We start from the raw sequence: 60,948 nt of genomic DNA, 5'->3' as shown, positions 1-60,948 counted from the left end.
TCAAAATGTGGAAAAATATTTCAACACTCCAACTCAAGTTGGTTCATAGATATCACACATGCCTAACTTGTCCACCAGTTAAAAAAATATTCGACTTGAAACTGCTTTAGTAAGAATACTTCTAATATTTAATGTCATCTACAGTAGGTGGTAATGCTACTTCTTAATATCTCAATATAGGAAGGATATTATATGAGATATCTCAAAATATGGAAAAATATTTCAACACTCCAACTCAAGTTGGTTCATAGATATCACACATGCCTAACTTGTCCACCAGTTTAAAAAATATTCGACTTGAAACTGCTTTAGTAAGAATACTTTTAATATTTAATGTCATCTTCAGTAGGTGGTAATGCATTACCACGAATAAACAAAAATTTTTCTTTTTCAGCAATATGCATCTCCATGATTTGAGGCCACATATCATAAATTTTTTCATTCAATATAATCCCTGAATTAAAGGATCTATCTGCCTGAACAATCATACCAATTTTCTTATCAATCTTTTCCATTATATAAGTTATAAGGAAGAGATTATATCAAAACATAAAAAACTGTATCTCTGAGAAGATATGTTCGATCAACTCAAAGCTTTGTAAACTGTGAGACAATACATACGACACAATAACAATTAAAGTTATTGTTTTGTCTTTTAATCTTCTTTCTAATAACAAAATAAATTCTTTTTAAAAAAAAGAAGATTAAGATAAATCCTGTCGATAGAAATTCAGAATTTTTTTTTTAAAGATTGTTGGCTGCAGTACGAAGTTGAAATTGATCAAAAAAATTATTTTATTCCTTGATGGTTTACAAAAGAAATATAAGACTTTATTTATAGAGTTGGAATACTACTAGTTTTTAATTTTCTAATATATTTACTAGTTCGTAATATTTGCTACTTCCTAATATCTCAATATAAGAAGGATATTATACGGGATATCTCAAAATATGGAAAGATATTTCAACAATCTTTTCACGGAGTACTACTCCGAAAATGTAAAAAACAACAAGTTCAAATATTTTTTGGACTTTTATTATGACAAAAATGTGCAATATTATGGATGATCATCCAACTACCTCAACCTAATTATCTCATAAAAAAAACAACCTCAAACCTAATTTCTCTTTCAATAATATGTGACCTAACCATAGTTGTTGTCTTCATTCCATAATTCATATAATATAAACCAACAATTTAACCAAATTATATTGTCAATAAGATTATCAACAACCTCAAAATCAACATAATTAACAAATCGCCAAAGTTATAGCTTTATGTAGATCACTAAAAAAAATTACATATCAAGATGACTTCGGTAACACATGAAAAACAATAATTACTTAACACTATTGCCTATTAGTGATATCCAATTGCAGTCAATAATTGGTTCCCTAAGTGGTTCAAAGTGTCGACATAAACTCCAAAATCTTCGAGGTCCTAGATTTGATTCCCAGTGGAGGTGGTTTTCATGGTTTATTGAATTTGGGTTATTACAGTATATGTAAATGTTGTTTGGGCTTTAGGCCATAGTTTAGTTGGGTTATAGGCCGTTCTTTGTAAGAGTTTAAATTCGGCAGTTTTCGTGCTTATCACATCTTTGATGTATCTATGCCATTGTAATGACTATCGTAGATCGTAGTCAATTTCTAAAAAAAAGAAGAATATTCAATTGAACGTACTAGGATAGTCCACTGGAAGGTGACACAAGGGTTGTCTTGTCAAGAAAAAAATCTTTTTTTTTTTATGAGAAATAAGTACGAAACAGAAAAGAAAACACTAGCAAATCACACTACATTCGTGAGAAAAGGAGGCGCCGTATTCCAAATCTTCTTTTGTCGATTGATTCTACCCCATTTTGCTAGCTTGTCAGCTTTATCATTGCCTTCTCTAGGAGTATAGGAGACGATCAATTCAGTGAAATGCTTGCGGAGCTCCATAGTTGGAGAAATAATCCGTTTCGATTGCCACGTCAGTCCTTCACTTTGGTTGTTTACAAAGTTGACAATATTTAGATTATCACTTTCGATATGGATGATATTGATTTGGAGTTGTATTGCCCATGTAATGCTAAAGTGTAAAGCTAGACTTTCACATTCCTCTGCGTTTTGTCCACGAACTGTATCTGCTGCTGCTATAACAAAATTAGCATGTTCATCATGAATAATGCAACCTATTCCGGCTGGTTCTGTAAGATTCCTGAAAGATGCGTCTATGTTTATCTTGAGAAATGGTGTCGATGGAGGTCTCCATTGGTGTTGCCTTGATTGTTTCCTGCACTTGGAGTAGTAAAGATTCTGTATTCAATGGTGAGGTAGAGGAGTGTTTAATCCTTTCAATGATTTGAACCGGAGTTTGCTTAATAGTTTGGAAACAATTTTCGCATCTAGCTTTCCAAATAAACCACATGATTTTAGCATAAAGACTCGTTTGTTCTTCCTCTAATAGTTTCCACTGTTGAATCCATTGAGTAACAGTGTCTAAAGTATCAGTCCGGATATGAAAGTGAAACCAGATGGCTTTAGCGTAGTGACAATGTAGCATCACGTGGTCTATAGATTTCTCTTCATTACAATGGACACAGTTATAAATATTACCAATGACATTACCTATCTTCCTTCTAACTGGTTCCTGGTGGTTTAGACGTCAAGAAAAATATCTTACCTTTACAGTATCCAGTGGCGAAGCCAAAAATTTTTATGAGTGGGAGCACCTTTTTGTTATAGCTAATGAAAGAATTTCATAGTACGCGATTAAGCTAGAACCGCAAAGCAAATTCAACATGATATTCTATAGTAATTTTGATGCATAACAAGCAATCTCAAAATTCCTCATCAATATGGTTCAAGGATCTTCCCCCAACTGGATTCCCAAAAGATATTGAAATAAAAAACAAAGGAGGGGATGAAAAGATATTGGTGAAGATTAAGAAAAAACGATGGTAGATGATGAAGAGGAAGTGATCGTAATGGAAGAAAAAGTTTTCTTTCTATTAACATATTTACTATAACAAAAAAAATGTAAAAGACAATTTTGAAGTCCAAAATACAAATCACGAAAAAATCACACAAAATCAATATTAAAGGGGTTGTTTAAAATACTCATCATCTCTTGGATGCCATTTTATTTAGTTGGTGACTTTGAGTAGGTCAAATTTGAGTTATCTCAATTAATTAGAACCAATTTTAAGCGGAACATGCCATTCATAATATATTTTTAATGAACAATTTCAACTAATCTAAGTAGTAGGCATTCTAGATAAAAATGTGTTGGTAGAAATTCTAGAAAAAAATGTGGTTTGCATGGTTTTCGATCCCTTGACTTTTGCGATGTAACTCCAATGCTTCACCACCTAAGCTAAGAAAGGATTATATTTCATAACGGAAATACACATATATAATATAGTAGCACATGAAGTATAACATAGGCGAGTCACATTAGGGTAAAGTATGCCCATATATCCTAATAAAATTTCTAAGCCATACAAAAGACTTCTTAAGATTATTGTCAAGTAGGAGTTGACAGGATGGTTACATGTATTATAGTCTATAGATTACAATTTTGAGTACATTTGGACTCTTCTGTTTCTAAAAAAAAATGAAACGTTTTGTCAATAAGTATAATTTTTTGTAGAACATCTATACTAATGACAGTGATACCACTATAAAAAGGTTCCAATTGATTTAAAGTTAATTTGATCTATATTGTTTCTTTTTGGACTCCAAATGAATCAATTCCCGACACAACTTCATGATTAAACTTAATATAATTAAAGTTCATTGACTGATTAGTCATAATTAATTAATTAATTACTTAATTAAGTCCAGATATATACTATAGGATTCTCGATTGGCATATATGTCTGGGGTAATGCTTTAGCAACCGAAAAGTCAAAGTATATTTGAGAGAGAAATCTAAATCAACGGCCAATATTGGTGAATCAACTTTTTCTAAATTTTCCTCCCAAATCTATAGAAAATTCCAGCCATTGATTTGGATTTCTTCCTAAATCAATCAAGATTTTTGGTGGCTCTAGGATTGTTGTACATTTAAATAAATGGATTTACTTGTTCAATTTGATAATCTTTAGTGAAAATATCATGGTGGAGATACAAATGATGATGAACTCCATACACTTAATATCTATATGAGTTACTTTATGTGAAAAATGCCTTGAATAGTTGAATAAGCTATAATTTGTACAAAAAGTCATTTTGGGTGTCAATGCATATCTTTAGTAAGTGACTACTTTTGTCTTCAATGGGGTATTATTTTTTGTGTCCATGATTTTGTTGAAAATAAGTGTTTTGACAACCTTGAAAACTTACTTTGAGTCATAATTGAAAATATCTTATCTTAAAAGAACTCATTCAAAATGCTTTTCTTTTATGGAGGAGAAGAAATTGAGACCCTCTTGTCTTCTACCAACTAATAATTTGAAGTTTTACAAATGCAATTTAGTCAAATATTTTTAATTCCAAAGATGGAATCCTAACTTATAGAGTACTTTAAAGAAGGCCAAAACATTCAACATCTTTCACTATGGCTAAATTTATTTACTTTTCAATCTCTAAAAATATATAGGCTACACATTCCACTTAAAACCCACAAAACATATTAAAAGAAGGGAAAACCATTGCATGGCAAATGTAACAAGCGAAAAGAAATCAATGGACCCATATATAAGCCTCTCAAATTCATCTAATCGGCTCAAGTAATCTACCCTATTATTTCGTTTAACGGCTCAACCATCGATGCATCTTTCAAGAAATAAAAAAGTAATGTTTGAATGATTTTTTCGACCCCAAATCAGTATTGAATACCAAGAGTAGCTCCAGATATGGGCATGAATATAATAATATAATGTACGGATAATGTCTAATGACATAATGTTTAATAACCTCATATGTATATATATATATATATATATATATATATATATATATAAGAATAATGTCTAATAACTTAATGTTTTGTAACCTCATATATATTATATGGTAGGTGGCATAGCTAGAAAGGATAAAAGAGCAAGAGAAGTAGCATGCATGTGGAAGTTGACCCATACCACAAAGAGATGGACAAGTATGTTTTGGATTCCATAAAAGAAGGGACCTACCTTGCATACATATATTTCATCACTTTTGTGGTCTATATATAGATACCCCAAAGACTACTCCATTTAAAACCTACTTAGCTATATATCTATGATCTATCTATCTACATAGCTAGATTGGCTTGCAGGGTGGGGGAATGGGCAACCACATTAGGTCTGCGCAAATATACATATTATATGTATATACTAATTTTTCTACAAAAAAAAATGTATATATAACAATAATTTGATGAGTGCGCCAACTGGCTTATTAACCATCATTCATGCAAGTGAATTGTACTTGGTATAATTTCATCAAATCATAGTAAATATATACTTAATATATATTCCCTCATGTATGATGACCAACAGCACTAGCTAGCTAGCTAGTTATATTCTTTATCAATCCCCCTCGGCATCTTGACTGCGATTATAATCTAAATATTCGCAAATGTTTTCATTTTCTAGGGCATTAAGCTGTTAAAAGATCGGTATATAATTTAGTCATTCTAGCCAAATGAAAGTAAGTTTACAACCAAATGACTAGCAATTAAACCACTTATGAGGATTTATCTTTAGACAAATTTTTGCATAAATTATGCTATATTAGTGAAAGGAGACAATTAATTGAAGCGCGGCCCGAGACTCAAACACAAAAAAAAAAAAAAAAAAATCACATAAAACGATATGATTTTTTGTTCCCATCTATGTACATGAGATCACCAAAATCTGATTCTTCCCACTACATTAAAGGTTGTTGTCCACTCATATAACTAGATGAGGGAGTTGATGATAATATCATTATGTCTGCACAGTATATTACAATCTTTTCCTTGAAAAATTCTTATCTCTAAGTTCTTCACATTCTCCACAACAATTCTTCCAACTTGTTTGACAGGATTATCCAATTAGGTCATGATGGGATTCATGAAATGAGGACAATATTAATGTTCTCATGCAAAAGCATTAGACAGCTTATTAGTGGGGTCATGCATATATATTTTCTCCACAATTGGTCGTCATTTTATTCGTCATTATAGTCCCATTGGTTGGAAAATACAATCTTGTGACAAGATTGATTGTTCAAATGAAACATTATTGTTATATTCTTCACTGAAACTAAATACAGAGAGAGTATATATATGTGGTAAATCTGCATTATAGAGAAAAAATAGTTAATTTTGATTTGGCCAACTAACTGCAAAATTTGGTTAAATATTTGTGAAGTGTTTTAATTTAGCCCCCAACACCATATTTTCGTTAGTATTAACATGTTAAAAAAATAGGAAAATGATAGAGTGACTTAAAAATTGGTACTTAGAGGGTGACATATTTCTTCATTTAGAAACAAAAGCGGTCCCTACCGTAGTCAAACTTTGGAAAAACCTTGTCTTTTAGTGATTCCACATCAGCTGGGCATTAAAATGCCCAAAAAACTGGGCACTCTAGCATCTCCCAACGACTTAATGCAGTGATAACCCTCTATTGCTTAGCTTAGGGCTGTTATGATCTTAATATTAAAGGAGCGGTTGTTAATTTTCTTTTGATTGTATGAATCTAGCTCGTCTTAATCAAACTCTTATTTATTTTAATAAAGGAAATTATAGTGCCCTCATGTTATATCATACAATAAATCTTTTCGTCTAGTATTTATTCGGTGTGGCTCAAATAATTTCAAAATTAACTATCAGACGAACCAAACGTCACAAATTAAATTCAAAATAACCGTTCTAAAATTTGACCGGAGTCAATTCAGATTTCACACCTTACTTATTAATGTAGAAAAACAAACATCACATAAATGTTATCTTTGAACTAAAATTTATAAGCAGTGTATTTCATATCATTCAATGTATCAAGAATAGTAGCTAGTCCTTCATCCTTCTCAATTTTGCAGTAATCTTCACGGTGGTAGTTCAAATTTCGTTTTACTTTCGTCAAGATTGATAAGAACAAGTATCAAGATGAAGAAGACAGTCCATGAGGTTAACAAGTATTTCCACAAATAACATATACATGCACCAAAATTTCGGCTGACACACTCATGAAGAAAATTTCATACTAGGGGGGTTTATTTTTACATTTTAGGAACAAAAATAATAAGGGGCTCGGTTAGTCATTGGGATTTATTATTTAGCATTAGGGAGATGCTACAACGACTTAGAGGGTGACTTAGATGATGACATAATGAAGATACGACATGAATAGATACAGTAGATTAAACATTACATTTAGCATCATATGTAACACGCGACACTTAGACTCTTAGAGCATCTCCAATACATCAAACTTAGAAACTTTGAGTGCCACATAAGATTTTTAGAGTTTTTGCTTGGAAACTCTCTCAAATGCAACGCTCTATTTGGATCTCCAAGATGACGTGTCGAGGGTGGAATAGTGATATCTCAAGAAGACACTCTATTTCTAAAGTGTCCTCTTGAGATATCTCTAATCATCCAACTCATCAAGTTAAATCCATTTCAGTTTATTCATAGTTCAAAATAAGTATATTTCGTTAAACCACCGTTTGTTTCATTCAAAGTGCTCTATTTCTGTTTTAAGAAAAGTTGGACCATTAAACTTTCATTTTTTTTAACCAATTTGCTTAATATCATTTTTTCCTACAATAGTGACAACTATTGTTTTTGTATTTTTGTTATACCTCCTTGGTAGCATTAGGTCATGTATGCAACAAAATAAAAAATCATAAAATAAAGTTAATTAATAAATTAATAATAATTAGACTAATAATCATGTCATAACAATACTAGCTAGGGCATAATTATTCAATCTGAAGTGGAGTAGATAGAATTGAATTGTGCAGGTACATGAATGTATGGAAAATGAAACATTAGATTTGGTATAGGACTATGACATAATTGTTTTATCCTAAAATACTCCCAACCAACATTGGACATGTAATTGGTTGGTGCTATAAACTGAGTATCCACTCATTCTAGACTCATGATTCATTATGTCTCTATTTATATTTATATATATCTTTTTGTCAGTTTTCGAAATGTCTAGCTATTCCCTCTCATTTTTATGATTTTATTAAGTAATACCTCTTTGCTTTTAAAGTGATAAATTTTATCAAAATATAACCATGTTGTGTGCTAGAAGTTTTATGACTGGGGATAAGTTTTACAATGAACTTTCGTCCCAAGTGGGGTTTCGTTGAGGGTGTGGGGGATTGTCGTAGTCTCACATTACTCACAAGAGAGTCTGGAGCCTGGGTTACAGGTGTACATTCAATTTTAGTAAGTGTTGAGGCTTTTTGAGGGGGTTTGTGGAGTCTTCACTAAGAACAAAACTTCGTACCTGACTACCTGTGTGAGATGTCTAAAGCAGTGCCAATATCGACAACTACTAAGGCTTGGGGCATCACAAGTGGTATTGGAACCAAGGATGGCTCTTCCCTCTGAGAGTGGGGGCATTGTGATAGTCTCACATCGCTCACGAGAGTGTCTGGAACCTAGGCTATAGGTGTACGCTTAAGCTTAGTAAATGTCGAATTCTTTTGGGGGACTTGTGGAGCCTTCCTAGGAACAGAACCTTGTACCTATGTGAGGTGTCTAAAGCGGGGACAATATTGATAACTGTTACAGCTTGGGGCGTCATGGTATCAGAGTCGAGGACGGCTCTTCCCAGAGGGTGGGGGGATTGTGATAGTCCAGCATCGCTCACAAGAGCGTCCGATACCTGGGTTATAGGTGTACGCTCAATCTTTATAGATTGTGAAGCCTTTTAGTGGGGCTCGTGGAGCCTTCGCCAAGAACAAAACTCCGTACACGTGTGAGGTACGAAAAACGAGGACAACATATTTAACTACCAAGGCTTGGAGCTTCACACTAGCTATTTGTTTCATTTTTATGATTTTATTAAGTAGTACGTCTTTGCTTTTGAAGTGATAAAGTTTTACCAAAATGTAACCATTTTGTCTCCAGAAAGTTTATGACCAGGGATAAGTTTTACCAAAAGTCTTTTGTTAACAAAATGACAACATCTTATTCAATCGATAACCTATACTTGGTTCATCGTCTCTATATATTTAAGTATGATAAAGTTTAAGACTTTTGGGGTCTTCTCAATTGTGATCTTGAGGATCTTTTTATTTTGTGGCCTTTTAGGGTCTTTTCATTTATGATTGTAATGTTGTATTCCTTTAGCTTCAGAAGTCTCATGTTGTAATTTATTTTGTAAATCTCACATTGTACTCAAAGGAGTCAAAAGTCTGAAATCATGTAATGTATTGGATTGAATTCTTACATATGAATGAAAATTCTGATTTAACTAAAAAAATGAGTTTTTTTTTTTTTTTGATAGAACGCCCAAATAGCATTATAAAACCATCAAAAAGATGGAACAGTTCTACATGTGCACAAAAAGAACAAAAGCTAATTATGAATATTCTGGGTTAAAACCGAAAGAGCCAAATCATGAGGGGCCTGATTTGCATTTCTATAACAGTGGTTTATTGTAACACTCCTTCTTGATAGCTTTCCACGTAGCATCGTTAGATCATGAGAGAGCCTCCACGGGCAAGCATCTGGACCGTTGATGATTAGGTTAACCATAGTAATTGAGTCTCCTTCTAAGTCGAAAGTATGAAGCCCTAATCTCTCAGCTAAAGTAAACCCTAGCATAAAAGCTCTCATCTCACTTTGCAAAGCAGAAACAGGCGAAAATACTTCTGTGATGGAATCCACTATTTCTCCCCTCTAATCCTTTGCTACTGCTGCCGCCGCCGCTTCCAGTTGTCTATATGCTCCATCCACGTTAATTTTCGTTCGACCTAATGAAGGTGGATTCCATGTTTGTACCTGCATCACAGTAGTTAATTGAGAAGAAACAAGTAAGGAAGGGTTTCGATTTAACTCCATAGTTGCTGATGTCCAGATTTTGTCTAGATCTACTTGAACACCTCTAAAATGGAGCTTGTTCCTGCTCTTCCACCAGAACCAGAGAAGATAAGTGTACTTATACCACGTTTGATTTCCTTCTTCTCCTTTGTTTAGTAAGAATTTAAGATTTTCTATATATGTTCCATGTAGATCTGATATCTCTGTATCTTGGATGGTTGAAATGAGATTCTTAAATTTGTCGCATGTCCCAAATAAATGAATACATGATTCAATCTCATTTTATTCACACATCTGACAAGATTGATCAATGTGTGATGCTCCTTTACTGATATTTGATAGAGTGGCTACACCATTATGTAATATCTTCAGAATGAACAACTGTATATTCAGATTTGTAAAGTTTCCTGCGACAAATCGGTCTAACCTTATGGATGAATAATAAGATTTGGTCGTAAAGTTTCCTTTCTGTGTTTTCTTCCAGATCAGTCTGTCTCTGTTATGTTCATTTGGTAAAGTGAGATTTGTAATAGCTGTTATTGTTTCCTGATCAAAATAGAGCTGGAGTATATTGTGATTCCAAGAATTTGTATCTTTATCGATTAAATCTGCCACCCATGTTATGTTTGCTGTAAGTTCACGAATTAATGAGGGTTTATGGTTAACTATTTCCGGAATCCATTGGTCTTTCCTGATGCGAGTGTCTGTCCCATCACCTATTTGCCAAATAATGTAGTTTCTGAAAGTGTCCCTAGTCTGAAGAAGAGATTTCCAGAAAGGAGATGCTGGTTTGGTAATGTCTACTTCCCAAAAACTTCCATTCTTGATGTATTTAGCTTCCAAAAGTTTTACCCATATTGCTTGTTTATTGGTTAAGAAATGCCACGTCATCTTGGCAACCAATGATTCATTAGCTTCATTTAGTGATCGAATACCCAGGTCACCATGTTTCTTGGAGCTAGTAATGAGGTCCCCATTGATAAAATGAATTTTCCTTTCATCAATATTATGTGCCCACCAGAAAGATCGTTTCTCCCTTTCTAACTGTTGAGTTACACCTTTTGGGATTAACTGATAGCTAAAAGGATATACACACATAGGCCCTAATACTGATTTAATAAGAACGGTACGTCCAGCCTGTGAAACTAGATGTCGCTTCCAACCTGATAGTGCTTTCTTGAATTTATCCTTTAACCAATCGAAACTTTTGATTTTATTTTCCGGTTTTAGAATTAAAGCTCCTAAATATTTGGATTGATCATTCATAACAGGGGCTTTTAATGTGGACTTGTATATTTCTTGTCTTTCAGGTAGAACTCCAGGGCTGAAAAGGATGCTAGATTTGTCGTAGGTGACTGCTTGCCCTGAAAAGCTGGAACAAATAGCCATGAATTCAAGAATAGCATTTAAGTTATCATTTGTTGCCTTTCCAAATGCTCGATCTATTTATCTTGTAACCTGTAAAAGGACACTTTAATTCATAGTGATAAATAAGTAGTGATAGTGCCTGAGAAGTGAGGATGAAGAGGTAGGGTGATAAAGGACAACCCTGCCTCAATCCTCTCGAGCTCTTAAAGCTCCCATATAAGTGACCATTAACCTGAATGTTGAAAGTTGTGGTGGTAAGGCAAGAGAGAATAAGCTGGAGTATAGGGCCAAAAAGGCCTAAAGCTTTAAGAACTAATTCTCGAAATTGCCAGCTGACCCTGTCGTACGCCTTTGCCATATCCATCTTAAGAGAGAATCCACCCCCCCCCCTTAACTTTGGAGCCATTCATGGAGTGTAATAGCTCCTGTGTGATTATTATATTGTCCAAAATTTGTCTGTTTAGAGCAAAAGCATTTTGGGTCCACATCACATTATCTTCGAGAAAAGGTTTTAAACGATTTGCAATAACTTTTGTGATGATTTTGTAAATGGAGTTGCATAGAGAGATAGGTCGAAAATTAGAAGCGCAACTCGGGTTTTTAACCTTTGGAATTAAGGCCAGGGTCGTGAAATTAAGAGAAGGGTCGATGTGACCAGAACAAAAGATACCTTGAACATACTGAATAAGTTCAGTTCCAATAATGTCCCAATTGAGTTGGAAATACTCACAAGGTAGCCCGTCTGGACCCGGGATTTTGTTCGACCCCATTGACATGACCACGCCTTTTATTTCCTCTGATGTTGGAATCCCTGAAATGGTGCCAATGTTTTCGTTCGATATCACTTTATAAGCACTAAGGTCTCCATTGGCGGTTGAATTACTGGTTCAGCTGTGAACAATTTCTGAAAAAACTTTGTTAGGTCATTAGCAATTTATGTTTCATTGGAACTTAAATTACCGGATTGGAGTCGCATTTGATGTATTCTGTTTTTTTGTCGTCTTATCGTCATTGCGACATGAAACGCTTTTGTGTTTCGATCTCCATTATTTGCCCATTTCAATTTAGCGCGTTGTTCACATTTTGTTTTTTCCACCTCTTCTAAGTAGATAATCTCTTCTTGGAGTGTGCTTTCAATTTCCAGAGTAGTCGAAGTTGGGAGCATGGATTGAATATCTAGTAGTCTTTTGTGTAGTGCCTTCAGTCTGTCTTGAATCATATTAAAAGATCGTTTACTCCATACTAGCAAGGAGGTCTTTACTGATTGGGTTTTTTCATAGAAGTTGCCCGATACCTCTTCCCAATTATTCTTGAAATTATTTGAATAATCCTTATGTTTCGTCCAATAATACTTCTCGAATCTTTGGATAATAGGTAAGACTTTGCCCATAACTTTTAATTTGAGTAGAATGGGAGTGCGATCGCTAGCATATCGAGGTAAATGAAACCTGCATCCGGGAATTGAAGTAACCAATCTGGGGAAACAATGGCTCGATCCAGTCTTTCTTTTGTTAAATGGTTTCGATCTCTGTTATTGGTCCACGTGAAAGCCGGACCATTAAAACCGAGATCAATTAAACCACTATGTTACATAAACGATTTAAATTGGTGCATGAAGGGGATTGTGTTAGAACCTCCCCATTTCTCCGTATTATTTTTTATCGCGTTCATGTCTCCTATACAACAGAACGGATTAGTGGTACCTGAACATCTCGACAAAAGATTAGTCCAAAAAGATTGGCGGTCCTGTAGGCGAGGAGGGCCATAAACAGCAAATAAATCCCATAAGTTATCGAGAGAAGGACACTGGATAGTGGCATAAATTAAATTAAAATCAGAATAGATAATAGAAACATTTATTTCATCTCTCCATAAGACTAACAAGCCACCACTCCTACCATTAGAGGGAACATGGTGGTAATTATTGTAACCTAAATTATATAAAAAGAAAATATTACACGTAGTAGATAATTTGGTTTCAGACAAGAAAACCAAAGCAGGCCTAGTGGCCCTAAGGAACTGGTAAAGAGCATTCTTCGTCGGGTCGTTTTCAATTCCCCAACAGTTCCAGGCAAATAAACTCATTCTTCCATCGGCTTTAAGGTAGCCGTGACCTTTTTCACAGAATTATCGGCTCCTGTTTGCCTAGCATATTTTTTGGCCGATCTTCTACCCTCCTCATCAGCGTGACGATCTAAACTCGGATAATATGTACTTGTGTTTGCTATATCTGAGGTCTGATTCAGGGAGTGTGCCATAGTAGCCCGAGTGCGTTTGGCTTTTATTATCTGGTCCAAAACTGTCCCAAAAACTGCATTAAGGAAACCAGAATGCTCACTTCCCTGACCGGGTTGATCGCTATGGGGAATAGGCCCTAGAATGCCGGTGACCGAGGTATAGTTAGTTCCCGAGAATGAGTCTAATTCTCGGCCTAAACCCCTAGTAGATAACGGTACCCTAAAAGTATCCGGATAATTTGGTTCCGAAGCCATTTTGACTATAGCTTGGTGTTCCTCAGATAAATACAATTTTAACAGATCTCCAAAGTGTAACAGAGGGGGACAAAAGTTTATAGTATGGCCGATACGACCACAAGATGTGCAAAAGCGAGGTAATTTTTCAAAACGTAATTCGACCGAGATTAATTGAGTGTTAGACAACTTTAAATTCACCCTTGGCTTAAGAGGATCAGCAATGGTTACTTCGACTCGAACCCGTCCATAGACTGTCCATTTTTGTACATCCTCTGGGGTTGTAGGCTTTAAATTTCCCATGGTTCCAGCCAACCTGTTTATGTTTGTGTTGTTGAGGTGCCTAATGGGAATCCCATGCATCTGAACCCAAAACCAGACTTTGTCGAATTTGTGGTCAATTGGTGCAATATCGGATTGACATTCCTGTAAGATAATTAATTCATCCATAATGACCCAAGGGGAGCGATCAATCGCCATTTCCAACTCCATGCCCGTTGCGAACTTAATGAGAAAGATGTTTTCTCTTATCTCGGTTAGAGAAAATTTATTTGGTCCATACAGAACACGTGAGAGTCGGATCGTCGCCTGGCTAATATCGATACGTCTATCACTACAAAACTTGGTAATCCCATGTTTAACAATCGTGGGTTCAAGGCTTAAAAGATCAAAGCCTTCAACTGTTTGGTTTGACTACTCATTTGTTGTTAGCTCCGCGAATTGTTGAAGTAAATCTGAGTTTGTAGTATCCATGATAAGAATAAACTAGAAAGAGAGAAATTAGGAGGAAATTGAGGATGAAAAGAGACTGAATCTCAACAAAAAGAAAGGAAATAAGGAGATTAAAAAGGAGGAGAGACGGTGGAAACCGTCAGAGACCGATTGTAACCGCTAGTAACCACCTTAAAAAAAGGTGGTGCCACCTCAGAAAGAGAAAACAAAACTGACCGGAAAGATTTCTCCGCTGCGCTCTTTCTCTCTCCTAATTTCTCTCTTCCACATTCGGTTTCCCAATATTTTATATTTCTTTTCTAATATTGTATAATTTCTTTTCTAATATTCGTTTGATAATTAATTGATCATCTGTAATCCCGATAGAGATTTGAGAGAAAAGTTGATGATAAGATGTCGACCCAATAACAAATTGGTAATGTATTGTTTGGATTTAATTTTGTTTCAAACCTTATTTTGATTGTTCAAATTGATTTTGTCTCGAAAACTTCATAAAGAAAACTACAAATGATTTTTCTAATTATAGGACAGCACAACGTAATTTAGACTGATAGATATTGAAAAGGGTTATTTCCCTAATGGCCCCCTACTTTGTGACCAGCTTCCCGCCTGGCCCCCTACTTTAGAAGAAATACCCATATGGCCCCCTAAAACCGTTAACTTTAACTTTCCGTCACTCTCTCTCCTCCATCTCTTTTTCTCTCTCTGCCATGTCACGCCACCTCATCTATTAGGCCACCTCATCACCTTCTCCGGCAGAAGTCGCCGGCCGGCCAAATTTCCGGCCGGCGACCTTCAAACTAAAAAAAAAAAAAAAAAAATTTAGTTTGAAGGTCGCCGGCGGGAAATTTGGCCGGCCGGCGACTTCTGCCGGAGAAGGTGATGAGGTGGCCTAATAGATGAGGTGGCGTGACATGGCAGAGAGAGAAAAAGAGATGGAGGAGAGAGAGTGACGGAAAGTTAAAGTTAACGGTTTTAGGGGGCCATATGGGTATTTCTTGTAAAGTAGGGAGCCAGGCGGGAAGCTGGTCACAAAGTAGGGGGCCATTAGGGAAATAACCCTATTGAAAAAGATTGGCAAGTCAAAAAGTTGATGCAAGACTAAAGCACAATAACAATTACAAAATTGATGACAGCCCTAGGATCAAGAGATCTGAAATACCGTCCAAAATAGATGGTCTGGATTTTGTTGCAATTAACACGTGCAGTTCACCTTTGCCTTGTCAAAAACGTTCTATTACAACCGTCGTCAATTTTGTCTTTTTGCTTATTGACTTATTTAACTCATGAACCCCATGAATTCCTTAACAAAAAAGCGTCAATTTTCCACGTCGTCCCCTATTTGGACACAAATATTGAAATGACCCACCCCCAATCTTTTATACCCAAGTTAAATAAAGGATTATTTCCCTAATGGCCCCCAACTTTGTGACCACCTTCCCGCCTGGCCCCCTACTTTACGAAAAATACCCATATGGCCCCATTCCGTTATAACATCGTCACTCTCTCTCCTCCATCATGTTTTCTCTCTCTGCCAACTCACGCCACATCATCTGTTAAGCCACCTCATCACCTTCTCCGGTAGAGGTCGTCGTCCGACCAAATTTCCGGCCGGCAACCTTCGTGATGAACAGACCTCCGGCGAAAGGAAACCCCCTTCGCCGGAGTTTAGAGAGAGAGAGATGTGAGAGGAAATTAAAAAAAAAAAAAATTAGAGAGAAAAAAAATTTGAAGGTCGCCGGCCGGAAATTTGACCGGCCGGCGACCTCTGCGGGAGAAGGTGATGAGGTGGCGTGAGTTGGCAGAGAGAGAAAACATGATGGAGGAGAGAGAGTGACGGTGTTATAACGGAAGGGGGCCATATGGGTATTTCTCGTAAAGTAGGGGGCCAGGCGGGAAGCTGGTCACAAAGTTGGGGGCCATTAGGGAAATAACCCTTAAATAAAAGCGAGCGATTTGGGAAAATAAAGAAATTATCTGAGTACAAAGTTTTGGACCGAAATAATTTTTTTTTAAATATTTTGTTCCCTCCAAACACTTAAACCCTTATATTTTTAACTTCTTCCTCTCCCAATTCGACTATGAACAAGCGAATTCCACCATAAATTCTGGCGGCCTCCTCAACAAATTCCGGACACATTTTCATCATCTCCGACAACTCTCATCTCTCATATTCTCTCTCTCTCTCTCTAGTCTCTCTATGTTTTCTCTCTCTATATATCTTCGGCGAAGGGAGGAGTCCCTTCATCGGAGACCAGACGAGATCAGATCAAATCTTGTCTTGTTCCAAACCAGACTCGTTTCAATCTAGATTCTGGCAAAGGAGCTCATCCCCTTTGGCGGAGATAGTGAGAGAAGAGAGAGGGAAAGATAGAAGAGAGAGAGACGGGAGAAAGAACAAAGCCGCCGGCTGATTCCGGTCGGCGACATACAGCCAGCAACTTTAAGCGTATGTTTGGTTGATGTGTTTTAGGATTTCCACCTTTTTTCCGGATAATTTTCCTATTTTCCCAAATCAGCGGCCTAAATAAATCCTGCATTTACACTTCTAGGGAGATCGAAATTGTGACCTCCGTATCGTAGAGTAGATGCAATACCAACTTAAATTACCAGTTGCTGGCGAGGTGATTGACTATGATTTGCGATAGTTATTACAATTGCATTAATACATCAAAGATGTGATGAACACGATAACCGTCTAATTAAAATTTTTACAAGAACAGACCTACAACTCTACTATATTATGGTCTAAAGTCCAATAACAGTTTTTTTATACCTTAATAATTCAAGTTCAATAAAACCATGAAATCCATCTCCCGAAGGAAGCAAACACGGGAGGGTTTTAGAATTTATGTCAACATTATCCAATGCTTGGGCTATCCAAATTTAACTTAACTGTACTTGGACGAAAAAATGTAATTGGAGTATGAGGGATCTATCTCAAAGTGGAGCTTTAGTTCAATATTATAGTGGGCGCCCTTCTGAAAATACTCAATAAGAATTAAACAACTATGTATAATTAAGAGTTAATTCCTATATGGCCCCTTACTTTGTGACTAACTTCCTTTATGGCCCCCTTTTTTTCGTAAATTCAAATATGGCCCCCTATTTTCAGATAAATGTCATTACTACCCTTCTTAATTCTAAATTTAAAACAAATAAAAAAATTATTTCCACCTCACCCCTCTCTCTCTCTCCACCTCATCTCTCCCGACACCTCATATCTCTCTCTCTCTCTCCAATTCACCTCTCTCTCTCTCTCCAACTCTCCTCTCCAACTCTCTCTCCTACTCACCCCTTTCTTCTCCGGCAAGGTGGCCGGCCGGAAAATTTTCCGGCCGGCCACCTTCAAACTTAAAAAAAAAAAAAAAAAAAAATCTCTCTCCTCTCTCTCTCTAAAATTTTTTTTTTTTTGAAAAATCTCTCCCTCTCTCTTAAACTCCGGCGAAGGGGGTTTCCCTTCACCGGAGGGTCTGTTCACGAACAGATCTGTTCGTGAACAGCAACTCTGTTCGTGAACAGATCCTCCGGCGAAGGAAAACCCCCTTCGCCGGAGTTTAAGAGAGAGAGAGAGAGTGGAGAGATTTTTTTTTTTTTTTAAAAAAAATTTTAGAGAAAGAGAATTTTTTTTTTTTTTAAGTTTGAAGGTGCCCGGCCGGAAAATTTTCCGGCCGGCCACCTTGCCGGAGAAGAAAGGGGTGAGTAGGAGAGAGAGAGGTGAATTGGAGAGAGAGAGAGAGAGAGAGGGGTGAGGTGTAGGGAGAGAGAGGAGTGAGGTGGAAATAATTTTTTTTATTGTTTTAAATTTAGAATTAAGAAGGGTAGTAATGACATTTATCTGAAAATAGGGGACCATATTTAAATTTACTAAAAAAAGGGGGCCATAAAAGAAGCTGGTCACAAAGTAGGGGGCCATATAGGAATTAACTCTATAATTAATGTAGTAGGATGGCTGCACAGGGTAGCATTTTAGATATTTGCGATGGGTTCTAGAACAATTTTTGATATTGCATGTTGCTATATGAATATTGGGCGCAAAATCAAGGATTGTAACTGAAAATTTAGAGATTTCATGTGAATCTAACTGTGACTTAGCACATTGCTATATTATGAACCTAACATTTTCCCATGTAAAACCTATCTGATTTATAGTTTTGGACGGAATTACATTTCGTGTTTTTATAATAAATTTTAGCCCTCTTATAGTTTAGGCATATGAACATTTGTTCTAAAACTCTTATAGAAAATTGTAATTTTTGGACCTTAACCTTTTTGTAGATTAAACACCTATTAGGTTGCCCCAATTGCACTTACAACCTATAAATTTTACAAAAAAGAATATTGACATCATTCTTATTAACCAAAGGACATGAAATTTAACCTTTCACTCAAGATCGTGCATTAAATTATGGCTTTAATTATTGAGTATACCAGAATGTGAAAAAATAAGAAGATTATGAGAGACTAATCGAGACACCTAACGATGAATTAGTTGTATTTCAATAAATTTAGAAAGGTCAACTTAAAATAAGAAATGATTTTAAGGATGTTAGGATTAATTAACCGACTTTTTGTTCTGGCATGAAGATCCTATAACCGTCCAACATTGTGAAGTTTAATAAACTCTGTCCTAACACACTAATTATAAGATTCCGCATTTTTAGGGTAAAGGTTGACTTTTATCAGGATCCTTAATAGTTCCAGCCATTCCCCTCAAGTCATCTCTATAAGTCGGCGCCATGAGATCTGGGATCCTTAAATCGAGTCTTCCAAGATCTAAACGGCTCCAACTGTCCTCCTCGCCACAAATGTTTCTTGACAATATTCTTTTACAAACTCAAGGATTTAACAATTAATAGTGGTTTTGGTGCAGTTTCAAATGGTGTAGATATTTGAAATATCACAAAATCCAACTCGTCCACATGAAATTATATGTATCGAAACATTATCAAATGTGTGTACATAGATTGTCGAGTTATTTTGCGAAAGAGGCAGACATAAATACCGATGTGATGGGGCATAAAGATGTTATTTTTTTGAGTTTGGAGAATGAATCAACTTTGAGTAACTTTATCATCAAAAAAATAACGACGCCAAATAACAATTAACGTTAGTTAATTCTGCCGTTAGTAAAAAAATGTAAGATGCCCCAAACACTTGTTTTATTTAACTTTTTATGCCCCAAACATTGATTTTTCAAACTCAAGTGTGCCTAACACTATTTTTGCAAAAATAAAATTCGAGAACAATTCAAAATAATATAAAAAACTAATTACATCTATAAAACAGATTTAAATAAACCTGCATACTCAGTATCTCTCTTTGCTGACTGTTACCTTTCTCTTTTTCTATCTCTCTCTCTCCCTCCCCTATTTCTCTCCTTCTCTTTCGCTCACTGTTTCAGCGAAGAGAGAATTTCTTTCGTCTCAGACGAATGGAAATGGTTTCACGTGAAACCCTCAAATTCTCGAGGTTATTCCATAACTCTCTCAGTTTCCCTCTTCTAATTGTTGCGGCAGAGGAGAAGAGTTTTACTTTAAATCTTAAAATTCTCCATGCAGGTTACCGATGAGGGTATCCTTCCCTAATTTGTTGGGACAATGGGAAGATAGAGAGAGACAGTGGTAGAGTTCACCTAAAATTTTCCACTCAAAATTCGGATTATCCTGGTACAAAATGCTATTCTCCAATTCATCGTCGTAAATTTAACAATTTTTTAGCAACTATCTGATGTTTGATAGATATTATTTCTAACATTAAGATACTTTAATATTTATGAACAAATTAATATTTATTTGATTGACGTATTAATTTTTAGATCAATTTCTGTGTAAATGAACGGATGAATATATACAATTAAATTTTGTGGTAACATTTTTTTGTTATATATAAGGTCGTACACGAGATCTATAAATTTATGTGTGGAGGTTTACGTGAATATGGTCAATGGATGCAAATATGTTATTTTGTTATTATTTGAATATTTTTCAAACATTGCAAAATTTGTATGAGGAGCATTTGGATTTAAAAACTTAGTGTTTACGTTTTTTACTAATGAAAGAGTCAACTAACGTTAACGGTTACGAGACATCGTTAACTTTTTGGATGATAAAGTTAGTCAAACTTTAATCATGTCCCAAACTAAAAAAGAACATATTTATGTCCCAAAACTCATCATCCGATACTTATGTCTGTTCCGTTCACAAAATAACTCTAGATTTTTTTTTTTTGAACTGACTCTAGATTTTTCTTGAATGACTTGACTATTCCCTTCACAATAAGCAATACATAAGATTTTGTCATTCAGTCTTTAAGAACTCTTAATATTAATTAAACTAAAACACTATTACAATACTGTTTAATTAAAAAGAAAGGAACATTCTTCCATATTCGGCGCTTGTTCTTCTTTCGAGCCCATTTAGCCAGCTGGTCTGCTTGAGAGTTTAATTTTCTTTTGGCGTACATGAAGATGATGCTGTCGAAATATTTTCCTATATCCCGTATTATGTTGATATGCGCTTTAGATTGTCATTGGATTTTGTGCCTTTTATCTTGAAGATGCTTGATAAGGTTGCAATTATCGCTTTCTATGATAATGTATTTATGTTCATTGTCTTTCGCCCATATCATACCTTTGAGAATGGCTATCGCCTCGCTCTCTTCACTGTTTCTAGCTCTGGTGTAGTCCGCTGCTGCTTCTATGAATTTTAAGTCTGCATTATGTACGATGAATCCTATTCCAATGTAAGATTCTACGGAAGAAAACGAAACGTCTACATTAATTTTGATATACGGAGCCGTTGGAGGTTTCCATTTCTCTACGAATGGGATGATCTTTATTGAAACTTCCTTTTGTTTTTCCGGGAAGTGATGTATCATTTTGATAATCGAATTGGTATCATTTTGATTGTGTTGGAAACACCCTTCACATCTATTCTTACAAAGAACCCATAGAATTGTAGCAAAGTGAGTATTATTCTTCGTATTACACCTATGGTCCGAGTTTTGCCACGAGAATATTCATTCCTTGATTTAAATAATTTTCTGACATATATGACACTGGAAGTTATTAGAAAATCTAATGAAAATTCTTTTCACCCAAAGTCGCCGACGAATAAGCCCGTTTAGGGGGTTTGGGTATCACAAAAAGGACATTGGGTATTGAAGACTAGAGTGAGTATGTTGCTTGAAAGCTTGCCAGCAATATGAGCTCAAATTGTTGAGTCATCCATCCATCTTGGGAACCGTAGATTTTATTCAGTTTGGATTCCTAGGGAAATTCTGACAAAGTTTTTTAGATATTTAAAAAATATCTGCCTTTTTTTCTTTGTTAAAATATCTGCCCTTATTAATGCCGATTAATATTGTCATAACCGGCCATGTTAAATTACTACTTCACATGCATCAACATCTGTCCTACTTCCAGTGCTATAATATCATTCATCTCTCATTACTCTTTCTTGTTCACAGTTTGTTTCTCTTAAATTTTATCATCTTTCTCTTTTCTTTTCTTTCTTTTATAAGATTGATCTTTCTTGTCAAGGTTCTTGATTTATCTAAGTTTGTATAAGCTTTATTAGATCCCATAATGTTAGTATGTTTTTTTTTTTTTTGTTGAGATATAATGTTAGTATGTAGTTCATAATTTGGTTAGCACTAACTTATGTCTTCATTATTTTTTTCTCTTTATCGAGTCTCTTTTTTGTTCTAAATGTAATTTTGTCATTTACATTTTTACGTATTTGAATTGCTATGTGTTCCCATACTTAGTGAATCATTTTTTTTGATGAAAGGAGGTTAATACCTCAATTTATTAAGTACTTGAATTTAAATTCATGTTGGAACAATCTGTCTCCAACTGACTTACAATATAATTTGGAATCTCATAGATTTCCGTACTTTGATTTGAAACATTTGTATATGCAGATTTTGCTAAGATATGAGCTACCTTATTTGCCTCACGATAGCAAAAATTAAACGAAGTATTTTGTAACCTTGCAAGACCCTCGACAATTTCCATAACAATTGGTTTAATCTTCCATGGGATAACCTCCCTATTCTTGGAGCAAGCCTTTATGATTGTCAATGCATCTCCTTCTAGTATAAACTCATATCCTTGGAGCAAGCCTTCATGATTGACAATTTCCATACTTAGTGAATCATTAAGTGTCTAGTATATACATTGAGGCATATGAATCCACGCCCCATTTTTGTACATAATATATATTCGTCCACTATACGCTATACATTTAACGACTGAAATTACAAAAGAATTAAGATACCCCGAAGATGGGGAAGTCAAATCTCAAATGAGAATTTATCAGCTCAATTAATTATTTTGGTTTGCCCCTTCCATCATTTAAGATATAGATTACTAAAATGATATTTAAATTAATTAATCATTATTATTACTACTATTATTGTAATTAATTATTAATTATTTATTCCTTTTAACCTTTTTCATAAAAAAAAAAATTGGGGAAGGTAATTGGGCCATCTTTCTCCCACCATTAATGGACAAAGATTAATAGAGAAGGGAAGAGTACCGACATCCGTGCCCACCATAACTTAATGTTCATTGAACCCAACTTCTCAATCTCTCCCTTTATAAACCCCTCTCCCCCTTGTCTTTATTTACTCACTCATTTTCTCACCACACACCACCAACTGGAACACCCGACTTAGAGAGAGAGAAAATTATTTTCTCATTCCTAGCTAGAGAGAGAGAAACTCGAGAAAACAAAATGCCTTCTTCTCAAACTATAATTCTATCTAAATGCATAATAACTCCAGATCAAAAATCATCAATCGGAGATCTCAAACTCTCTGTTTCTGATCTTCCTATGCTTTCTTGTCATTACATTCAAAAAGGAGTTTTATTCACTCGTCCTCCTATTCCTTTTCATTCTCTCATTTCTCTTCTCAAATTAAGCCTTTCTAAAACCCTAACTGACTTTCCAGCTCTTGCTGGTCGCTTAAAAACTGATTCCGATGGTTTTGTTTACATCGATTGTAACGACGCCGGTGTCAATTTCGTTGAAGCTGATGCCGGACATTTGTTCATTAAAGATATTCTCTCACCTGGTGATATCTCTAATTCTTTTAAAGAATTCTTCACTTTTGATATGATGATCAGTTATAATGGTCATTTTAATCCGATTGCTGCCGTTCAAGTGACGGAATTAGCTGACGGAATCTTCATCGGTTGTTCGGTCAATCATGCTGTTACTGATGGAACTTCGTTCTGGAATTTCTTCAATTCATTTGCTGAAGTTACTAGAGGATTGAAGAAGATAACTAGACAACCGGATGTTACTCGGAATTTTGTTAAAGATTCACCGGCGGTTCTTAAATTTCCAGACGGAGCTCCGAAGATAACTTTCGATGCCGATGCGCCATTAAGACAGAGAATTTTTCATTTTAGCAGAGAATCAATTCTCAAAATGAAATCAAGAGCTAATAATAATAAACGTCAAGATAATGGATTTGTTGATTCAAATTCGATTGAGTTATTAGGTAAACAGAGTAACGATGATTGGAAGAAGATAAACGGAACTGAAAATCAAAACCCTAACGGTAAGATAACGTCCGTTACTGATACTTTGTTAAAAAACCCCATCTCCGTCGGATCAATTTCAACGGTTGAGATTTCATCTTTTCAATCATTAAGTGCTCAACTATGGAGGTCAGTGACGAGAGCGAGAAAACTTCCCCCATCGAAAGTCACGACTTTTCGTATGGCGGTCAACTGTCGACACCGGATTGAACCACGTATCGACACGTATTACTTCGGAAACGCGATTCAAAGCATCCCAACCGTTGCTCCAGCTGGTGAGTTACTTTCTAGAGATTTGCGTTGGTGTGCGGAGATGTTAAACAAAAACGTGGTAAATCACGGAGATGATACGGTACGTCGCGGAGTAGAGGAGTGGGAGAAGAATCCGAGATGTTTTCCGTTAGGGAATTTGGATGGAGCGTCAATAACGATGGGGAGTTCACCGAGATTCCCAATGTATGATAATGATTTTGGGTGGGGTAGGCCGATGGCAGTTCGAAGTGGAAGGGCTAATAAATTTGATGGGAAGATATCAGCTTTCCCAGGGAGAGAAGGTGGTGGTAGTGTTGATCTCGAGGTTTGTTTGGCACCTGAAACAATGGAAGGACTTGAAAATGATCCAGAATTCATGCAGTATGTGACTACTGCCATGCCCTAATTGATTTTAACAAAGAGGAGACCATTGTTGTACTTTTAAGAGAAAGAAAATTAAGACCCCCCCCCCCCCCCCCCCCCCCCCCCCCCCTCTGTATAATGGTTGTTGAAGCTCTAAAATTCTCTCCCAAGAACAAGAAAAAAAAAAACATTGATCATCTTCCTTTCTAAGTCCCTCAAGTCACTAATTTTTACTCCAATGTGCACAATTATCTACAAGAAAATAATACTAGTAGCTATTTACCTTAGGCTGTGTTAGTATTTCTTTTATATCTGGCTTGTTTGACTAAGAGGCATTTAGGTTTGATTTGTTTTGGTAGGGAACAAATAAGCTATTTGAGGTAATTTCTAAACAACCATATCTCAATACAAATCTATCTTATGTCAAAACCATCCAAAATCAGCTCATAACATCTATCTATAAGGATATGCCAACACATCTATATGGTTGGCGAACGCTAGACACAAATCTGATACGAAAATCTAACATTCTGCTAATTTAAATTTTAGCTCAGCGTACGGGGAAAAATATAAACACCAAGTTGGGTTGGTACAACTTGTTCAAAAGGTTTTTTGTGGTACAACTAGGAGTTGCACATCTACTTGAAGAGGTGCAACTTGAAACTCCAAGCTAGGGAGGACAAACAAGACATGATATGTGTCACACAGGTGACTGGACTTGGTACTACTACTGATCTTAGATTGCAATCTCTCTGAAAGAGACCTTCCAATAATTGAAGAGTGGGGTTTTAGTGCATAAATATCTTAGGGTACTTTTCTAAACAGTGAGGCTAGGGGGACCGTCCAAAAGGACCCCCAAGTGAACCGTATGAGAGAGGAACCCCGGTTTCTCTCTCATCACGTGACTTCGGTTCACTTGGGGGTCCGTTTGGACGGTCCCCCAAGAGTTTTTGTTTTCTAAATCTTCTCTTTATTTCCTAACATATATCTCTCACTGTCCTAAGGAAAACCCCTATTGATACAAAAAAGAATTTCACGTTTTTCTTTTCATAAACGGAGCGGAAGATAAGGAAAAACCCTATTAATTGAAAGGTCGGTGTATTAATCAACTCATCAGCTCATACTAATTAGAAAACACAGAAAGAAAAGAAAATCCGCATACTCAACCACTTAAAATTAGAATATAAATTTCTAACTCTTCGGGAGAATTGAAATCTTCATATCTATGAGAAAAATACAAATGAGAAGAATTTAACAAATTACAACTCCACTAATCTTATGTTAATTGTTCATTCAGTTATATCAAAGCATAGCTTAGCTTCATCCCAAGGACCATTAATCTCAAATTTGTATTCTTGGATCTTTATAAGCCAGTATGGACAAACAACAGTAACAAACACTAACAGACTTAATAATAAAGCAAATAGTAGACGATGCAACGTGAACACTAACCCCAAGGTAACCATCATCAACGAAAACGAAAATAAAATATGAAGTTTGAAAGAGTATTTCTTGATACAATAGGTAACGAGTGGGGCGAAGAGGAATACCTGTAGTGAGAAGAGAACGATAGCAAACACTAGGAGTCTTGATGGAAGACGAGAAGCAATAAGAACCGAAGCCACAATTGAAGCATTTAGAGAGATATTACTTGTTAAGGTAGGATTGGTTAGTGCTCCAGGTGGTCTAATAGTCGACCCTGAATAGTCGTGCAAGAATAGATGGAGTATGAGAAGAGTAGCAGTTAGTGCCCATATTGAGTCTGAGCTTATCGATCGAGTAAGTGTGTGATATATTGGAGCCAAGATGTATAAACCACTAATGAAGAATGAAATATTGAGAAGGTATTGGAAAAGAAGATTGACAGAGAGGGTTTTTGCTGTTAGGAGAAGAACTAAGAAGCCTGATCCTAGAAGACCAACATCAAGTAGCAAGAGAGAAGCTTCGCTAATGCTGGATCCTAATGTATAAGTCCAAACACAAACAACAAGCGAAACAATGCATAGATACTGGGAGATTGAAACAGAGTCTTGCATAACTTTCAGCATGTCGCGTTTCACGACATTGGTGTTCATGACCATACCTTCGAGGAAAGACTCGTCCGTGTAGTTGTCGTCATACCCGGGTTGCATTCCTCCATATGCCACTTTTCGCCATTTGGGTCGGGAGAGAGATGGGTTCTCATTTTCTCTGCCCTCCATTGATAGATGATGAATGAAGTAACCCTTTATTTTGCGACAACAATCACAGAAACAATCTAAATTCTGCCAAGTGATTGTTTGTGTTTGTCATTTCGCCTAAGCTTTCTAACAACTCAAACACAAAATCCTCTTCAGGTTAATATCAGCAGAACGGGCCTGCACAAAAACGCGGAACCCGTTTAGGTCCGAATTTACAGTATAAGAGAATAGAGTAAACACCCAATATCAAGACCAAGTTCCGAATTATCAAATAGCCTTTGGCCTCCAGAAACAAAAAGGTTGAGCTCTACCACTTTGTAATTTATGTTCTTCAGAAAAAACACGAAATGGAAGAGCAATACAATTTCTTGAAGCTTTATCTTGAACTACCTCTAAAATTTGAAAAGAAGATCATACAACTACGCTGGTTGTGCCAAAGATGAAGGCTAATCATCAAAAACCTAAAACATGAAATCGAAATTCCTAGCGAACTTAACAAAAATTTAATGGTGAGGAATCAACTTGAATGTAATCTTCCGCTTATCCTAAACAAAAAAATGAATTGAACTCGAGCATCGACAAAAAGAGGATAATTTTTTTTGTCAAAAATGAAATGATTTCCAAGTTAAATCACAAACATTCTCACATTATGCCAAAGCAAACCTCAATGTTTAACTTCTGAGAGGAAGATAAGTCTAAATGATCCATAAGTAAAGAGTACACACATCGGAAGATTTCAGATAAAAAATCTATAAAATAAAGAAGGATCTGATAGAATCAATGAGAAAAGAAAGCCCTATTTCTTTGTTCAGAATTACAAATTGAAATGGTGATTCGAATACTAATGATCCATAGAAACACCAAACCGAGACCGTAATGCTAATTAACATTTGCATATCAAAGGGGGAATTACTGAAACCCCTGCCTTTTGATAATCTGATTACTGAAACCCGCACCTTTTATTAGTAATTACTAAAACCCCCGCCTTTCGTTAGATTTAACTTTGATATTTTCAATATTACTTTCTTGCCCTCTTACGTTTTACCACATCTTTTGATAATCTGATTACTAAAACCCCCACCTTTTCTAACAGGCTTGCCCCCTTACGTTTTACCCCACCTTTTGATGATTGATTTACGTTTTACACCAGGTATTTGAAATGAATGGACAAGATCAAAATGGAGGGCCAAGATGACAACAAATTATGGTCGTTTTTTGACCATTTTTTGCTCCTTTTTGAGCCTTATTTTTTCTATTTAAAACTATTAAACCACCCTACAAACTTCATCCCTATCATCAATAACTACTACTTGACATTTATTTAATGGCTTCTTCAAGTTCATCAAATGTGTATCAAAATGCAAGATCACCTAATGGTACTAGATAATCAACCATTCTCCGGCATCTGCTTCCACTTAACACTATTAGTAATCTTTTTCCGTTATGTGGAAGAAAACATATATACGAAATCTTGATTAATTCCTTAGTATTTTTCAATGCTTGAATTATCTTGTAAAGAATATACCTAATGATATTAGATAATCAACCATTCTCTGGCATCTGCTTCCACTTATATCATCAATAACTACTACTTGACATTTATTTAATGGCTTCTTCAAGTTCATCAAATGTGTATCAAAATGCAAGATCACCTAATGGTACTAGATAATCAACCATTCTCCGGCATCTGCTTCCACTTAACACTATTAGTAATATTTTTCCGTTATGTGGAAGAAAACATATATACGAAATCTTGATTAATTCCTTAGTATTTTTCAATGCTTGAATTATCTTGTAAAGAATATACCTAATGATACTAGATAATCAACCATTCTCTGGCATCTGCTTCCACTTAACACTAAAGATAATGACGTCAAATCCAAACACGGGAACTAAGACATATAACACCGCAACCTAACTTGTGATATGAATATTAACAATTTTGCAGGATTTAACAAACACGACCATTTATTCTACATAAAATCACGGTAGATGGTTAAGGGAATTCTGCACCAAGAAATTATGGAGAAATCATATATACATGTTAGAACTAACAAAAATAGACAAGAGGACCGTATGAAGTACGAACCAATTTGATTTCATGAAACACACAACAACCTAATCTTGCTTTTAATAAGTCAGTAGGTAATTTGAGGTCAAGTAGATACATAATTCTCATCTCTTTAGGCTTAACATATGCGAAGAAAGCGTGTGTTTTAACCCTTGTAAGAAGATAATTTGTAAAACATAAAATCAGCAAAATGGACTAAGATGACCTCTAATTACTGATTTCACTTGATCAGGTCATCAAGCACACCACATCAAATTAATCTTCACGTTGCACATGTCAATCAAACCCTAAAAATTGCCCACTTATCAACGTCTTATACTTTAAATTTAGGGGCAATTACTGAAACCCCCACCTTTTCATAATGCAGATTACTGAAACCCCCACCTTTCATTTATAATTACAAAAACCCCCACCTTTTTGAAAATTCTGTTAGATTTAACTTTATACTTTTAAATATTACTTTGTTACCCCTCTTACTAAAACCCCCACCTTTTCATAATAAACTTACTAAAACCCCCACCTTTCTAATATACTTACTGAAACCCCCACCTTTTCTAAACAAACTTGGACTCTTACTGAAACCCCCACCTTTTCTAATACACTTACTGAAACCCCCACCTTTTGACCACTTTTTGACTGCTTTTTGCTCCTTTTTATGCAATTTTTTTTCTATTTAAACCCAAGTTTGAGACCACCATATAAACTTCACCCCTTCCATCAACAAGTTTTACTTTAGTTATTTAATGGCTTCTTCAAGTTCATCAAATGTGTATCAAAATGCAAGATCACAACAAGAGGTAGTTTTTTTACTTTAGTTCTTTTGATTGATTTATATAATTACTGATTTTTCAATATTCACTATGTTTAGGTTATTTGTCAAATTTGCATGAGGATACTAGCTATAAAGGGTATAGATAGGTAACATTAGCATCATAACCAAAGATTAAACTTACAATATGCAGTTTACTCAATAATGGTACCTAATTCAGAACACACGATCTTAACAAAAAAAAGTTCAGAACACATGAATCTTATATATCAACAGGAATCATACGAATTCAAATACTCTAACAGTACATCCGTATGGAGTTCTAGTACGGCTATAAATTATGTGATAGTATAAAATTAAAATGTGAGACCAGAACAAACTAACTGGACTGTTTCCACAAAACTGAAGCTACAAAATCACTTAAACTGATAGTATAAATTTAAAATGTGTGGTCACACCATTAAGTGATCACACCATTGAAGCTACAAAATCACTTAAACTGATCACACCATTAAGCTACAAAATCACTTAAACTGATCGCACCATTGAAGCTACAAAATCACTTAAACTGATCACACCATTAAGTCTAAATAACAGATTACAAAACCTAATACGAGCTAAGCCTGCTAAATCTACAAGACTACAAGACTACCAACTAAAACTACCTTAATTGATTACATGGGGTCGAACCCAAAAACCTCCCTTACAGGAGGGAAACCACACAATGACACAACTACAACTAATCTAACTTCATTAAAACTACCTTAATTTTAATTTTCATATATTAAACCCTAATTTCATAAATTAAACCCTAATTTCAGTAATTGTCCCAACCCTAATTTCATACATTAAACCCTAACTTCAAAAACACATCAATATCAAACTAATTACCTTACCCTAGCTCATAATACACATCAATTCAGGGGGGGTTTCAGTAGTTTTGAATAGATTACAAGAGAGAGGGAGAGAGAGAGAGAGAGAGAGAGAGAGAGAGAGAGAGAGAGAGAGAGAGAGAGAGCACCTGATCGTTTGAGATTAACTCGGTTTGAATGGATTAACTCGTTTGAGATTAACTCGTTTTTTGTTAGGATGGAGAACATACAGTGGGTTAGCCAACGAGATTCATACTTCGAGCCACCAAAATCCCCAATTTGCTGCTCGGTTTTTGCTCAAAAAAATCTCCAATTTGCTGCTCGGTTTTTGCTCCCAAAAATCCCCAATTTGCTCGGTGGTAAAGAATGGGGTTTCGTTTTGCTGAGAGGGAAGATAGAGTCGGTTATTAGCACCCCCCATTTTTTGCTCGAAGGCGCTCAGTTTTTTATTTCAGAAACGTGGGAGCTTGTTTAACCATTGGACATTTTCGTCATTCCACCTCACTAACGGCCCTACCCCGTTAAATGTGACGGAAAAATTCAAAAAGGTGGGGGTTTTTGTAATTATAATTGAAAGGTGGGGGTTTCAGTAATCTGCATATTGAAAAGGTGGGGGTTTCAGTAATTGCCTCTTAAATTTACTTATCCATTTAAACAGATCTAACATAAACTTCTACCTACAAAAACATCTAAAACAGAGTTTCTAACGTTGCTAGACTACTATAATTATTCTTAAAATTGAAACATAATAATAATCTACTTCTACTCTATGACTAACTTTTCTAAAAGCAAGACCTATGGATTCAAATTATATGGTTATTTTCACCAGCCAAAATACCATTCCAAGCAAACATATTTCTCTGAGGCATTTCATCAAACATGTTATACCCCATCCGAAAATTACTAATTCGAGTTACCTAATTGGAGTAATTCGAATGGAGAGAGAGAGGGGAAAAAACGAACCAGGTATACTTCGGGGTAATTCGAATGAAGAAAAAGAGAGAGAGAGAGAGGGAGAATACCTAGTAGAGAGAGATGCTGGTTTCGTCGAACTTCTTGATTTCGTCGACTGGTTTCAGAGAGGGTTGGGAGAAATCACGACTAAAACTCCTGTGATCTGATTAGGGAGAAGAGGGTTTACGATATAAGCGCCCAACCTTTAAGTCGAAGGCGCCCAATTTTTCTGGTCTGTTTCATAGGTGCGAATTTAGTAAATGGGTCTTTTGGTAATTCCCTCCCACTAACGGTTGGATTCCGTCAAATCTAACGAAATGTGGGGGTTTTAGTAATTACTAATAAAAGGTGGGAGTTTCAATAATCAGATTATTAAAAGGCGGGGATTTCAGTAATTCTTCCCATATCAAATGATTTCATTAAACTAAAATATTGAGTTCAATGCCAAGTAAAATTTGGTTTATCCTTGCTAAGTAGGGGTGTACAATTAGTATCCGAACCGACCAAACCAATCCAATCCAAACATATTTGGACGGTTTGGACACCGATACAATGGTTATCCGGATTGATTTGGATAGTAAAATATAGAAACCGAGTGGTTTGGTTCAGTCTATGGATTTGCTTGACGGATAACCGAAGAAACCGAACCAAATCATTTATTATTACTTTCTATATATTATATACTAGGGTATAGCCCGTGCCCCCAGCACGGACCTCTCATGGAAATCTTGAACTTATTTTCAGATGAGGTAAGTCTTTTAATACGATAAAGAAGGTGTCGTTTGTTGTTTTTTCACTTTTTTTTTCCGGAGTATAACATTGTATAAATTAAAACGGAGCGAAAAAACATTTAAGAAACTCTAAAAACATTAAGAAAGAATATTTTAGGTACTAAATGAACAACTTGCAAATGATTATTTATGCTTTTCTGGTTCACACCATCATCCAAAGACTTTTTTATATAAACCTAGAAACCAACAAATCTAGAGGTTCCTTGGCCAATTATAAATGTTTTTGACGTACACGTTTGTATTTTACTTATTTTTACTCTTGCTAAATTTCTAGTCTATATTTACAAGCCTACATCTAATAATGAGATCTATTCCTTTGTCAATTTTAAACGTCATCAGGGCTTTGTTATAGCATTTTGTTTTAAGATCAATCATCTAAAAATAGGTTAGTCAACCAAACAACTTTGAATGAGTCAGATTTGAAGATTAAAACGAAAATAGATAAAGCCAAATAAATTCCTAACCAGAAAATAAATTTAAAATCATTATCTACAAGAAATCCGGTGTCCATCACACATTGTACAAACTCAGAAAATAAAATTTTGTGCTGTTATTAGCCACCTAATCGAAAGCAAGTTATAAAATCATCAACTCGAAAATGTTGCAACGGAATTGTCGAACTCTTACTCTCTACCAATACTTGCAGCTTCAACTTCCATCTTGAAGGTTACTATAAGATAATAATATTAACAAAAAATTCATTAATTTAATAAAAAATTTATGATAATAGATGAAAGTTAAATATATTACATTTGCAGATCTTGTGCTTGCCTAAAACACCTGAGTTCATGATAGTTTATAATTAAATCTATAACTTTTGTTTATTAGTCTTTTTATTGAAATTAAACAACAACTTGAAATTCTCGATGGAACCTTGTGGATACTTCCTATATCCCCTAATCCCTGCAGCTTTAGCTTTCGTTTTCGGTGAAAATTACAATAAAATTTATAAGAAAATTCACTTTTGTTTAATATGAAAATTGATGATAATGAATCAAAGAACAAACTAAAATAATTAAAGAAGAACTGACCAAAATTAACTTTGAATTCCAACTGCACCGAATTCCAACTGGGTATGTCTCCCTACTCCTTGAAGCATAAGCCTTTCTGCCTCTGAAACCTACAATAAAAACACACTTAAAAAATGATTTATCATTAACATGAAAGGTGATGATAATGAGTGAAACTGAATTCAATTTCCTACCAAGCTCATGTTCTTCGCTTAAAGTAACAAACCAAAATAGGATTCAACCCATTGCTCAACACAAGTTTTGTATAGGTTAATGATGGAAACTGTAACGATACAAACCTATGAAGACAAAGTTCTTACTAAATTAAATTAGGAAATTCATGTGTGAAGTATGGTAAGGCACTGATGAAATATAGAGGATCAATTATATTTAGTCTGCTTAATATTATTTTGCTAACTACATTTTGATATTCGACCATAAAGAAGAAAGCTCAAAGTTGAAAAAAGTAACATCTTTAACAACAAATTACAAATGTATATGGATTTTGATCTACTTAGGCGACCAACCATTTATCGTCAGCATATTTCATAAGTAACTAATGTTTGATCTATTATTCCACAAATCACTTCTATAATATGGGAGAGAGAGAGATAGAGAGGTACTGGGAGAATCTGAAAAGAAAGTGTTATTCAGTACCAATGATTCAGTATTTTGAAGTTGTTCTATTGTGGGCACTTCCTCTTCCTGGAAGGATTCTCTTCCAATTCCAACATAGGACTGTTTTTTCTCTCTTCTGCGACAAATGCGGAAGGACCCAATCCATCAAAAACCAAATTTCTCCCTATAATGGTAATATAAATCTCTTAAGAAAGTTCGAAATCAAAATCAAAGAACTATGTTCAAAGTATTGTAAGAGGATGTTACTGAGTCATACAGAGTGTGCTTCTTAAATTATCTCTGACAAAAAGTTATTAGAATACATTTTTCCCCTCATTTTACCCTGTCTAGATTTACCATTAAAATACACATTAATATGAAAATAACCAACGAATGAAGCCTATAGTTTTGTTCAACTCAAAAGAAAACTATATGTAAATGACCGCCATATCTTCTTATTATATATTTACCTACAGTTTATTCGAGAAACAAAACAAAGACAGCTGTTGCTCCATCCCAGATATAATTATACTACTCACATTCTTGCAGTTCTAGAATTACCCTTCGCAGCTAAATCTACAAGAATGATTACAAGAGACCTAAAGCATTTTGACAATCTCTGGTCTATAATATAAGAAAAGATCTAACCTTCGCAAATAAATATTAAGAATATGTAATATTTTAATTATATTCACATACAATGGTTATTTGAAAATAATTTAGGCATACACATAGAAGTAACTTCTGGCTATTCATAAGTTTGGTCATTTGAAAATGGAATAAACACTCCTTTTACTCATGATTCTGGACACAAAGCATACAAGTTTGGTCATTAGAAAATAATTGGGACAAATCTTATTAATGTTTGAGAGCTGATTAAAACGTCCGAGATCGTTCATCTTCATTAATGTTAGTTTCCACCATAATAGATGACAATTTTACTTTTGCTCATACCCACTGTGAAATCAATCCATTTAGCCCTAAAAAGTATGAATCTTGAGAACCATGTTAGGGTTTCAGTAGGATTCTCACTTTCAGTTCTAGAAAAACTGCATAGAGAAAATAGAAAAGATTTGGGTATGGTTTTAAATTGTCTTTCAGAATATAGATCATCTGTTACGGTGGAAACTAACATTAATGAAGAATCAGACATGGAAGCTAACTTGAAGAGATTTGAGAAACGACTATACTTCATATCGGTTTCCCCAATTAAATGACAATTTTCTGTTGGTACCCAAACCCAACTTGAACGTTACCTCAATATATCGGGGCAAAAGAAGGTGGATGTTGATCACATATGATTTATGAATCACCGGTTTGTTAACTTGAATCCTCTTCAAAGACTGAAAACACAGACAAATCTTATTAGTATTTCAGATTTAATAATCTATAATCAAAAAACCTATAATGTGGTTTTTTCTTCAAATCGTATAAATTAAATTACCTGTACAATAATCTATAACCAAAAAACCTATCAATACCTTAAAAAACATGGGGTTTCTTCTTCAAACCTATAAAAAACCTGTCAAACCTATAAAAAACAGAGAGGAACTCACCTATCAAACCTATAAAAACATGGGGTTTCTTCTTCTCCATTTAACTTAATAAAAAACCTATAAAGAAAAAAAGACTATATGATTCAATTGTTTATCATTTTTTTCTCTTCCTCGAATGTTGATAAACTATGTCGAATTAATCACATACATGTAGACTTAAGGATTTGTCAGATAATACTATTTTTTATCACTTTCTAAGTATATTGTAGCTAGTTTTAAAGTTGAAAATTCGAAAGTTTGTTTTGGAATTTTTTTGACCTTGATTTGGTTATTTTAAAAGCCCTATTGCTAAAAGCTCCAATTGATTGGAAATGCAACTAGCACCTCCCTGTTAAGTTCAAGATTTCAAAGCAACTAGGTCATTAAATTAATTATTCAATTAAAGTACATGAGAATTGTTCCAATCTACTGGAAATTCAAGGAAAAGACACCTAATCCTAAATTTATGGATATGTAAAACCTAAACTACTGAGCAAAGTTAGAAATGGTACCTGGATGATGAACAAATTTTGAGAGAGAGAGAGAGGCTGGTCTTCTCGTGCTAGAGGAGAGATAGAGAGAGACGAGATACTCTTGGGTAGGGATGGGAATTGGGCGGGTATGGGTGCCCATGGGCACTTGAAGCATTGGGGCGGGCGGGTCGGGCACAAAATTTCAATGGCTATTAGGGTAAGCGGGTTAATCGGGCAGACAATTTTGAAATTCGCCTTATCCATTACCCGCCCAAGCCCATTAAGAAGCTCGGGTAATTCGGGTATGGGCGGGCTGGTAGCGGGTAATCTCATGACTTGAAAAAAAATCACTTTTTCCTCTCCTTTTATAAAATCTCCAAACACCTTTCCTGATTCTAAAGAGACAATGTGGGGTTAAAACTAGACGTTATTTGTATTGTTCCTTTTAGGAATTTAATCTCACATTGAAAACTAATGAAGAATTCTCGTGATATATAATAAAACTTATCCCAATCTTTGTTCCCTCAAAGTCAAAGACTACTTCAGTGTTCAACTAAGAATTCTCTTGGGCCATTGCAAAGCAATGCATTGGGTTCGTGTGATTGCCCTTAAACATGTTGTTTACCATCTCAACTAAGCCTGGCAACATGGACGGTTGGGCTTCATCAACCCATAAAGTTGATGTAATTTGGTTGGTTATCATTGGGGGAGGTTAAGTGGGTGCGGGCATGGGCGGGTGCGCGGATAAAGTTTTAACCCATGCCCGCCCACCAAAACTTGACAGGCTGGGCGGAATGTGACCGAGACGGACGCGGACGTCGATGATCCTCATTGGGCCCGGGTGTCCGTGGACGGGTTCGGGCTCATGGGAAAAATTCCCACCCCTACTATTGGATATGAAGAAAGAGAGGGATGGAGATGTCCCTTTCCTTATATGAAACATCGGGCCTTGAGCTAGTGAGCATTATGAGAAATTTATGTAAGCAACCTATGTTTGCTATGGCAGGCTATGTTTATTGACACCCTAAATATTTGGGGTGAAATCTTACGTAGACTTACCATTTCAACATGCCATACTATGATACTTACATCTCACTTAACAGTGACTAGGGTAAAGCCTGTGCCCGTACGACACAGAGTTTTCTGTAAGCATGTTACATCGAATTAATTATAGACGTATACTTTAGTTATTTAAAAATCTTCAAGTAGGCAAAATAAAAATGATAACTCTAATAATAGTGGAGATTTTATTAGGTTGTTTGGAGAGAGGAGGGTAAATAGAGAGATAGGGATCATATGAATTTAAAAGGAGAGAGAAGATTCGGGGGGGGGGGGGGGGGGGTAATTATTTTTACTTTTACACATTTATTTTCTAAAGACTCTTTGAAAAAATGGGTCGTAATTCACAAATAAGAAATGAAAGTCCGAGATTTATAGATTCAAGTTATGACATGACAAAAGACCTTTGTTATTTGTTATACAGATAGTTTATTCTTATTCCACCACCATCTCTCTCAAAATTCCAACTATGGGACACTATTTCCTTTGTCGGAACTCTTTATTCTGAGAAGGAGATCTATTCTTTAAAAACAAATTTTAATTTCAAATGATGTAGGTGAAAGTGGAGATTATTAGAGAAAAAAATGGTGATGGTGCCATTCAGATGTGATGATAAAGATGAAAGATTAAGATAAGGAGAGAAATAGAGACAGGGAGAGAAAGGGAAAAAAATGGTATGTTGGTCGTGGGTGGTCATGTTCAGAGCCGATGGTGGTCTTGGTTGGAAGGTGGTGAAGATGATGACCTTTTACCTGCCTTGACTTTTGAGGGGTCCTATGTGAACGTATCGGCTATGTCCCCCTATATCACATACAGTATTAGTCTTTGTGTTTTGTGGAGATTTTGTCTTTTAAACATCTTATTAGTTAGGGTGTGTTTAACACTTTAACTTTAATACAAAACAAACCTAATATCTATTATATAAAACAGAAGGGAAGATGCTGACTGAGACAAACACCCTTTTTTTTAAATAAAAGACTAGGTTATATCCCGTGCCTATGGCACGAAGTTTTGTAAAACAAAGTAATCGTTTGAACATGTATATTCGATAAACACATAAAAAAAATTAGGTGTGACATTATTTTAGAAAAAAAACTATAACATACTATAAATGAACAAAAGCTTTCAATAAAAAAAAGAAACGACTTTTGTCGGTGTAGTTCTTTGACTCATTTCCAAAGATATTACATTGTATAAATTAAAATTGTCAACATCAAAAGGTTCCATTAAATGGAACCAGGGAATGGTCAAGAAATCCTACAACATCCAATTTTTTTTTTTTTTTGAAAAATCAAATAAAATACAGATAAACATTATGATATAGGCAATTAACACAATTCATTTTGTTTCGCAGAAAATAATTTATGTATCATAAATATTGAATAATTCATTCAATATTTCCCACATTATATGATACATAACTCATTTTGTATTCATCATAATGCTTTCTGTTATCATAATAATTCATTTTTATATTGCCAATTACAATAGTGCTCATGGATTATCCTTCGCAATCATCAAAGTAGAGAAGACGACTCTATTCATAAAAAAAAAACGACTCTCAAATCTGAGGGTTGTGATAAAATTTCTACTCACGTTGGTCAATTATTCTCTGACAGTGCGAAGGCATTTGCGTTCGTCCTTTCTCAATAAAGTATAAACACGGATCACGATTTGAGTTTGTGAAGAATGATTTAAAGTATGCCACAACAGTTTACCTATAGAAGATTGCAACAATGTCCAACCATGGTTGGGCACCATTGAAATGCAAAAGAAAATCTTTTATTATTGTTATCAGTAAAACACATTATGTTCCAACTTATTCTCATTATTAAGTATGTGTTATATAACTTTCAATAAGAAATGTATGTTTGGCATATGAAAATATTCATTTTCTCTCGAACAAAATTTATATTTTTCAATTTGAAGTTTATCGATTGTTGTCTAAAAATATAACATAACAGTTTTGTTTATTTACAAATCAACATTTGTATATAAAAAACATACTTAAGTAAATGAAAAATACATTTTACTTCAAACAAAATAGATAAATTTTAATAACAAAAAATAAAATACATTGTTTGTTAGTGAAATATATTAAAAGATTTTTCATTTTCGATTTGCAATCTTGTAAAAATTGATTTGCAATCTCGTATAAACTGATGCTATCCAATCGCATCAGCGATGTAGCCACCCATTAATTTTCCTTTATCGTTTTTATTTTTAGAACTTATTCCAATAATCTGCAGATTGTTTTTTTTTTTTGGATTTAGCTCTCTTATCCAATAAAAAAATTAATATTATCTACCAAAATAGAAAATGTCTGAGAAAACACAAATATTGTTTTTGCTAATAAACTTTCATTTTCGTATTTTGGTATTTTTACTGGATAATAACACATTACTTTGCGTTAAAAAACGTATGTTGTCACGTATTATAAAAATATAACTTTTACTAGATAATAACATATCAAATTGCGCATTATTATGACCACAAATCATATTTTGTAAATCACAATATGGAAAATCATAGTACAAAACATAATTTGAAACAACATGTTTACGAACAGAAAATATATAAAATGGATGTAATAAACAATTTGTGAAACGGTACAGAAGCTAAAACATAATTTTGAAGATAAAACCCTAAAAATAAATAAAGATGATGAAACATAACCTTGAAGATGAATCCGTACAAACTCAAGCATAAAGCAAGCAAGAAGCTGAAGCTTCATGGTTTTCTAGAGCTTCTCATGAGCATTTTCAAACCTTAATAAAACATTTTCAATCATTAATGAGGCTTAAAGATGTAGACGATGAATCATTCATTACGTTTTGTTTCTGACGTTTAGGGTTCCGATTATGCTCTATAATGTGTTTGGTGAACCTTCTGAAATGTATGGTGAAGAAATAAGAAATATTGAGAGATCGAGAAAGAGAGAGCAATGCTTCTTCTCGATTTCTAGAGAGAGAAACTGAGATGAAGTAGGTTTTTTGTTGGATGAATACACGTTTTGTTGTGTGGGATGGATTGAGGTCGTCTGACTCCTTAAAATTTGAACGGGAATTGAATAGGAATTAGGTCGGAAGAGATTTCATGTCTACGAGGGTAATTAAATTTTTTTTGATGAGAAATACAGGAAGAACAAGAAAAAAACTAACAAATTACGCTACATTCATAATAAAAGACGGCGCAGTATTCCAAATCTTCTTTTGCCGATTGATTCTCCCCCATTTTGCCAGCTTGTCAGCTTTCGCATTGCATTCTCTGGGAGTGTAAGTGAAGATCATTTCGGTGAAGTGATTACGGAGCTTCATTGTCGATGAAATGATCTGTTTCGATTGCCACATGAGGCCATCACTTTGGTTGTTTGCAAAGTTTACCATATTAAGGTTGTCACTTTCTATATGAATGAATTTGATTTGGAATTGAATTGCCCAAGTTATGCTGAAGTGTAAGGCTAGACTCTCACATTCCTCCACGTTTTGTGCACGAACCGTATCTGCTGCTGCTATAACAAAGTTAGCCTGTTCATCATGTATAATACAACTTATTCCTGCTGGTTCCGTGAGATTCCTGAAAGGTGCATCTATGTTAATCTTGAGAAATGGTGTCGATGGAGGTTTCCATTGGTGTTGCTTTGGTTGTTTCCTGCACTTATTAGTTAGTAAATATTCTGTATTCAATGGTGAGGTAGAAGAATGTTTAATCCTTTCAATGATTTGAACCGGAGTTTGCTTAATGGTTTGGAAGCAATTTTCGCATCTAGCTTTCCAAATAAACCACATAATTTTAGCATATAGGCTCGTTTGCTCTTCATCTAATCGTTTCCACTGTTGAACCCACTGAGCAACAGAGTCTAAAGCATCAGACCGAATATGGAAGTGAAACCAAATGGCCTTAGCATAGTCACAATGCAACATCACATGGTCTAAAGATTCCTCCTCAGTACAATGGATACAGTTATAAATATTTCCAATGAATTTACCTATTTTCCTTCTAACAAGTAAGCTATTAGTGCAGCATTTCCAAAGGAATAGTTTGATGCATGGAATCATATTGATATTCCAGATAAATAACCAGTCTATTGTTTCCTGCTGATAGAGATTATTACTATTTCTTAGGTAGTTGTACATCGACTTTATGGAGAATTTACCTGATTTGGTCAAAGACCATATTGCCGTATCTTCTTTATCTGCTTGTAGCTGGATGCTTAAAATCACGTTACCTGTATCATTGTCAAAACAGTTGTTAATTATATTCATATTCCAAGTATTATTTTCAATTAGTTGGGCAACCCACTTAATATTGGTAGCGCTACGGTTAACAATAGGAGGAGGATGATCGGGGATCCAATAGTCGTTCCATATGTTAATCTTCTCTCCTTTGTTGACGTCCCAGAAGATTAAGTTGTTAACCTGGTTAAACTGCTTGCATATATTTTTCCAAGACCACGAGTGGTTTTGTTTGGGTGCAGAAGGATATACCGTTTTAGGAAAATATTTATCTTTAAGAATTTGCACCCAAACCGAATGAGGGTTGTTGATAATACGCCAGATAATTTTGTTAAGGAAGACTTGATTATCCAGATGGGGGAGACGAAAACCCAACCCTCCTTGATTGCGGGGTTTACATATGGCGGGACAGCTGATGGTGTGAAAGGTTTTGGATTTTCCCCACCAGAAAGTCCTTTGTGTGGACTCAATGCTGTTACTAATGCCTTTGGGTATGCCTTGATTACGAGGGTAATTAATTAGGTCCAAAGTGCTAAATAACTAAAATCCTTTTTTGGGAGGATATGACTTTAATCTATTTTTGTGTTTTATTTTAGGTCTTATCCTCATGGACCCAATTAAATATAATCTATATAACAAAACAGGACTTGTTTTGCTGACTGGGACAAAATGAATGCTCCCTTTCGCTGACTAGGATTGCACATGTGGTCCACTTGCTAACTAGATAGAATGTGTCCTTAGCAACATAAATTTGGCTGTCCAAATTCACGTATTTTAATCAAAACCTTTAAACTCTTTATTAGTTTCAAATTTAACCGTTGATTACTTGATTTCATCCTTCTTAAAAAATGGTGTGTGGGGAAGGGGTCATTTCAGTTTCCCCATCCACGTTTTCTCTCTTTACTTGGTGTGACCTTTCATGGGAATGCACCCGAATTTCGATTTCTTCATATTCCGTTAATTGAATTCATGTCAATAAATCCATCTTTTGAAACCATTATTCTCTATTTATTTCTCCAAATAAATGTTATCTTTGATCATCCTCTTCTCTAGACCTACTCTTTACTATATTTGTTTGTTCTGAGTTTTACATCTTCACAATCTTTATTTTTTTATATTTTTTTTAGAGCACAATCTCTATCTTATTCGTTCAATTTGTTTTTTCTTACATTGAAATTTTGCAATTGATTCTTTCATTTTTTGTTATCGTGTTTGTTGCAGGTGTTATATGAACTTGATTGGGAATTCGACCTTGAGGTGTATAATCACAACTGAATTGTATTTGCATATGTTATTGTTCATTTTTTCTTTTATGGAGCTCTCTATTTTTGTATGGTTGTGTAAGGATTTGCAATATCTACAATAATCCAAACATGGAGCATATGATGGGCCTAGAAAGTTTCCTAAATAGGTCACCACCCGCAAGTATACGGGTGTCAAGTAGTAAACCCGGTAAGACCGGAGTCGATCCGCGGAGACTAAGTCAAACTCAACCTTAAACCTAAAACTAACTTGGATTTTTGAATTCGATTTTGATTTTTGACGATTGAATAGTAAAGTATTAAAATAACGTAAATAAGTAATAACGGCGAACGGATGAATGGAGGAGAAGTCTAGGGTTTTGAATCTATTTTAATCATGCATAAACATCGATTTAAATCTATTACCTTTTGGTGACTAAACGAATAATCAATTCTTAAGGACTCTAACTATTATTTATCAACTATCAAGTATCAAATATTAAAGAACCTAATCTAAATATAATGGATCAAGACTATCGAAGTATAAGTAATGAAAAACTCAAAAAGAAATTGAAATATGTCTAAGCACTTAAGTTGTCGAAATAATCATCTAATAATCATGCATAACAAAAACGTCATCAAAACCCTAAACTATGTATTTAGCTACTCATCACTAAAGAGATCATAATCATGGTGGGATAAATGAGAAATAATAATATTAAATAAAGAAAAAGAATCGAAGAAGAAAACACCTTTTTTCTCGCGAATTTCCCTCTGTGCAGCCAAACAGACCCTTAGAGAAAATAATTTTCTCTTCTTCCCGGAAACGATTTCCTGGTGAGAAAATTATTTTCCTCGACTGGTTCTTCTCTCTCTACTGTTTTTTCCTTCTTTCTCTCTCTAAACTTTCTCTTTCTCCCTCTAAAACAGTAATGTAACTCTTCTTTTCTCTCTCTAATCAAAACAGTAAAGAAATAGAGAGATTTCAATCGGTTTTACTAATTCAAAAATATATCTCTCTACAATTTCTCTATTTCTCTCTGTAATCTCCCTCTCTTACAATTCTTTCTCTCTCTACAATCTCTCTCTCTGTTTCTCTCTTTCTCTCACAAAAAGAGAAGAAATTAGAGGAAGAAGAAAATGAAAGTAGTTGCTCCCTGTTTTGGCCGTGGAGGATCAAAAAATGGATAAGCTGAACACTTTTTTTTTATGATAATGGTGTACTCTTTTGTTTTATTCCCAGCCGAGAGATCCCCTCTCTCTAACTTCCCTTTCTCGGTTTGTAAGAGAGAAGGAAATAAATCTTTCCTTTCTCTCTCTAAAACCAGAGAAGAGAGAAAGATAACTTTCCCTTCTAATCACCACGGTTGTAACGTTTCTATTTCTGTCTTCTTTCTGTTTTTATGTTGGATACCAGCTTTCTCTTTCCCTCTCGGTTCTTTCTATAAGGAAAAGATTTCCTTATCTTCCATGTTCACTGTTATACTGTTGGGATTTAGAGAAAAGGAAGGAGAAGGGAAGTACCCAATCAACGTGTGCTTGTTGGCAAGAGGAGAAGATTTGGTGCTATGCGGCTTACTGGAACAACATACAACACGCTCCTTGGATGACGCCTCGTGTCACTGATGGGCCTAGAAAGGTTATCCTAAATAGGTCTACACCCGCAAGTGCACGGGTGTCAAGTTATAATATTTCCGGTAAGACCGGTTCGTTCCTCAGAGACTAAGTGAAACCTATTCTAAGACTTGGAAGTAACTCGGTTTTGATTTTGAAATTGGTTTTTAGTTTTGGTTTTAAATTAAAATAAATAAAATAAAATTACAGAAAGAAAATAATTACAAATGATACAAGGAACTCAAATGGGGGAGAGCCTAGGGTTTTCTGAATCCGTCTTCCTAACAATTCTAACGACAATTTAATTTGGTCTAATTCGATTGTTCTTTGTATAACTCAGGTTTTCAGTCCATGGATGGTCTAAAAACCCGGAAGATATTATCGTTAAAATAATAAAAACTTTAATAAATTGTCGAGAAAATGATTATTACGACTTCATCTAAACCCTAGATAGAGAATTAGTTACTTATGGACATGAAATAAAAGAATTTGGAAAATAAAGTAAAGAGAGGGAGAAGAAAACTTAACTTTTTCGCTATTTCAGAACCAAACAGGGCCTTAGGGAAAGATTTTCCTTTTGTTTTCCCAAAATTCTGCCAAACAGACCCTTAGGGAAAACGATTTTCTCGTCTTCCCGGAATCGGTTTCCCTGTGAGAAAATTATTTTCTCACCTATTTTCTCATCTTCTTCAACCTTCTTTCTTTCTGTTTCTTTCTCACTCTTTCTGTAATCTCTCTCTCTCTTTCTCTTTAATCTCCCTCTCTCTCACTAAGAGGTAATAAACAACAAGAGAGATCAAATATCAAGAAAAATCAAATTAATCTCTTTAAAACCGAATTTCTGTTTCTCTCTCTCTCTACAATAGCTCTCTTTCTGTTTCTCTTTCCCTCTCTACAACTCTCTCTTTCTCTCACAAAAAGGAAGAATTACAAACAGAAGAAGAAGAAGAAGAAAGGTAGATGATGATGATGATGATCTCTCCACGGTTTTATGTCTCTGTTCTTTTTTTCTTTTCGTTTCTGTTTAACCCGAGACCCCCTACATCACTCTCTCTCTCTCTCTAATATCTCTGTTAAATTGAGCTCGAGAGGCTTCGTCCCATCCGAGATGATTTTAGCTCTCTTCTCTCTCTCTGTCTTATACCAGCCAAACCGAGAATCTCAATCTCCCTCAAAATCTTTGTTGTTTTAGGAGATAAAGATGAGAGAGAGAGAGAAAGATCATCAATCCAAATCAAGAGAAAATACTTTCTCTATTTTAAAATCTCTTTCCTTCTTTGATTCCAGCCGAAATCTGATCTCCTTCTCTCTTTAATTCGAAATCTCGGTTCATCTCTTTCCTTCCAGCTTCTATTCTTTGTTTTATCATTGTCTTTCGAAATCTCTCATCGAATTTCTCTCTGAATCCAGCCCACATTCAATTGAAATTTCTTTCCTTCTCTCTCTCTCTACTGTTTGTTATTCTTTCCAATTTAAGAAGATACATGGAGAAAGAGGAGAGAAGTTCACGTGTTTCGGGTTACCATGCTACGCTGGATTCGGATAAGCTAGGGTGCAATAGGGAGTACCGGTACTGAGTAGAGAAGCCGTCAGATGGATTTGTTCTTGCGTGTCGCCTAGGGATCACTGGATTTTCCCGGGACCATGGGAGTATAATGCGTAGCAATGCACTGAATCAGCGCTTGGACTGATTCCCGAAATATCCCAACTGCCCACCAGTGTACCAAGAATTTGTCCCTCACCGCCAGATTGTTCGCCACGTGTCACTGAAAGATCCAAGTTGATTTGATTTTGACCGAAACTTTGATCCGCTCTATTTTGCTCATCCGGGCTCCGATTCGACTCCCGTTTTCGCCTTTGGACTCGTCTTGGACTCTACTCTCATCCGAGCACCAATATTTGCCAAAATACCCTTGTCATTAAAATGACCAAAATGCCCCTCAAGCATGTCTTTATCATAGTGTTTTTGCATCGAACTCCGTAAATGAGACCTGAGAAAGAAAATCAAACAAATCATCAGAGTAACAGCTCGAATTGGACCAACTAACCCGAGTTAAGAGATTCAGATGGGACATTTTCATGTCTCATCAGTCACCATAGCAAGCTGATCGTCGGATCTAGTGGCCGCACGGAGGGAAACATGCGTCACATTATACAGGATCAGCACTTGGAGAAAATCCCGAGAATGTCCCGCTGGTGCCCACCTTTGTACCGAATTTTTCGTACTAACGTCCAGATTCGTGCCACATGTCATTGAAATGCCCTAACTTGACCGGATATTGACCAAAACTTTGACGTGATAAAATTATCTCATCCGAACTCCGATTTGACCTCTGTTTCCGCCGTTGGATTCGTCTTGGGCTCTACTTTCATCCGAGCATCAAAAATTGATCACAACTCGCTGAAAATTAAAATGACCAAAATGCCCCTCTTTCATCTATTTTTCGAGCCCAAATCCGTAGAAGATACCTGAGAAAGAAAATCAAACAAATCATCAGAGTAACCGCTCGAATCGGACTAACTGACCCGAGTTAAGAGATTCAGATGAGACATTTTCATGTCTCATCAGCATATCATTTTCTTCATTAACTTGGTTCGAAACTCGACAAACTTCAGGTATACAATCACAACTGAAATATACTCATAAGATGTTTCCAAATATATAAGATTTGGAATAACTCTTTACGTTTATGTCACTTGAAATTTTTCATCATTATATATGTCCCTACTTTGTGTATTTGTAGTTTTATAAGGTTGTGTTTTTATAAAGGACTAGATATAGCCCGTGCCTTCGGCACGGTGCAATCCATTTTCAAAATATAACAAAATACGACAAAATCAAACATATCGTATAATATTTAATGGAAAATTTAGGATGATAGATGTTCGCAAGATCCATAAATAAGATAACATAATGGAGAAAATTTAGATATATATGGTGTCGATAGGGTTTAAATTGTTTTGGAGGTGGAGGGATGTAATAGATGTATGTTTTATCTTGATTATAATGTAATTTATGTGATCTAATTTTCGTCTAGATCACACCAATTCATATAGAAAGATAAAATTTAGATTGCGAAGATTTGAAAAGTGTTGTTCTTAAGGTATAAGAAAACAAACAAAAATTTACGTCGTTAACGTATAAAACTATCACCTTCTATTCGTCGCCTTTTTTTGTTGCATATATCAACAGTACTAAAGGTGCTAGAACCCATCAAAAGTATAATGGTTTACAAGAGCACACTGGTCTACCAAGACATAAACAAAACTCTCAAAACAGAAAAGCATAAGCTGTAACCTAGCCCCATATCTAAACAGTTTCAAGAATAATAGGGACCCTAGTATAAGCACAAGAAAACAGAAGCATAATTTCATACATCATTTGTTAACTCTTATTCTGACAACCCACGTAACATAATTCCTATTCTGATAACCCCTGCCCTATCTTTGTCTATTATCCTATACAACTCCACATTGAAATCAGATGGTAGTAGGCCCTCTTTTATTCTGGCTGGTATTCTTTCCTTGAACACCTCAAAACACAAAGGGCAAAAGTGACATGATTCGCTCTGCCTACTTGTATGTGTCCATCACAACTTTGCCTACATGTATACAACTCATCATCCATTAAACATCAATAGTTCAGAACAATGAACTTAAAGATAGGAAAGTAAAGGGACAAAGAGAAGGGCAAAGGCTATACTTTCTTCGGATCATAAACGACATACTCATTATACTCTAAAGGTATGTCTTTGTACTCATAGGTGACAACTCGGGCATCAGGCTCTTTAAAGCCCCCCTTACATCTGAAGTGTTCAGATTCTTCCATTTTCTTTCTCTCTGGACCTTTCAATCTTATTTCATTTTCTTCAAACGAGTTCGTATCATGTTTTTTTAAGAGTCAAAGATCAGTTGGTATTCACGAAACTGTAAATGTTGAAAAAAGTAAAAGTCCCCATATTTACCGTCACTAATACCAAAACACGGTTGTGGTTGTTATGGCGTTGGTACAGATATGCATGAAAGCTAACATGGGAGACTGGTTATAAAATTTATCTGAATCAGACTAAAAGAAAATATTTATACGATATATATCAAAATAAGATCGAAACGATGTTAAATATGTAATCATATATTCATATTCATCAACCTTGTAAGACATACCTTCATCCTTCTCCCTTGTAAATTTGGTGAAGAATATGTCCTTAATTTGATGGATTCTAAGAAAAATCCAATCCATTTCTTGTAATCCTTATGAAACATACTCTTTTCCTTCTCCTCCTGTAAATGATATCGAGCATGTCATAAATTCAAATTCAATACAAATTTAAACTGAAAAATAAATGATTGGTAAGAGTAAGAGAGTACTCAAATTTCAAGAGACCATGAAAGAGACTGTTGAAGTTACATAGGCAGTAAAAAAATCTAACAAACGAACCCTAGAAACAATAAAAATAACCATAATACAAATCAAACTCAAAGAAACCCTAGAAACAATTAAAGGTTTAGATATTTTTATTGAAGTTTAGATAGAACTAAAACAATGAAAGGTTTTTATACTTCATTATAAAGATATGTACAAAGATACTGATTAGTTTATCCTATACTGCGTTAAATATGAAACTAAAGCGTTATTCTCCACGAGAAAGTTTGGACTGATTCTTATAAACCTTGAAGTGATCGAAGATAAATTTCCAAACTATTCTAAGATTTTTTCTATTATCTATAATACCTGCATCTATCGAGCATTTATTTTTTAGACCTAAAGTATAGGTTCAACTTCAAAACCCTTAACTTTGTCTGCTTTCAACATACCTCCTATTACAACTCTTTAACCATATTTTCCATTTGTAACTAAAACTCTAATGTACCCAAAGTTTCCCACAAAAACCCCTCCCCTCCCTTGTATCCTAGTATGGGTATGATAGATGGAAGTGTTAGATGTTAAGGAACTCGAAAAGCTACCAAAAGTATATAAAAGATAGGGACAGGTGAAAGTCAAAAATAAAAAATATTTAGAACTCACCATAGTTCAAAGAAAGCAATATGACTAAATGATAGTCTTTAAGTAGTTCTAGAAAGTAAACCTGCACCATAACATCAAACAAAACTTTCATGCCTCTTCAAACAAAACACTGCAAACCTCTTTTGAAATTGATTCAAATTACCGTAATTAAACAAATGTTATCCGAACAAAGTTGATGAAGAGGGTAACAAGCTGCTAAATCAAAAAAAGAAGTCATCCTTAAATTCAATAATCCATCGAAGAAAGCCGCCAAAAAAAGTAAAGAGCTAAGTAAAAAAAAAGAAAACATACCCATGTTCCATTTTTTTTTTCGGAATTCGGCGCGATCATCGTCATTGAGGAATTATATCAAATGTGTTTTATGCAACTTTAAATAGTGAATCTTCATGCTCCAAACATGCGAAATTTTCAATCTTTATCCTTCCATACTAACATGATGAACTTCAAAAGTGCACTTATCACTATAGAGCTGCAGAAAAAATAAATTAAAGATTTGGAACGGCAAAAAATATACCATCCATATAACAAACATTAGCTTAGAAATCCAAAATCTAACATCAGTTATTTCATTCAATACCCAGAAACACAGAAATCCAAAACGAAATAATCATTTCATCAACCGGAACTAAGAGGTAGTGAGAACTAATTTGAACCCTAAAACTGATTATGACAGGATTGCTAAAGCTTTTAGGTTACTTTCCTCTTCATCATGAAAGTGTATTCAAACTCAACTTTAAAAGGGAGATTTTGATGCCCTTACCCAATGAGATTCAAATAAAAGAAAATTTCTGAAAGTGGTACAAACCTTTTCTCCAATATGTGTAAGTTGTTATCCATTGGTAACCAACACCAATTAGAACCTGATGAGAGAGAGATAAATGCTACAATTATGAGAGAGAAGAAGTAACCTAAAACATCATTAAATTTTGTAACGGAAGGAGGATAAGAGGCATGTCAGAAATGAGAAAACAATTTTAATGAGGAAGAGCTAGGGTCCTTAACGCTCTTCTGGTGGAATAAAGGGAAGGGTGTAGATTAAAAGAATGGAGGGTGTAGATTAAAAGAATTAAGTGGGTTTAGTCACCTTTTTTAGTGGATCAATAAATCAAGGTGGGTAATAGATATGAAGGTAAAAAATGTTTCAAAATTGCAACGGACGACCGGATTTGTCTTTTGTCTTGTCCCAGTCAGCAAAAAACTTTGCGTTTTATTATATAGATTTGCAAGCTCTTCATGAGTCTTCATAGGGAACATATGATGTTTCTTCTTTAGCCTCCTTCCTTCTTTGACATACTTTTTCTTTTCTTCCATATAATGAAGTGTGTACATATTATAATCTCTTTCTATATATATACACATTTTGTTAGCATTCCTGGTCGGCCATATGACTCACACATTCAAGGTGGGAAAGTAATAAGTTCTCTACGGTGTTTCCAAAACAATGCCTGTTCAATGCCTAAAAAAAATAAAAAAATGTTTGTTCTTCTTGTTCATGTTGATTCTAGAAAAGAGGATTCAAGTTCGCTACCACAAAGAGAAATCCATTCACATAAACGGATTATAAATTTATCCTGAATTCCAAGTTGAGACAAACTCTCTATTTGTACTTTATATCTTCCTAATTTTTACACTGTGTTTATATTTGTAATTATCTCATTTGATCTTTCTCTCACTTTAATTCTTCACAAAGTTTATTTTTCGTTTACACCCACATGCTCCAAAAGTCAAATTCGACTATTAATTGTTCATTACTTTTGTTCTGAAGTCATTATCCAATCATAAGTGTTTCGACCAAGGACGATATATTCACACCCATGTTATTAAACAGGTAATGTTAATAACATTTATATTCAAAATTTAATCTTCAATGTTTTTCAACTTCTAACGTTAAAAGGTGTTTGATGAAACGCACAAACCAGATCTTGAACCATGGACTATATTAATTAAAGGTAAAATAAATGGAGCCTATCTTTGCACCAACATAAAGCCTCGAACACATGGCCTTCAGGTCAGAACTTAGGTTCATAACCACTCCGGCCAATGTTCTTGGCAATGGAGCCTATTTTGATGGTGCTCTGTTATAAAACGCCATTTGCATGGGTTCAACCTAATTAAGTAACACTTCAATTTAGGGTTATATATATGATTTATGGTTTTTTTTATATTCAATTTGTTTATTCACATGTGTATACCAATTATGAATAATCATTGATTTCCATGTATAACATGATATATGAATTGGAAACAACAAAATGTTTCTCAATCGTTAGCTAAAATTCCAAAAGTTCCATGACCACCTGAGGAAAATTACCAGAGGTCTTAGTCACCACTTTTCGTCACCAACACCATCAAGAAAGACGCTCGACTAGCTAAGTATGTTTATAAACTTTGATTTCTTTTAAGGTACAACTTTAATAAAAATCAAATGGAGAAGAACCACTTATTCCGCTTCATGAACACATCCCTCAATTGTGTAACAAAATGTACATTCTTAGAGAAAGAAATCCTTTCATCTTCGTAATAGTTCTCAACCAATCCGTAGCGAACCAAATCCTAAATGAAAGTGCTCGTGCCGAAGGCACGGGTTATGCCTCGTTTATTTAAAAAAGAAAGAAAAGAATAAGGGTCCGTTTGATACGTGTGAAAATATTTGATGTGAAAGTTGTTTTCTTTCTCGTGGGAAAGAAAACCATTTTACCATGTTAAAATGCAAATTTAAGTGTTTGATACAACCTAGGATTTCCCCAAAAAATTCAAATTCAAGTGTTCGGTAAGATTGTGAAAGTGAAACTAGTAATAAAATGGCATAAATAGAACTTATTAGGTTGATTTTATAAATGGCCGATGGTATTAGATAAACAAAAAAAAAAACAAATACAATAATAAAACGGACACTCTATCACATTAATTTTAATGTTCAAGTAATTTGCATTAACATCCCCTTCAAAGAAACAAAAAATAAGCAACATAAATAGAGTAGAGGAAATCTATGAATGATGTCGCCAACGGTACTCTTCACACATAATTGTTGCTAACTAATCTTTTTTTAAATACCACTCTGGTGTCGGTCCAAGTATGGCACTTTGTTCTTCAGGTGAAGGTTCAAATTCAGTACTTTCAAGTGGATCACTTCGCCTCACATATCCAACGGATCTACATTCATTATGTGGTTGTGAATGATCCAACAAGCTATTACCATATAAACTTGTGTTGTGAAGTCGTAAAATGTAAATGCTCGTAGGCAAGCAAATCTTTTTAAGTAACCCAAAACACCTTTCTATTACATTTCTCAATGAAGAATGTCAATAATTAAATAACTCTTTAACATTTGCAGGAAGACGACCACGATGTTCGTTGAGATGATAACGGACTCCACGATAAGGTGTCATAAAACCAGGAGCATTTGGGAAATCTATGTCACCTAAGCAGTATTTCCCTATGAATACTAAGTGTTGTAGTTGAAACAATTTAATCAAGCTATGCAACAAACATATAACTATGGATTATGAAACTAACCAGTTGGGATAGTCAATGAGTCAATTGGACTTTTTAATGCGGATTTCATTAATACTCGACCATCACGAGCCGATCATTCCCATCCAGCTAAAACATACATAATTCTCATATTGAAACCACATTCTACAAGAATATTTTGTCGTATATCACCTTTATGGTTACGAAATATTGGTTGATCCTTGGTTAGCACAGTTGCATATATATATATATATATATATATCTACCATCAATAGCCCCCACAACATTCTACAAGTAAATTAAGCAGCATACTATACCTTAAAGTAATGATGCCAAGCTTTACACAAAACAAATTTAGAAACTAGTTATCATCCATGATTAACTTAAAGTAATGATGCCAAGCTTGGGGACACATACTATCATTAGGAGATGATCTACTATCAGGGAGTTTTAATAAGTCTTTCTGCATTTCAAGACAACATTAAAGTAACAACTTATTGTCTCTCCTGAACGAATAAAATTGAAGTTCGCATTTCTATTCTTGATGTCATGGCCGATAATAAAGAGGATGATCGCAACTTGTTCTTCAACTGTTATGTACCTTCCGTCATACAAACCCTTCAATTTTAGCTTATTACACAATATGCGGAATGAAGTTCTATTTATCTGAAGATTTTCATGACATACTCGATCACTTTCGTTGTATAACCGCTTCAAAAATTGTTCTCGATGTTTGTTCAAACTTGTTGAATCCTTATAATTGGTGGACGCTTGCATTCCATTACCATGTCAATTGTACAAGCAACCATACATACTATGTAAAGAATTTCTTCTTCATCGTCATCCACAACACTAACTCCACCATCCATTGTAGTAGTTTCTTCATCCATGTTCACTCAATCTAAAACCTATCAAAATTAGCTGACTTTTCCACCTGATGATAACCCTTTAAAAGAATACCAATCACTTCAAACACGCTAGTTCGAGTAAATATGAACACCAATAAACTTTTTGTTTATTAGCATCACAAGCGATAAACTCTTTCTTGCTACCTTTAATACTCATGTGAACATTGGAATTGATGGGAAAGACGCCTAAGAACTCTGCAAAGATGAAACAATAAACTAACTATGAAAATCTCTTAAGGGCATTGTTTCAAACAGTTTACGTACATGATTAAAGAAGTTTGAAATCAAAAAATTATATTGAAGTGGTAAAAAAAAAACTTGAAATAAGAAGAATTCATGATCACACTCCTAATAGTTGCACAAGTAATTAACACCCAATCTTGTCAGCTGTTTTGTATCAACTCAAGATTCTTTGATCCTTTATTAGTAAACTTTGAATTCCTTCACAAACTACGACCCATCTCTCTATCTCTCCTCAATCAATCAAAAGCAATTCACTCAAAATCCAATACCACCAAAAAAACAGTACAACAAAAAACAATACTAGAAAAAGCAATCTCCATTGAATCTAAAAAAACTCAGATCATCGATTCATTCAGTATGTGTCTGACCATCTCAATTTGTGTTCAAACAAGAAACATAATTGTTACTTTCTTGTTCGAATTGTTGGTAATACAACTGCTGAGATAACATCACAGTTTAAGACCACTAAAGATGTAATAACCGAAAGTAAACTGAACTTCATCAATAGGACTTAATTATGCATTTCACATGATTTGCAATTTGAACAAACTTTTTGTTCATGGGTAGGTTATGAATAAGAAGTTTGAACAAACTTAATAATAAAACTATTAATTGAAGTGGGGTTGTATAATCGATTCAACTCACGTTTCTGTTCATCATTTACAGTTTAAGTACCCTAAATACCCCACTAAATTTCAAAATCAGATAACTACGAAAACCCATTTTGAGATGAAAATTTGGCAGATAGCAATTAAAATAAGCAAATTCAGGGGGAAATTTGACCTAATTATTTTGGCAAACTAGCAGGTAAATGAGAAGCAAGAGGGGGACAATCTAACCTGCTACTTTGATCTGGAGAACTTCCTTTACTTTAAGAACTTTAATTTGGAAATAAAATGAAGAACCAGGTTCTAGAGAGAGAGTTCGATATAAGTAGCAATTAGGGGAAAAATCAAGTGAAGAACCAGGTTTTAGAGATAGACTTCGATCTGAGTAACAATTAGGAAAAATCAAATGAAGAACCAACTTCGATTTTGTTGTTGGGAGATAGAGAGAATCATTGGGAGAGAAAAATTGATCGAGAGAAAGAAAGAAAGAAAAAGAGTTGGGATTGGAGCCCGCGTTTTCTAGCTCATGAGAAAACCATTTTGCCACCTTCTTTGTGGTAAAATATATTTGAGGCTTTTCCAACCTTTTTCCTCATAAGAGTTCGACTTTGCCACGTTTTAGTTTGAATCAAATTGTGGAAATCGATTTTCGTAAGAAAATCGATTTTCCCACTCTATTTTCACGGGTTTCAAACGGACCCTAAAAGTAAACAGTATGTAGAAAGAAAAAAAGAGTTATTTCCCTTTTAGCCCCCTATTTTGTGACCAGCTTCCTTCTTGGCCCCTGTTTTTCATAAATTTAAATTTGACCCCTTATTTTCAAGTAAATGTCATAATTACCCTTCGTATTTCAAAATAAAAATATTAAAAAAAGAGATATTTCCACCTACCTCTCTTTTCACCTCACCTCTCTCTTCTCCGGCGAAGGTATAGTTATGGCGAGAGAGGTGAGGTGGAAAAATATCTTTTTTTTAATATTTTTATTTTGAAATTAGGAAGGGTAGTTATGACATTTACTTGAAAATAAGGGGTCAAATTTGAATTTATGAAAAATAGGGGGTCAAGAAGGAAGCTGGTCACAAAGTAAGGGCCCAAAAAGGAAATAACTCAAGAAAGAAAAAAAAAAAAAAAAACGAGAGGGACTTCTCCTAACTTATAGAGCTATTCAGGTTCTACTTTCCATCTCTCTCAATTCCTCCTCTAATAAGTTTAGAAATAAAATGTGAGTTTAGGTGTCGTTTGACAACACTGAAATAAGTTACTTCTTTTCTTATTTAAGTAGAAAAACAAAAAAGTTAGTTTGGTAATATGAAAAAATTTCGACTTCATTTAAGCTAAAATTTGACTTTATTTTAAAGTTTATATTTCCTGCTTTTGACTGAAAAATTAAGCAACTTATTTTCAACATATGCATGAATTTTACTTTACCCAAAAAAAAAAAAAAATTTGTTTACTGCGCCCAACCACCACTATACACCTTTACCACCACCAAACCTCCACCACCACTGTACCTTTCCACCACCAGACCTCCACCACCACACCTCAACCACTACCACGACCACCATCACCACCACCACTGTATCTCAACCACCACCACCATTTGTATTTCAAACACCACTACCACCACCGTACCTAAACCAACATCATACCTCCACCGCCACCACCACCACCAGCATCATACCTCCACCAGCACCATCATACCACCACCTCCACTTTCAAAAGAGTGACTATGAAAGTCATAAATCAATTTAATTGAAATCAAGTATATTATGAGAAAAAGAAAATAAAAAAGTAAAATATTTATAGAGATGATTATGACTGTATGAAGAGACATAATCTTAGAGATGTGTATCTCGTAATTTTAATTCAACCAAGGCAATGGTTCATTATTGCCAACATTCTGTGCACGACTATAGTCAAAGGCTTAATACTTCAGACAAATATACATGTTAGCACCCTTCCATCGGCCACATACTGTAGACAACTATACATGTTACCACCCTTTGATGATAGAGGGTCTGTATCTGAGAAATTGCTAAACTTAAGTTCTAACTGCCGGGAAATGCATAATTTTTTCTTAAAAGAAAAAGAAGAAGACGAATTGTATTTTTGCTTAATATTATACTAAAATGTGCCCCATAGAGAAAAAATTATTAGGTCCAACAATGAATTCAATCACATTAAAGAAATCAAACCCACACATAATGTAACAAAGTAATTCATTAAAATGCAAAATGCAGAAAACTTGGATTTGAATTTTAATTCATAAATTACAGATCAAAGGGAGAAAGAAGAAGAAGAAAAAAGAAGATGATAATATTCATAGGTGGGAGATAATAAATTAACTCATGTTTAATTTTCATTTCTTGGCGAAAAGACCACCAAATCCACCAGATTTTTTAGGAGGAACAGCTACAGAATTACCCTTTCGACCACCACTGGTAGTGCTAGTTTTCTCCTCCTCAACCTTCTTAAGAATTGGATCAGTCTCAAGCAATATTTGATCTTCTTTCTGCATTCCTCCTAGGATCCAATCAAAAAACCCTTTCTCTTCTTTGCTTGCTCCACCTTTTGCTGCTGTAGCTGCATATACTCTTCCTTTTGTTGCTACTACTGCTGGAGCAAAACCAATTGTAAATGATGCCATCTCTCTCTCTCTCTCTCTCTCTCTCTAGATGATTGGGTGTTGAAGTTCTTGTATTGGTATGAATTCAGTGGAGAAGAATGAAAGAGAGGGCCTCTATGGTTGGGATAATATATTGTTTTGTTTTCTTGAGCATGAGTTCTCCACAAGTGCCTTATCCTCATCCTTGTTTTTATTATTAATTTTTAAAAGACTTAAAATTCCAAATTTTGGTGGAAAAAAGTGTTATTGGGCCCGAAAAAATTTGTCGACCACAGGTTTCGTCGAACCAGTTGGGCCAAGTTTTATCTGTCTAACATATGTAGCCCGTCTTGGGCAACCACATCAGTCGCTGTCCTGTGATCAACCCACATATTTGAAAACAAATTACGGTATAAATATTATATATACTAGTAAAATGTGAAAGAACAAGTAGACTAATCAAATAATGGCTAGCTTTTTCTTTATGGAATTTTGAATTATCCCTAGCCATTTGATTGTTCTCGCTAAGACGTGGAATTTTACCCTGTTTTTAAATTGCGACATGACACAAATAGTTGTGATTTTGTGACGCCGTTAGAAAGATTTCACAGTTCCGAACCAAGTTAATTTTTTGTTTGAAAGTTCATAATTGAAGAACAAATCTGAAAACTGTGATAGAAATAAAGTAACAAATTTTATTTGAAATTTCACTTGAGTTAGTCCACAAAATTAGAATTGAAATAATGTATGGAATCTTGTCTCAAAGTTCACAATTGACAAATGAATGAGAAAATTGGAGTCTAAATAAAACAAAAAAATGAAAATGTAGAATTAGTACAAATTAACAATGGGGGAATTGGATTAAATAGATACTAAATTGGAATAAATTGGGTTGAATTAGGAAATTGGATTTATCTTTATATTTACAAACATAAAATGATATAAAAATCGAGTACTCATAGTTTGTAGCTTTACACACCCAAAACCCTCTCCCAAGTCCCAATCCAAAAGTACTACCAAGTTTTTGTGATCTACATATGCAAAAATGCAGTAGTTTGTAGAGACTATGAGGAAAACTTTGTTACAGCCTGCACAGATATCATCACAGTTCCGAACGCATTAGTAGCGGATGTTGGGTTTTCCTCCTAGTGGGGAAACCTAGTTGGGTTTGGATTAGGAAACCAAACCTGGGCCCGAGTCGAGTTTCTTTGGGTCGGTTACTTATGACGGTGGAATTAGGATTAAGGGGAGTCTATAAATACTACCTTAACCTAATTTAGATGTGTGTGAGGAGCACCAAAGGGGGCAACACAATTAGAAACGCACAAGAGAAGAAGGGAGAGAAGGAGGTTGCCGAGAAGAGCGGGGCAGAACTTTTTCAGCACGCGCAGTCTTCTTTGTTCGGAAAATCCGACGGTGAGTTCTTCTCCGATTGAGCTGAAATTTGGCAGAACTGTTCTTGACATATTCATCTAGTATTTGTACGGAGGGATCATTGATTGATCGCCGGAATCCTAGTGAATTTAGGGTCGTTTTGGACTGCAGATTTCTGGGCTGTTTTATTCTTTCTTGTGAGGGTTTCTCCGTGTTTCTTCGTGTTTGAGATTGATTCTTTTGGGAAGGGTCTGAGTCTCGGTTGGACGTAGTCTGTAACTACTTTGCTATCATAGTTGATTTGGTTGGACTACGAGTCCCGTGGTTTTTACTTCTCACGTTGAGAAGGTTTTCCACGTTAAAAATCGTTGTCTTATTTACTTTCAGTTCTTTGTTTATTGCTCCCACATATTCTTCTATATTATCTTCGTAACTAACACAAAGGGGAAAAACTCTTGTTTCCGCTGCGCCTAAGTGCCCGTTTTTCCCAACAAGTGGTATCAGAGCTCCAGGTTAGAGAGTTCTTTGGATTGTGATAACTTCGGTTATTGGTTTGTTTGTGTTAGTGATGGAAAATATGGGTAGAATGATAAGTTTGAATGGTGTTAATTATCATCTATGGAAGAGTAAGATGGAAGACTTGCTCTTTGTGAAGGAATTTCACGCTCTGGTGTTTCATGAGAAGAAACCTGATGAGAAGACTGAAGATCAGCGGGCGACTGAAGATCAGTGGGCATTGTTACATCGTCAAGTGTGTGGTTTGATGAGTCAATGGATAGATGACAATGTGCTACATCATATTGAGAATGAGACTGATGCTCGTTCGTTGTGGTTGAAGCTGGAGCAATTTTTTGCTTGGAAGACAGGAAACAGTAAGATGTATACGATGAAAAAATTGTTAGGGATAGCAAGGCTGGATGTTTCCAGGGCTGTCAAGAAGAAGCAGGGCTGTCGAGGAAAAGCGGAACTGGCTGTTTCCAGGGCGGTCAAGGGGACAACATGGCTGGCTGTTTCTCCCACCTTGTCGGAGGGGGAGTTTGTTGGGTTTTCCTCCTAGTGGGGAAACCTAGTTGGGTTTGGATTAGGAAACCAAACCTGGGCCCGAGTCGAGTTTCTTTGGGTCGGTTACTTATGACGGTGGAATTAGGATTAAGGGGGAGTCTATAAATACTATCTTAACCTAATTTAGATGTGTGTGAGGAGCACCAAAGGGGGCAACACAATTAGAAACGCACAAGAGAAGAAGGGAGAGAAGGAGGTTGCCGAGAAGAGCGGGGCAGAACTTTTTCAGCACGCGCAGTCTTCGTTGTTCGGAAAATCCGACGGTGAGTTCTTCTCCGATTGAGCTGAAATTTGGCAGAACTGTTCTTGACATATTCATCTAGTATTTGTACGGAGGGATCATTGATTGATCGCCGGAATCCTAGTGAATTTAGGGTCGTTTTGGACTGCAGATTTCTGGGCTGTTTTATTCTTTCTTGTGAGGGTTTCTCCGTGTTTCTTCGTGTTTGAGATTGATTCTTTTGGGAAGGGTCTGAATCTCGGTTGGACGTAGTCTGTAACTACTTTGCTATCATAGTTGATTTGGTTGGACTACGAGTCCCGTGGTTTTTACTTCTCACGTTGAGGAGGTTTTCCACGTTAAAAATCGCTGTCTTATTTACTTTCAGTTCTTTGTTTATTGCTCCCACATATTCTTCTATATTATCCTCGTAACTAACACAAAGGGGAAAAACTCTTGTTTCCGCTGCGCCTAAGTGCCCGTTTTTCCCAACAGCGGAAGCAATGGCGGTTTAACTAGCCATTGCTCGAGCGAAATCATTACATAGTTGGAATTGTGTTATCGAAGGAGATGCAATGGTTGTGATTGAAGCTTGTTCAAAATACAATCCGAAATTGCGATTTTTGAAAACGTTCAATTTCAATATTGTCCGCGCAAGATTAATGAAGTTGCTCACTTATTAGCTAAGCTCGCTCTTAATGAGAATGTAACTCAAATTTGGGAGGTTCCTAATACCCCTAATTGTATTGTAAGTCCATTGGCGACTGATAAAGCCAATATTTTGATTTAATAAATTCTAGGCATATGCCTACTTTCATAAAAAAAAAACATATGCAAAAATGCATGAACCATAAGATTACACTTGTAAGTTAGATATATAATTATTTTATTTTTGGTTATAGATTACAAATATTTGAGTTTTCTTTTTGTTGAAATTACAAATATTTGAGTTGATATATAAATTTGATAATTTAATTCAGTACCATTATTTTCTATTTCTTCGAAGGGACACGACCATCCGTTCCGGCGAGCATCTCATACTTGTTTTTCCTTGTTAAATTTGTGCATTGGAATCCAAGAGATCCTGCCAAAACTCTTTGAATATAGTTGGCAACTTCTATTGGAGATTTCCCACCTTTACAAGTAAGTTCCATAGGCAATTGATTCAAGAATGTAATTTCAAAAGTAGGCATAGGGTTCATTAACACAAAATAAGGGTCCATCAACTTAAACCCTCGAGCCGATGTGCCATAAAACACGGTTTGTTTAGTATTAATCGCTACTGGAACAATTCTATCCGTTAACTCTG

General features: G+C 35.1%; 3 protein-coding genes and 1 long non-coding RNA gene across 14 annotated transcripts in view; 1 reads left to right on the top strand and 3 right to left on the bottom strand.

Moving 5' to 3' along the window:
- Positions 1–23,046: 23,046 nt before the first annotated feature.
- Positions 23,047–24,984, top strand: LOC147550010 (BAHD acyltransferase DCR-like). Its single transcript, XM_086669291.1, has one exon. It carries the CDS (start codon positions 23,271–23,273, stop codon positions 24,738–24,740), a length of 1,470 nt encoding a protein of 489 aa, XP_086525417.1. The 5' UTR covers positions 23,047–23,270; the 3' UTR covers positions 24,741–24,984.
- Positions 24,985–25,856: 872 nt separating this feature from the next.
- SETH1 (phosphatidylinositolglycan synthase family protein) lies at positions 25,857–36,103 on the bottom strand. 11 transcript variants are annotated; one of them, XR_015237942.1, is made up of 5 exons: positions 36,010–36,094; positions 35,219–35,305; positions 34,002–34,146; positions 33,366–33,454; positions 32,787–33,004 (listed from the first exon to the last, which is right to left on the bottom strand). XR_015237942.1 is itself a non-coding variant. In XM_086670162.1 (2 exons), the coding sequence occupies exon 2, from the start codon at positions 26,896–26,898 to the stop codon at positions 25,987–25,989; it is 912 nt and encodes a 303-aa protein (XP_086526288.1). In that variant the 5' UTR covers positions 26,899–27,054; positions 36,010–36,086; the 3' UTR covers positions 25,857–25,986. The 11 variants fall into 11 exon arrangements, 2 of the variants coding, with proteins under 2 accessions (XP_086526288.1, XP_086526287.1); XR_015237945.1 differs by having other exon boundaries at positions 34,002–34,098; XR_015237943.1 differs by lacking the exon at positions 36,010–36,094 and adding an exon at positions 35,519–35,577 and having other exon boundaries at positions 34,002–34,098.
- A 16,741-nt stretch (positions 36,104–52,844) lies between these two features.
- LOC147550008 (uncharacterized) lies at positions 52,845–54,915 on the bottom strand. Its single transcript, XR_015237958.1, has 2 exons — positions 54,610–54,915; positions 52,845–53,722 (listed from the first exon to the last, which is right to left on the bottom strand). It is a non-coding gene; the product is annotated as an uncharacterized LOC147550008 (long non-coding RNA).
- A 5,580-nt stretch (positions 54,916–60,495) lies between these two features.
- The window catches only part of LOC147550007 (glycerol-3-phosphate 2-O-acyltransferase 6-like), a 2,507-nt gene continuing 2,054 nt past the window's right edge, over positions 60,496–60,948 (bottom strand). Inside the window, exon 2 of the mRNA XM_086669281.1 lies at positions 60,496–60,948. This exon is cut by the window's right edge and continues 544 nt beyond it. Coding sequence (XP_086525407.1) covers positions 60,632–60,948 — 317 coding nt within the window. The 3' untranslated portion in view covers positions 60,496–60,631.

The sequence above is a fragment of the Eschscholzia californica genome, unplaced genomic scaffold (assembly GCF_041429995.1).
Source record: "Eschscholzia californica isolate CP2 unplaced genomic scaffold, dmEscCali1.0.p SCAF_3, whole genome shotgun sequence".
NCBI lineage: Eukaryota > Viridiplantae > Streptophyta > Magnoliopsida > Ranunculales > Papaveraceae > Eschscholzia > Eschscholzia californica.
This window is presented reverse-complemented; position numbering and strand designations above follow the sequence as displayed.

Coding starts and splice junctions, on each gene's coding strand:
- LOC147550010 (XM_086669291.1), top strand. CDS start 23,271: ATGCCTTCTTCTCAAACTATAATTCTATCTAAATGCATAATAACTCCA.
- SETH1 (XM_086670162.1), bottom strand. CDS start 26,898: ATGGAGGGCAGAGAAAATGAGAACCCATCTCTCTCCCGACCCAAATGG.